At 36.7% G+C, this 54,311-nt stretch overlaps 8 protein-coding genes and 2 long non-coding RNA genes across 13 annotated transcripts; 2 read left to right on the top strand and 8 right to left on the bottom strand.

The window, feature by feature from the left end:
- Positions 1-2,522: 2,522 nt before the first annotated feature.
- On the bottom strand, positions 2,523-5,608 carry LOC119986841. The gene is made up of 7 exons (XM_038831535.1): positions 5,573-5,608; positions 5,071-5,163; positions 4,768-4,983; positions 3,922-4,080; positions 3,712-3,765; positions 3,462-3,599; positions 2,523-2,897 (listed from the first exon to the last, which is right to left on the bottom strand). Exons 1-7 carry the CDS (start codon positions 5,606-5,608, stop codon positions 2,523-2,525), a joined length of 1,071 nt encoding a protein of 356 aa, XP_038687463.1.
- Positions 5,609-6,400: 792 nt separating this feature from the next.
- Positions 6,401-8,330, bottom strand: LOC119986840. Its single transcript, XM_038831534.1, has 7 exons — positions 8,181-8,330; positions 7,978-8,070; positions 7,633-7,848; positions 7,346-7,504; positions 7,141-7,194; positions 6,871-7,008; positions 6,401-6,778 (listed from the first exon to the last, which is right to left on the bottom strand). The coding sequence occupies exons 1-7, from the start codon at positions 8,328-8,330 to the stop codon at positions 6,401-6,403; spliced, it is 1,188 nt and encodes a 395-aa protein (XP_038687462.1).
- Positions 8,331-12,801: 4,471 nt separating this feature from the next.
- On the bottom strand, positions 12,802-19,005 carry LOC119986601 (V-type proton ATPase subunit G 1-like). Its single transcript, XM_038831234.1, has 4 exons — positions 18,881-19,005; positions 17,617-17,725; positions 13,710-13,810; positions 12,802-13,261 (listed from the first exon to the last, which is right to left on the bottom strand). The coding sequence occupies exons 2-4, from the start codon at positions 17,708-17,710 to the stop codon at positions 13,118-13,120; spliced, it is 339 nt and encodes a 112-aa protein (XP_038687162.1). The 5' UTR covers positions 17,711-17,725; positions 18,881-19,005; the 3' UTR covers positions 12,802-13,117.
- A 3,921-nt stretch (positions 19,006-22,926) lies between these two features.
- On the bottom strand, positions 22,927-24,395 carry LOC119987329. The gene is made up of 2 exons (XR_005465431.1): positions 24,239-24,395; positions 22,927-23,249 (listed from the first exon to the last, which is right to left on the bottom strand). It is a non-coding gene; the product is annotated as an uncharacterized LOC119987329 (long non-coding RNA).
- A 1,182-nt stretch (positions 24,396-25,577) lies between these two features.
- LOC119987430 lies at positions 25,578-28,669 on the bottom strand. The gene is made up of 2 exons (XM_038832345.1): positions 28,531-28,669; positions 25,578-27,106 (listed from the first exon to the last, which is right to left on the bottom strand). The coding sequence occupies exon 2, from the start codon at positions 27,048-27,050 to the stop codon at positions 25,587-25,589; it is 1,464 nt and encodes a 487-aa protein (XP_038688273.1). The 5' UTR covers positions 27,051-27,106; positions 28,531-28,669; the 3' UTR covers positions 25,578-25,586.
- LOC119987431 (heat stress transcription factor B-2b) lies at positions 28,252-30,425 on the bottom strand. 3 transcript variants are annotated; one of them, XM_038832348.1, is made up of 3 exons: positions 30,180-30,425; positions 29,588-29,869; positions 28,252-29,476 (listed from the first exon to the last, which is right to left on the bottom strand). In XM_038832348.1, exons 2-3 carry the CDS (start codon positions 29,843-29,845, stop codon positions 28,760-28,762), a joined length of 975 nt encoding a protein of 324 aa, XP_038688276.1. In that variant the 5' UTR covers positions 29,846-29,869; positions 30,180-30,425; the 3' UTR covers positions 28,252-28,759. The 3 variants fall into 3 exon arrangements, with proteins under 3 accessions (XP_038688276.1, XP_038688275.1, XP_038688274.1); XM_038832347.1 differs by having other exon boundaries at positions 29,588-29,884; positions 30,180-30,424; XM_038832346.1 differs by having other exon boundaries at positions 29,588-29,905; positions 30,180-30,421.
- A 4,260-nt stretch (positions 30,426-34,685) lies between these two features.
- Positions 34,686-37,029, top strand: LOC119986428 (DEAD-box ATP-dependent RNA helicase 47, mitochondrial). Its single transcript, XM_038830987.1, has 2 exons — positions 34,686-34,787; positions 35,112-37,029. The coding sequence occupies exon 2, from the start codon at positions 35,193-35,195 to the stop codon at positions 36,846-36,848; it is 1,656 nt and encodes a 551-aa protein (XP_038686915.1). The 5' UTR covers positions 34,686-34,787; positions 35,112-35,192; the 3' UTR covers positions 36,849-37,029.
- Positions 37,030-37,164: 135 nt separating this feature from the next.
- LOC119986430 (CASP-like protein 4A4) lies at positions 37,165-38,520 on the bottom strand. The gene is made up of 3 exons (XM_038830988.1): positions 37,994-38,520; positions 37,592-37,727; positions 37,165-37,509 (listed from the first exon to the last, which is right to left on the bottom strand). The coding sequence occupies exons 1-3, from the start codon at positions 38,281-38,283 to the stop codon at positions 37,324-37,326; spliced, it is 612 nt and encodes a 203-aa protein (XP_038686916.1). The 5' UTR covers positions 38,284-38,520; the 3' UTR covers positions 37,165-37,323.
- A 5,707-nt stretch (positions 38,521-44,227) lies between these two features.
- LOC119986754 lies at positions 44,228-46,809 on the top strand. 2 transcript variants are annotated; one of them, XR_005465338.1, is made up of 4 exons: positions 44,228-44,424; positions 44,875-45,013; positions 45,459-45,529; positions 46,627-46,809. It is a non-coding gene; the product is annotated as an uncharacterized LOC119986754 (long non-coding RNA). The 2 variants fall into 2 exon arrangements; XR_005465337.1 differs by having other exon boundaries at positions 44,875-45,529.
- On the bottom strand, positions 45,326-48,971 carry LOC119986753 (cytochrome P450 87A3). Its single transcript, XM_038831434.1, has 9 exons — positions 48,778-48,971; positions 48,366-48,687; positions 48,119-48,268; positions 47,595-47,846; positions 47,409-47,498; positions 47,245-47,323; positions 47,033-47,139; positions 46,781-46,908; positions 45,326-46,664 (listed from the first exon to the last, which is right to left on the bottom strand). Exons 1-9 carry the CDS (start codon positions 48,969-48,971, stop codon positions 46,517-46,519), a joined length of 1,470 nt encoding a protein of 489 aa, XP_038687362.1. The 3' UTR covers positions 45,326-46,516.
- Positions 48,972-54,311: the final 5,340 nt, after the last annotated feature.

The raw sequence follows: 54,311 nt of genomic DNA, 5'->3' as shown, positions 1-54,311 counted from the left end.
CGAATTTTTGGATCTGGTTTGTTTTCTATTTTGTGTTTTTTATTTTTATTTCTAATTTTTTTAAAAATTACTATTTGCAAGTGATTTTTATTTTTCATATTTTTTAAAATAAAAAAAGGAAACACATGAAAACCAATGTCTACCAATAACTTTCATGTACCACATAATTTTTGAAATCTGAGCATGAGAAAATTAAGAAGAAAAAAACTCCCTATTATTTATTATTATTTCTGTAGATAAAAAAGTCCATATTAATTAATTATTTATTTATTTATAGGATATATTTAGGTCCATAAATGGATAAATATAATGTAGAAACTAGAAAGTCTTATGGATAATGTTTGAGACCCCTAAAAAGTGACCCCCAAAATACCCCCATTTAATGTGGATTGTTGGATGTGATATGTGTATGTTTTTAATCAATGGCTATTTTAATGCCACATAGATTTGGGAGACTTTTGGGGGTGAAATTTTGGGGGTCTCTAACATTGTCCAAGTCTTATCATCAAAAGTGGAGTGCAATTAATAATCAATAAAATGGGGGGCTGGAATTGGGTTTTGTTGAAATTGTTAAATTTTTAAAATCTCAACCGTTCGTCCGTTCATTTAATCTTATGACTCTACAAGTGACACGTTGCACCTCCTATCTCTCTCCTATTCTATGCAACCACTTCGTTCCCACAAGAGACCATATCTTCTATGACCTCTGCAAACCCCCCATTCTCATCCAACTACTCAGAGGAAATTCTCTAACAAGATCTCAAAAGCGCAAATCGAACCCAAAATTTCTTTCTACTTTAAATTATTGTAACTGAACAACATCTGCAATCGGTAGACAAGAACCAAACTCAAGCAATCGCAAGAGACCCGAGCCCAAAAGCTGCTCATCCTCTCTCGCTTCTCCAACAAGTGTGCAGGACCAGTTGTTGAAGCTTTTTTCTTTACTCATGGGTGATATAGGTTTAGAAGGAGAAAGATTGGGGGAGCTTGGGGAGGAGGGTTGGAGGTGCAGAGACCCATCGACGTTGTTGAAGCTTCCTCCCTAAACAGACGATTTTGAGATTTCAATTACGAGAATCAAATATCCTTACCATGGATTTGAAAATCTAGGGTTCTAACTTTTTAGAATTCGATTTACAGTGAAGCTTTGGCTTTGGGATATTTTTTATGGTGTTTGTGTTGCAGAGGAGAGAGATAGGCGTTGCAAGATGAAAAAAGGAAGAAAACAATGAACAACGAAGTAATTTTGTCTATGATGAGTTGTCCACCCCTGACCACACGATTGAACGAACGGTTGAGATTTTAAAAATTCTAACAATTTCTACAAAACCCAATTTCAACTCCCCATCCCCTTACAAGTTTAGAGTTAAAATTTGAAATACCTGTGTCTGATCTGGTTTGTTTTCTATTTTGTGTTTTTTATTTTTTATTTCTAATTTTTTAAAAAATTACTATTTGCAAGTGATTTCTATTTTTTCATATTTTTTAAAATAAAAAAAGGAAACACATGAAAACCAATGTCTACCACTAACCTTCATGTACCACATAATTTTTGAAATCTCAGCATGAGAAAATTAAGAAGAAAAAAAAACTCCCTATTATTTATTATTATTTCTGTAGATAAAAAAGTCCATATTAATTAATTAATTATTTATTTATAGGATATATTTAGGTCCATAAATGGATAAATATAATGTAGAAGCTAGAAAGTCTTATCATCAAAAGTGGAGTGCAATTAATAATCAATAAAATGGGGTGCAAAATCCACTTTAGTGGGTGTCAATGTCCCTTTCCCACACCCGAGTCATTAGTTGGAATAGTACGTATTGTGCGTATCACTCTGGTGACCAGAGTTTTAATCCTCCCTCCCCAATTTAAAAAACAAAAACCCCTCTCCCGTTTGATAGGCCTCATTGAGTACATTAAGGGAGATTATGTATTGACATTTATTTGTAGTATTGTGTTCCACTCTAAGTGCATTGAAGTATGCCCAAGAGGCGGGTATCATGTATGTCGTACTAGTATGGCTGATCATATATCGTATGTTTAGTTTCGTTTAAAATTGTAATAACTATCAATTGTGGTCAAGACTATATATTGTAAGAGTTTAATGACAAAAATACATTTAATTCATGGACATAAAACATCGCAAGTCCATAGGCACAAATGAGTCAAATGGAGATAATATAAAATGTTATGGACTTGGTCACTTGAGAGTTGGAAATAGGCTTTGTTAGGAGATAGAATTTTACGGTGTTTCCTTAGTATGGTTATTAGTTTAAAGTTTAATATGATTAGTGGGCTGGCTTCTCGTAGGTGTAGGACACAGCTCGAGTGGGCGGTGTCACAAACCTTTGCAGTGTCAAGTTTGATAATATTGGGTGAGCTACCGAGTGACTATTCATCATGATCTTGCGCCTGTTAGTACATGTAAAATAGAGAGAATTTGTATACGGTCTTGTCCAAACATCCAAAAAGATTTTATTTAGTAAATTTTCAAATACATCAGATAGAAATCTTAGTTAGATTCCAGTGTACATACCTTGGCCCCCATAAAAGATGAGGTGCCCATAAAAATGACCATAAAAGCCCTCATCATAAACTTTATAATAGTCTGGGATGTCAGCGTAAGTAGATGTCTCTGTAGCTTTAACAATCACAAAACTTTCATTGACAGTAGCAACCCGGCTACAATATGCGTCCCTAAAGGTCTGTCCAAGCACCCGTCTCCCAGCACCCATGGGAGGACTAGGAACGTCGCGCGGACTGTACACTTTTCCACCCCATTCTACATAGTTGGCTACCTTCTTCAACCCAGTGAAAATATGGTTTGGCCAAAATCCAACTTTGGTTCGTCCTTGGTCAAGTACAAGCCACCAATGCCCGCTAGGTGAATCCTATCATGAAACCAGTAAAATTAGATTTGAATATAATAGAAAAGGGATAATACAATTTTCGGTCACTAAAAGAGTTGACTAGGTTCAACTCGGTCACTGAATTTTTAAACTTTCCAACTTGGGAACTGAAAGTTGAAAATTGTTCCAATTTACACACATGGGCATATTTCTCATTGTTCGGGACATAAAAAAAAAATATAATGCTTGAGACTTCCAAAAAGTGACCTCAAAAGACCCTCATTTAATGTGAAATATTGAATGTGAAGTAGGCCCTACATATGTATGTTTAATCAATGACTACTTTAATGCTATATAGTTTTGGCATACTTTTAGGGGTCTCTATCATTATCCAAAAAAATATAAGTAATATGCCCAAACAGTGAGAAAATGTCCGTGCGTTCATATTGGGACAATTATCAACTTTGAGTTCCCAAGTTGGAACATTTGAGAATTCGTTAATCGAATTGAACATGGTCAACTCTTTTAGTGACCAAAAGTTATATTACCCTTAATAGAAAAGCAAAAAAAATCAAATATTTCTTAATTACAAGAATGTTTTTTTACCCGATAAATTAGAAGTGTTTTAAGGTATATATCTTTGTCACTCCTAGACACTGGGTCAAGAATCTGATCCACAGGCATATCAGGTCGAGTGAGTACAAAGCCAGCACAGTGTAAGTTGAAACAACGTGCTGCAGCTGTCTATAGATCAAACCAAAAACAAACAAAAAAAACAATTATGAAATGGATTTCAGAGAAGGGTCTAATATAATTAAAAAAATTGTGAAACGAGCACCCATTATATATTCCTTACATTTGTGTAAATGAAAAGTCTAACTCGATCATCTTTGTATAGGGTAGGATTCACCTAAAGAAATAGAACAAAGAGTAAATTACTTAGTAAAAAAACAACATATTTATAGATCTCTCTTCGCTTTAATCAAGTGATTTATTATGATTACTAGCATTGAATTAAAGTAAGAAACCATCATCATGTAAAAGGGAAAAAAGAAAATTTGTTTACCGTCCATCCAACTTCAACACTATCCGGACCATTTGCGACCTTTACTTGGGAAGAACTATATTGAGAGTCAATGACTGGCTGTGGATTAAATATAGTTGTTTCCATTCCACCTCCAATGAATACCTTTCCGGTACCATAATTTGTGTGCAATATAGCATACTAAAACATAGAGCCAAACATATATTCTTCAGGAACAATAGGAGGTAATGAGCTAAACTTAATTTAATCAATTTGAAAATAACGATCTCTAAAGTTTTAGATTCTATGTAACAATAGTATACATGGCACCTACTACAAATGGTTAGTCTTTTCCGTGTGTGTGTGTATATATATATATAAACATTGATAAAAGATAAGGATTAATAAGATTAAAATGTATCTCACTGATACATATCTTTTAATTTGTATGTATTATCCGTTCAATGGAAATTAATGCATATCATAAAAATAAAAGGTATTTGAATTGTATAATAACCATTTACATGATTATATACCCAACATTGTAAATTATTCTCATTAAAATACCCTTGTGTCAAAAAGATACGAAACCGTACCATACATTGAAAGAGCAAATCTACATAGGCTCGTAATTATGACCCTCATTTTATCTTCAATCCTATGTGACATGCATGCATGATATTTATTGATTATATACACATGCAGGATTCACTTGACATCCAACACTCCACATGAATATTTTCCATCAAATAGATTTGGGAATAGTGTAATCAAATTGAACATTTAGAAAATATCAAACTTGACATAAATTTAATTTAGGAGAGACAAATATAAATCATGTATGGTGACAAATATACAAATCATGTATGGTGACAGAATTTCACTCACATGTGTACCAGGTTCCTGTTGTGTGAGGGGCCTATACTGTCTATTATATATTTTTGAAGCCAATTTGGTGTTGATGAGATCTTCTTTAGTTGTTTTCTTTATAGGAACAGTACCAGCAGAACAACCTTTACCGTTTATCCAAATATTGTTTGATCGATTAGTTGTTGAGGAATTTTTGAATGTTCCCCAGTTCTTAGGATATGAGGTCGGTCTCATCTGCAACATTAATCAATCAATCAAATTCAAGACATATAATAAAGTCTTTAATTCACCTCACCAACAAATAACTATAAAAAAACACACCTGATGATGAAAATTATGATTCTTTAATGCAGGATGATCGAATGCTGGTTGTTTGTAGAAGTCCACACAATCATATTCTTCTCCATATATTGTCTGCAGATACAATTACATCTTGACAACTCAAAACAACTCACTCGTATATCATTTATAGTCGCTAAACCAATTCTTCACAAGAAAAAAAAATAATCTTGGAAAATATTTTTACCTCGATAGTCATAACAGCTGGTTTATTTAAAAGTTTGAATTCCTTCTCCAATTCAAGATCTTCTTTGGATAATTTTTGTGCTTCAATTCCAATATGAAGCTCAAAAAAGAACCAAACAAACATAAATAGTATTGTAGCCCTTGTTGCCATCATATTGCTCAATAAATGCAAAATAAGAGGAAGAGAGAATTAATCTCATATATATCTTGAACTAATGATCAGAAATCATGAAACAATTAGACTTAAAAAATTAGATTAAGCAACATTAAAGGAGATAAGGCAATGGAAGTTACTTACCTGCTCAGCAAATACAATATTGTGAGACAAACTCATGTACTCCCTGTGTATTTTATAAAGAGATTGGTAATCTCATTTATGCAGGTGATTTGAATTTAGATAGTCAATTATGGCAATTGGGTGAAATTACCAACTATGCTAATTGACCTTTTTCTTTCTTTTCTTTTTTTTTGGGTCTCTTTTTCTTTTTTAAGGAAGGGCATTTAAGTTTTTTTCAAAAAAAATTTAATATATTTCTTGATTTACTTTATATTGAAAATATTTATATTTTTGATAATTTAATTATGTAAGATTTTCAGAAAATTATATTAAGCATTATTGCTGAGAGTAGAAACGTAATCAAAGTTGCCCATTTAGGGGAAAAAAAAAATACCCATCATGCTAAATAGATATTATTTTTACTTTTTTCGATTTCATGATAAACACCAATTATGGTTGATAATTTTTGACCTTTTTTTTTTTCTGATTTAATGATAGAATCAAATGCGTTAAATCTGTCTTAAATTATTTTTCTTTTTTTACGAAGACAATTTCAAAATATTCAATATATTTTTTGAACTAAAAGAGTTAATGAATTTGTGTGTTTTTTAGGGCCTGGCCAGCGAGGGTGATCGATCGGGACATAATCCTACAAGGTCCCGATGAAATTGAGAGACGCATCGAGTTCGGTGTGTTCATGGGGGAGGATGGACAGAGAGGATGTGCATACATGAACAACAAAATTATAAAATAGGGGGAATTTGTATATGGTTTTTAAAAGATTTTATTCTCATTAAATTTTCAAAAGAGAGCATCTTGGACTTCAAACACATCAAACAGAAATCTTAGTTAGATTCCAGTGTACATACCATAGCCCCCATAAAAGATAAGGTGCCCAAAAGAATGGCCGTAAAAGCCCTCATCAACTACTTGATAGAAGTCTGGGATGTCAGCATAAGTAGATGTCTCTGTGGCTTTAACGATCCAATAGCTTTCATTGACAGTAGCAACCCTGCTACAATATGCGTCCCTCCCTCTTTGTGCATGCACCCCTCTCCCAGCACCCATGGGAGGACTAGGAACGTCGGGAGGACTGTACGTTTTTCCTCCCCATTCTACATACGTAGCTACTTTCGTCAACCTAGTGAAAATATGGTTCGGCCAAAATCCAACTTTGGTTCGTTCTTGGCCAATTAAAAGCCACCAGTGCCCACCGTTAGGTGAATCCTATGATCATGAAATTAGTAGAATTAGATTTGAATATAATAGAAAAGGCAAGGCAAAATCAAATATTTCTTAATTACAAGAATGTTGTATACCCGATAAATTAGAAGTCTTATAGCGTATATATCTCCCCCGCTCTCAGAGACTGGGTTAAGAATCTGATCGATGGGTATGTCAGGTCGAGTGAGTACAAAGCCACCACAGTGTAAGTTCAAACATCGTGCTGCAGCTGTCTATAGATCAAACCAAAAACAAAAACAAATTATACAATTATGAATGGATTTTAGAGAATGGGTCTAATAAAATATAAAAAAAAAATTGTGAGATTCAAAATTTTCTATCGACACCCATAATATATTCCTTACATTTGTGTAAATAAAAAGTCTAACTCGATCATCTTTGTATAGGGTAGGATTCACCTAAAAGAATAGAACGAAGAGTAAATTAATTAGTAAAAAAACAACATATTTTATAGATTTCTATTCGCTTTAATCAAGTGATTTATTATCATTACTAGCATAGAATTAAAGTAAGAAACTATCACCACGTAAAAGGAAAATAATTGTTTACCGTCCATCCAACTTCAATACTATCTGGACCATTTGCGACTTTTACTTGAGAAGAACTATATTGAGCGCCAGTGACTGGCAATGGGTTATATACAGTTGTGTCCATTCCACCTCCAATGAATACCTTTCCGGTACCATAGTTTGTGTGCAATACAGCATACTACAATATAGAGCCATACATATATTCTTTAGCTTAATCTCTTTCAAGTTTAAAAATATCAAACAAAGATATAAACTTTTAGGAAAGACAAATATACTAATCATATATGGTGACAAGAATTCACTCACATGTGTACCGTGTTCTTGTTGCGTGAGGGGCTCATATTGTTTACCATATATTTCTGAAGCCAACTTGGCATTGATGAGATCTTCTTTAGTTGTTTTCTTGATAGGAACAGTATTAGCAGGACAACCTTTACCGTTTATCCACATATTTTTTGATCGACTAATTGTTGAGGAATTTTCGAATGTTCTCCAGTTCTTAGGATATGAGGTCGGTCTCATCTGCAACGTTAATTACTCAAATTCAGGAAATATAATAAATTCATTAATTCACTTTAATTACTCAAATTCATGACATATAATGAAGTCTTTAATTCACTTAAAGCAACAAAACAACCATCGAAAACGCACATGATGATGAAAATTATGATTCTTCAACGCAGGATGATCGAATGCTGGTTGTTTATAAAAGTCCACACAATCATATTTTTCTCTGTATATTGTCTGCAAATACAATTGCATCTTGACAAATGAAAACAACTCACAAATATATCATTTATAATCGTTAAATCAATTGTTCACACAACACAGTAAATCTTAGAAAATATTTTTACCTCAATAGTTGTAACAGCTGGCTTATTTAAAAGTTTGAATTCCTGCTCCAAGTCAAGATCGTCTTTGGATAATTTTTGTGCTTCAATTCCAATATGAAGCTCAAAAAAGCACCAAACAAATAGAAATAGTATTGTAACCCTTGTCGCCATCATATTGCCTTATACATGCAAAATAAGATGGAGAGATATAATTAATCTCATATATATATGTATATATTTTTTATGAAGTAATAATCACAAATCATGAAACAATTAGACTGAAAAATTAGATAAAGCAACATTAGGGGAGATAGGCAATGGAAGTTGCTTACCTGCCCAGCAAATTCAATATTTTGAGTGATTGATAAACCATGTACACTCACTGTCTATTTATAGGCAATGGAAGTTGCTTTTTTTTTTTCCTTTCCTTTTATGGGTCTCTTTTTTCCTTTTGAGGAAGGGCATTTAATTTTTTTCAAAATTTTTTAATATATTTATTAATTAACTATATATTGAAAATATTTATAACTTTGATAATTTTAGTAATAAAATTATATAAACCATTATTGCAGAGAGTAGAAAGTAATCTTATTCTTTTTCTTGATGAAGTTCATGTTTATCTTCAAAAAAAAAGACGTAATCAAAGTGTCCCATGTAACACCAATTATGATATTTTTTCTCGATTTCATGATAGATGTAGAAACACTAATTATGCTTGATAACTTTTTGGATTTTTTTTATGAACATTATTATTTGCACTCCTAGTCTAGTGTGTTTTTAAAGGGTTAATGAGGTGTAATTAGTAAAAAACGAGGTGCAAATAATGTTTATCTTTTTTTTTTTTTTGTGATTTAATGATAGGGGTATAATCAAAAGCCTTTTTTTAGAAAGACAATTTCAAACTATTCAAAAATAGTTTTGGAATGTTTCTTAAATTAAATACAATAAAATATTAAGAAATTTATTGAAAGATCTTTAAGAAAAATAATGCACCATAAAGTTTAAGCCCAAACATATTATACCAATTAGTCCTTCTTAAGCGGAGGAACCGCCAACTTGGCTAGATACCCCATATTCACATGTATTTGTAGGATGATAATCTACCATTCCATAGCTTATACGGTGTCTTATCCAATTTCTTGTGAGGTATTTTATCGAGAATGTAATTAACTGATAAAATTGTCTCCCCCAAAAGTTATGAAGTAACCCTAAACTTATCAACATAGAATCCATCATCTCCTTCAACGTGCGGGTCTTGCGTTCTGCAATACCGTTTTGTTGACGTGTATAAGGAGCCGTAGTTTGATGGACTATTCCCCACCTCTATTGCTCCTCATCACTTCAGTTTTCTTGCTAAGTCTATTTTCAACCTCACTCTTAAAAATTTTAAAAACTTCCAAGGCCTCGTCCTTACTTCTCAACAAATAGACGTAACAATACCTTATACAATTGTCAATAAAAGTAACAAAATATTTTTTACCACCTCTAGTTTGCACAAGCTTTAAATTACATATATTTGTGTGAATTGAATCTAGATGATCACTACTTCTTTCTATTGAATAGAAAGGTGCCTTAGTAAATTTGAATTCCACACAAATTTCACACTTTCGATTCTAATCAATTGAAAATTTTGAGAGAAAATCCAAATTACTAATCCTTTTCAACATTTTATAGTTAATGTGTCTTAATCTACCATGCCATAGATTAGCAGACTCAACCAAGTAAACAGAAGTACTTGCTTTATTAATCTTTTATTTCTTGGGTACAACGGTCATTACATCGAGCTTAAACAGCCGATCACATACATAACCATTATTCACAAGCATCCCACTTTTTGTTAAGGATAAACTCATCATACTCAAAAACCATTCTGAATCCATTCTTGCTCAACAGTGAGACAGAAATCAAATTCTTTTGAATCTCAGGGGCATGAACCACATGGTTGATTAACTCTTTCCCAGATGTCATCTTTAGAACCACCTTCCCATGACCTAGGCTACTGCACACAAAAGAGTTACCCATGAACAACTATTGTCATCATTAGGTGCTTCATATAAATTCAAAGAAAGCTCTTCAAATATGACACATGGTACTTGTATCAACCCATCACCCTTTTGGGTTGTACACCATGCTGACTTCTGACACAACTGCGATACGCTTTATAGCTTAATCATTAATGTTTTCAACAATGTTGGCATGTGCATTTTTGAATTTTGAGATGACAACGGTCCTTGGCTCGGTGTGCTGGTTTATTGTATTCAAAGCAAGGCCTCTTGGACCTTCTGTTGCTACCAACACCACCACCTTTAAGACACTAGGAAGAAACTTCTCCAGTTTGCTTCATCTCATAAGCCTTATGAGAGTGTTCCCCCATTCATTTGAAGACTTATGATTCATTTTCCTACCACATCCATGCTTGAATTGTTTCCCAACTTCACATATTCTATTAACCTTTCATCGAACTTAGAGAAAAACTCATTCTACCACTCATATGGTTCTACAACCTGAGTCAAGAAACCATACAATTTCTTTACTAGCACTAGTCACATCCACACAGGCCATTTGTAGCATCTTCTCATTAGTTTCCATATAGTTAGCCTCCTTCTTCAGATCAGTACGTTCATATTAAAAATGTCCTAAACTATGACAATTATAACACTCCACAATGGACTTGTCAAAGCTTTGTATGCTTCTTCCTCTCCCTTTTCCTCGAAAGACTCCATGACCTCGACCCCTTCGTCTAGATGATCCTCGTGAGTGGCCTCCAAGGCTTGTTCCTCTTCAACATGAAAACTCATGCAATGTTCATAAACAAGAAAACTACTTTGTAATTTTTAGGATGTCTAGATCTTTAGACTCTTCGATGGAGCACACAACAACAACATAATCAAAGTTAGAAGTCATAGATCTCAAAAACTTTTCAATGACAGCAATATCTTTCATGTTCTCACCGTTTGCTTTCATTTTACTGATTATGGTAAGAGTCTGAGCAAAGTCACCCGCCTTCACGTGAAGAGCTTCAAACTCTTTCCAAAGAGCTTGCAATAGTGCACGCTTGACTCATATCTTGTCTTGATATTTCTTCTTTAGAGAATCCCAGATATTCTTTGTTGTGTCTTTGTTCATGATGGTCTCTAGGATGGATCGGTCAATTTCTTAGAAGGTAATTCTTCGCTTTCAAGTCCTTTAGTTTTGGTTCTTCAATAGCCTTTCTTTTGCCCTTTATTGAGCACAACTCCTTGTGCTGTTGCAGGGATTGCATTCTCCATTCCTTCGACCATAAAATTCTCCATGAGCATAGACCAACGATTGTGATGCCCATCAAATTTGGGAATTGTTGGTTGCACAAAGCTGCTGCTTTCTTTTTATTTTTTTTTTAAGAGAAACAAAAGTTATATTAAATTGGGTAAAGCTTGTGACGGGATACCTTTATAAAGTTATTCCAAAAAGAAGGAATGAGCCCATCCCTTTGGCATATGATTTATTGGTCAATCCAGATGGCGACTCTTACATCTCCTGCATCTCCATAGGAGCCCCTTCACAGATAACAGGAGGAAAATGCATTCTCTGACACAAATCAAAGCCAAAGTTAACTAACCTATCAGCACTAAAGTTAACATCATGATAAACGTGACTAACTTTAACATGATCGCCCAGAGGCCGTTTAATAGGAGAAATTAAATGAGATTGGACATTTGTCAGGACATCTCGCTTGTTTAACAGGTTCACCATAACCTGTGAATCCACTTCCAACATAACTTTGCAAAATCCTAGATCCCAAGCTCTTTGAAGGCCAACTAGCACGCCCCACAACTCCATATCAAGCACTGAGCAACTACCAATATTTATTGAGAACCCATGTAAACGCCAAATCTCAGCTGAATCTTTAAGAACACGTCCAGCCGCTGCACGATCCCAAAAGCTGCTGCCTTTTGATGCCATGTTTCTGCTGTTACACGCTTAGAGGACATCTACTTCTCTAGTTTTAATAAGGCACTGTGAGCTCACTTCGATACCAGATTTTAATAACTAAAACTCATAAAAATATGCATGAATTGAGTGACCAAGACACTTTTAATAAACCACCAAGTTGGATATATATATATATACATACATACATATATACATACATACATACATACATATATACATATATTTAAGCTTACAAAGAGGAACTTATATCACAAAAATGCAACCCAGGCTTTTACAAATTCTAAGGACGTGATAACTGGATAAGAAATAGGTCACATAAGAAACTCTCCCCTAATAAGGACTAGTACCAAATTGCTAAATCACTAGACAACTTAACAGAACATATAAAAATAATAATAATATAAGATATAAAATGAAAAGCATCTGAAATGGTCACGAACAATATAGAATCTACATTTTTTTTATTCAAATAGAATCTACATAGTATTTCTAAGTCCTGTCTAGTTTATGTATGAAAGCATGCCCACGTGGACATACCATGTCAGGAAATAAAATAAAATAAACAATATTCATGTCATAAATCCACTTGTCACAATTCCACTCGCCATGTGAACTAATTCCAAAACCTACATTCCCTGTGGGATTACAAGCCTGCAGCAAGAATGTCATCATCAACAACTCTAAAACTTTCAGAAAATTTTATGATACATAGTCCAGAAATAAATCAAACACATTAAACTACTAACATGTATAGCCCAATCTGATATCCTTTAGTCTTTAGTTCATATCATGCTTACATCCACTTCACATTCTGAAACACAGTTCCATCATCACACCCCCGGGATGAAAAAAGAAGCAGAATCACATTATTGCTTCATAAGGATAACATTACCAATAGGAATATATCAGAATCAAATGAGCCACAAGCACTTCACTGTCACCAAGAAGTAATTTAAGAGTTGTCGACATAAATTACAGGGAAAGGAGAGATCCACATCATTCCTTCATTAGACTTGATCAAGATCCTAGTTCTTCACCGTTGTCACGTGCCTCAGAAGCATCTGTACAACATCTTGGGATATTCTTGCAGCCTCCGACTTCAGGAGATTGATCTTCACCTCTGTTTCTTGCTCCAACCGCTTCACATTAGCACCAGAATCACCACTGCTCTGTTTGATAATTACATGGGTAAATTTAAGTCAGCATTTTGTTTTTTGTAAAAAAATGCAACCCAGAAAGAGTAATTAGATGATGTATATCTCACATGCACGACAGAAATAAGAACCACAGCAGTGACAGCACCAGGACTAGAGACCTTTTCTTATTTGTTATTATTGCAGGAAAGTATGGTCATGACAGAGAGCTCAAAAACAATGGAACATGGGAACTAAAGAAATGCATGTACGGGAAGCATCTTAATCCATTGAATGCACAGTGGATTCCTAGAGATTAGCTAACACAAGATCTTTGATAAGCATCAAGCTCGTAGGGAAAGTCAAACAAATTTACAGTGAGAAAATCATTAAACAAATTCAGCTATAAATTCAAAGCAGCTGTATCCAACCTAACCCACCCATGAAACGATTACAAATGTTCCTTTCATTTCCATGATCTTACCTCTGCAAGCTTCCTCTGAAACTCAGCTTCCATATGAGCACGGAATTCAGCGATCTCCTTATCAGCCTCTTCCTTTGCCTGTTTCAACCTGGCCATTTTTTCTGGAAAAACAATAATAAAAAATACAGTCAGCAGCTGCACACCAATACGGACATCAAGTCTCCATCAACATGATAAACGCTTCAGCATTTACATGACATGGGAACTAAGAAAGTACAAAAACTTCTGTCATTCAAATGAAAGAAAATGCAACCCAAATTAGAAGTCTTTGGAGAGGAGTGTAGGCATCATTCAATTTTAAATGAAAGCTAGCGAAAATACAAATACCATAATATACACAAGACAACTAACATTACGTCAAATGGTAAAGCGAGGAATAAGAATATTATTTTAAAAGCAGGAAATTTTTTTTTACAAAATGATGGCAAAGAGAGGGGTTTTGCATTGAACCAAAAGTAGAAATATAAGACCATCTATTCTTCAACGTATCATAGTGAGTTTCCTTCCAGGCTCTTCTGTTCCACCCTTCCACAGTCCACAAAATGGCCAAGGGAACTGCGCTTACTAGCCTACCTCTCCCTTCTGCTACTTTGCAATAATTCCAAGCTTTGAGTTCTTCTATCATGTTTTCTCCCACCATTCATTCCCATTAAACAGAAGACTGTGTTTTTCAATATAGTTTCAAAGCTACAACAAATATTTGGTCATTTCAGGCCAAGTTGTACAAGGTTGGTAGGGCATCCTTCACTGAGGATAAGTGTCAATCATGGTAGTGAAAAGGTAAGATCGGATCGGAATCGGAGAAGGGGTGTAAAATCGGAATCGCAAAATCGAACCGTAAAATCATAAGATTTTACATACAATGTAAAAATAAGCATAATTTTCAATACTAAGACATGCCACAAGAATAACATAATGCAATAATAATTAGATAAAGCCATACGTGTTCAAAGTTCTAACAATCAAACATACTAAAAATTAAACATAAGTTACATAAGCTCAATCTCATGTTCCAACAACCAAAATACAAACTAATAAACTAACACAAATCATCAAGATCATCATCACTCCCATCATATTCATCTCCCTCCTCCATATTCACATTTTCTTCTATATCTTCATCTCCATTTGGGTTGCCATCTGGTTCAATTGTCATATCATCAATTTCAATCCCCTCATTTCTAACCGGTTCAACAATTTGAACAACATTGACATCCTCATTAGGAGGAACATCCACACCTCCCTCCGTGAACCACTGATTATCCAAACCAATCTTTTCGAAGGTTGGCAACCTCAATAACATATTCCCATCCTACATCATTTCTACTACCCGAAGCATTTTTCCTCCTACTACTTGCAGCTCCAAAACCAGTGGTTGACATCGTAACAATTGAAATTTGAAAACCAAAGAATTACCTACCTACAAGACCAAACCAGAACACAAGAGGGTACAAAGCAGCTGATCGAACCTGAACACAAGACCAAACCAGAACACAAGAGAGTATAAAGCAGTTGAGTCCAGTGTTGTTAGAATCGGTTGAATCGCGAGTCGATTAATCCGATTCGGTTCGACTTTAGACCAAAACGATACGAATCGTTTGGTGAATCGCCGGCTTCATTGAATTGTGGTGAATCGCCGTTTGAATTACCGGAATCGTTTGAATTGGCGATTCCTGCGATACACAACTATTTTTTTTTGACAGAGATCCATCCAAAACGACGTCGTTTTGGATGGAATTTTTTTAAAAAAAAAATCTTCACCAAAACGATGTCGTTCCGGCAGATTTAATCTGCAACCCTAAGAAACGTCAAAAGTCAAAAGCCTTGTTTTATTAAAACCCTTTTCTTTTAATTTCTTTCCTCAAGAGGCCAGCCACCTCCTTCCCACCCTATTGTGCACGCAAAAGACTACAGTCCACAGGTTTGTCTTTGTTCTTTTTTTTTAGATGTCAGATTTTCTTTTTAAAATACACATCATTCATGGGTGATGCCGTGATGGGACCAACATAAACTATTTCTATATCACAATCAGATTTGTTATTTAAAATTTTATTGTACTTAGTAGTTTAGTATTACTGTATTGAAGAAGAAGATGATGATTTATTATATGCTAGCGGTGAAGACAATTCCATTGGAATTGATGCTTGAGTACAATAGTAGAGATAATTTTTGAATTTTAGACTATTTGAGACATGATGTAATATGAAATTCATGTTCGACTGTTATAAACATGTTTTTAAGTACTATATATCTATTTTATATGAATATGCATATATATTATAATATATTATTAAAAATGGAGTGAATCTTACGATTCGCGATTCATAATTTTGCTAAATCGATTCAAACGATTCGATTCGATTTGACAACCTTGGTTAAGTCGATCAGCTTGAACAGAGAGAACAGCGAGAGAGTGAACAGCCAGAGAGTTAACAGATCTTTGAAGTGCCAGAGAGTGAACAGTCAGAGAACAGAGTCGAACAACAGAGAGTGAACAAACTACAACCACTGAACCAGTAGAATTCAAAGGAGCATAGAGTTGAACAAGTGGATCGCAGCAACTGATGAAGAAGAAAAGGCCGATTGCAGCCTTTTTTCATCGCAGACAACAGAGAGCAAATTTTAGGGTTATCGAGTCCATTTTTGGTTGGATAGGACTTGTTGGGCTGGAAGGATAATTGGGCCTGAAGAAGAAAAATGGTCAAAAATAAAAGAACCTAGCTGAAGTTTTGGCTTGTTACATCCTAAATCAAACTCGTTAAAGTCAAACATAAGATCGCAATTCCACCGATTTTAAAGAGTCTGCTCGCGTGTTGCTGCGATCCTGACATGGAACCGAGTTTGTCACTATTCTGCTCGAAATCTAAACCATACTTGTAGAATCGAGCAATTTTACGATCAAAATAGTGATTTTGGCTACCTTGGTGTCAATTCTATTCCCTTTCCAATATACGAAAGGTGCATCGATATTAACTGCACTAAACCTGAGTCATCCCATGAAACACAACTAAACATTCTGACATATCAAATCTCTCTCTCTCTCTCTCTCTCTCTCTCTCTCTCTCTCTCTGTGTGTGTATACTCTGTGCTGCAGCAATTATCATTTGAAAATACTGTTTATCACTTTAGCTGAACTTGCTGAGTTTTCCAGAGTCGGAAAATTGGCAAATCAGTCCAGACTATGCAAATTTTTGAAAGCAATATTAGGTCACATCAACGAAGCATCCATGGTAGAGACTGCCGAAGGTCATATATAAGGCCCTACTCAAATTATAATGCAAAAAACCATTAGGTTAAACGTCAACCCGCCAAACCCCAAAAAGAAGAAATAAAAATCCCCATTGCAAACAAAAAATTGGGGAACCTCAATAATGTAGGAAAACCTTTCTAATAAATCTTTCCAAAGTTGCACATCAAAACCAGTTAATAATTATTTCTCCATGAAAGAATCCTTGTCCACACAATATGAGAAAGCAAATGACAAGAAAAAAGAAGTGACATGTCAAAAATGTATGTAAATTTATCCTAAACTAGTTAGACAAAAATAACTAGGCTAACACAATTCTCAGAGGAATAAACAAAAATGGTTTGTGAATGAGAAATACAAGTCTCCACCAAATCGAGACACCTAGCCTCGACCACAAGTCATATTTTTGTGTTTGTAACTGTCTATATCCAACTGCAGTGTGCATAAAGAACAAACACCGATATACCTAACGGCATTAGAAATTTAGAACAACAGACTCGTCAAAAAAAGGCATTATTATTTATTAGTGACAGTAAACGGGAAAAGTAACAAAAAATGTAGAAAAGTTGAAACTCTGTGATTCTTGAAGCTTTCACATAATAGTTACTCCACCCAAATCTTAGAGAGAAAACCAACAGAAGAAGGAAAAGAAGAGCTTACCATTTCGGGCAGCATTGACAATGTGCTGAGCTTCTTGCTCCGCAGCTAGCAGGAGCTGAATACCATTCTGTCCTCTGTTGGCCTCAATAGCCATGATATTCCAATGCAACTACACCAGATATTGAGATTTATCATTAAAAAAAGAAAATTTAGATAGTAAAAAGATATTATTCCTGCTGTAATATAGCAGCTACTTGTAGGTGGATCAAAGAAAGGATATATAAAGACCACGTAAATTCAAGAAAATCATTAATGCCTAGTTCCATTAGTAATATTTTCTGACTAAATTTGTTCAGCAACTTAGATGAGGGAAAAATAATCGAGAGAATGAGAAGGAAAAAGGGAAACAGAGAGAGATATTAAACATAAACAACTTATAAGGGTTGTTGCACCAACTAATGAATCATACAATTCCATATCAATTTGAATTAAGAACATGGCCAATTACAGAGAAACATCAATTCCAAGACTTAAGCCAAGAGAGAAAATGAAAAATACAGTCATAATGAATTGAACATTAACTAATCTGGAGAATAAATGAATGGGGAAGAAAAGGGAAATTAAAATTGAAAAAGTAATCTACAGCATCAATAACTTTGTTTCTACACCAATTAAAATCTGGTTACACGCAGTAGTGGCCTATTTCATAGAGTAAGATCATAGAAAAGTTAGTCAATACCATGTCTTGTTATATCGCCCCAAAGTCATCCCAAATCCCATTTCCCCCATAAAATGACCGCATGAATAACAAAATCTAACCAATCCGAAACCACATCAACCGCTTATTTTGATAACAGAATCCCAGTCTTACTGTAGTCGAGGAACATTTAACATAAAAACTCTCAAACCTGGGTCCTCAATAATTCCTTGAAATATCGCCTGATTTATTCTACATAATTTATTTTGGAGAACATTTGAGAAAAGAATCCCAGTCAATCGCATAAGACAGCCACGCAGAATTATTGTTAACAGAAAATCCGATTGAACTATGGGTGAATACTCAAGTCCGCATCAAGAAATTCGTTGCAATTAACACAACTAGCTCAATCAAAACCGTATATAGAGTTCCAAATTTTCAATTGCCGTTTTTCCTCACTTCACCAAAAAAAATTGAGACCTAATCGCAAAATAAAGAACCAGCTCGTTTGTCCCAGAGTTTGGAATGGATCTACTAGTACGAAGGATTAGCAAACGATTTTATACTACAAACACCACGCAGAAAATCTTGCAGAGTTAAAAGCGAGAAAACAGAGACCGTACGTACCCAAAGAATCGGAGTGTTGGTGAAGAATTTTCTTCCTAGTTTTTCGATCCCAGTAGTTTATCTGGCAGAAGAACCACATAATTGCAGAAAAAAGCAGATGAGTTGACGAATATACCCTCCATTTCATCTTGTTCTTTTACGTTCTTACATCATGCGGCCCCAAATAGAGATTGCAAGGGGCTGGGCCGACATGACGGCCCGGCACCTATAAGTCGTGAATGGGCCGGCCCGGCTCACTAATGAAGGGCAGTACCAAGCACGGCCCTTAAATAGTTATGTGGTTTGTGCTTGTGTTTTTGGCCCAACCAGGTCTGCACGGCACAGCCTGTTTACTTAGCAGGGCACCGCCCAGCCCGCCGGCATGGTTCTAATGTTATTATTTGAAGAAATTTAGAGAGATGAGAAGAAGTAAATGAAAATAGAATCAATGAGAGGTGACTCAGTTGACAATCGACTGGGTTAGACATATGTGTGTCTAAGATTTAATCCAATGAGAAGCATATTTCTCACCGGTATTTCAAAAAGAAAGACAAGAAGATGGAAATAGAAGAAGAAAATGAGAAAGAAATTTGGCCCAATCCATATGTGGAGTGTTGTTAAATAGTGAAATCGAGCTGACTAGGAGAGTGATTCTTTTTAGTGTATTTTAGGGGATCTGGTGATGCTGATGCTAAGACAAATTGTTAGAACGTTTTTTGTTTTCTTATTGTGTTTTGTATTGGTTGATAAATTATTAATTTTTTCTTTGGCAATAAATTATTAATTGCAATATGAATAATATTTACTCTATTGCAGTAATTCTAGATCATGCTATACACCCAATCCAACGCAGAAATAACAGCAAATTCAAATCCATAAATATTAGAAACAAAAAAAGAAAAGAAAAGTTACTTTCTTTTTTGTCCAAATTAAAATTTACAAATATGGCATGAACCAACTCATTAGATCTTCTGGATTAGAGTCCACGACATTAGGGATAGAACGTTCAATCTTGCGCTCATTTAAATAGTATACTCCAGATTCACGAGACGTTATTGCAATAGAATTTTCATAACCAATGTACTTGGTATCTTCTACAAAGTAAATGCAATTCCCTCGATCGCCTTCCAAATCATTCGCTGAGCACGATTGAGAACCAAAAAGAGTCAAAAAAATCACTTGATCGCTTATATCGTCTACTCTCCTAAATTGACCAACGTCGGAGTCCATCTTAAACACTTCAAAACCACTGGTTTTACGGCTAACATAATGCAAAGTTTCATCTGAATGTTCAATATCAGTTGTTTGTGCATAATTCATATATACATCTGAAATTTTCACGATCATGAGCAACTCTCCATTGGTTGATTCCAGTAAGTATTGATCTTTTAAATAATTTTTTGAAATCCCCATATAATCATCAACATCATCCTCCTCATCCTCATCAATCTGAATATCATTCTCCTGATCAACCCCGATATCGATTTCGAGGTCATTGATGCCAATATTATTCTCATGGTCAACTCCGATATCATTTTCATCATCAAAAAACATGAAGTAGATTAATTGTGGCTCGTCCCTGTCACAAGGTATCATGTTTATATTTACCTCACACCCTCCTCCAAATTTGAAAGTAAACTTCTCAACATTTTCATTCTCATTGGTTCTTGCTCTTAGTACACACAATGTTCCATTCCAAAACAAGGTGTCCACGTAGTCATAATTTTCTTGGCCGTCGAGGATGCTCCAATGGTCATCTACTCCTGGTCTACAGAACCCTAATTTTGAGATATCATAGTCACCCATGTAAATTACAGAAGAAACTATACAATCCGTAAGATCAGTAGAGGAAAGTTGAACAAAGATGATCTGACAAAATATGTCAAAAGCCGGATTCGTAGGTGCTTGTAGTGAAGGGAGTTGGTGTACGGATTTTGAAATTGGATTGAAAAGAAAAATTTCAAGCTCTACAGTTGGTTCTTCATCGGTCCACCACATAGTAAAAGTAATAGTGAAATAAGAAGAAACAGTTTTCTTTGCTTTGGTAAAAACCAACCAACCTTTGGAAGATCCACAGAAAGTGCCTCCTTGTAATTGAGAAGGAATATCGTAGTCATGCACTCTACCAGCAGACATGTCAAAAAAGCTTAATTTCTTGCTGCCCAAGTCGTCACGGGGAAGCAATAGCCATGGCAATTGAGAAACAGGACAGATGCCTCTGATCTGATCCCGACAAGACTTGCTAACGATACTCACCCGAATTTGATCGGACAATGTCAGAGTCTGGAATATCATAGTCTTGGTGATGTCCTTCGGGAGATTTTCTAGGCAATTTTGACACCATTCTACTTGTGTTTGATCATGATTCGGAGTCGATGCTGCTTTATTTCCACCATGACCATAGAACCACCGCTGATTGATGAAGGAAGAAGATAAAGACAGATAGTCACCCAAGTTCCTATATGCATTAAACACCAGATCAGCCATGTATTGTTTATCTTACCAAAACAACACCTCATGAAAGAACATGCACATATACATATATATACACACAGGTAGTAGTACTCTTGTCCTAGTTGAATTAGTATTCAGAGTTTTATTTCAACTTGGACTACCCTTTTTTCTAGTTTATAATGTGTCAACATAAATAAATAAGGCAGATTTTAAGTGCAAATGCCCAGAAGTCAATCTCTCATGTTGATTGTTGAAGCTTTATTACATAGTATAGCTAGGACTCTCATGTTTCACTTCTTTATCAAAGCAACTATGTCTATGATACGAAAACACAAGTGTCTCAAATTCTTATGCTGCTTTTATCACCATTACAAGGTTAGAGTCTTGTTGCTTTTACCACCTACTTATGCTGCTTTACCAGTTTCACAAGGGATTGGACTTGGTGCTCAAAAACTAAAAAGAAAACAAGTCGGTTTTCATAAATACATACAGGAATGAAAGACAGTACCAAGTCTGTGAAAAATAACGAAATAAATATCAAGAACGAAGGAGATTCTGTAATTCTTTTTTTTTTTTATATATATATACATATAAAAGCTACAAATAACGGTTTCTGGGCGGGAATCAAGAATCAAGATCAAGGTTTGAGGCTAAATAACTATAAAAAAAAATGATCAGTATAAATAATCACAAATTATAAGACCTCTAACAAATTTCCTTCTTGCTTGTTAAAATTTCGTTCTTTCTTCTTTCACTTCCTCCTTCTTTGCTCTCTTTCTTTCTCTACTCACGTTTCTTCAAACGCTCCTGCAAACAGAGCCCTTTCTCTGTTTTGTTTCTTTCTTACTTACATGGGTCACCACGGTACCAATAAATATCAAAAAACGAGGCCTAGGAAGTCGACTCGTAATGGTAACAAGGGAAACAACCGCGGTAACAATGGTGGAGGTGGAGGCGGCGGTGGAGGAGGTGGAGGCGGTGGAAGTGGGCATGGCGGGCGTCCTGAACAATCCATTAGGAAGTTAATGTGGTTTATTCTGCTGCTCATTATCATCTGGATCATTATATCTGCCCTGAAAGCTCTGTTCCAATCCCCGTTCTGAATCGGACCCCCACCCATTTCTGATCACGGTACCCCACCAATCTTTTGCCACTTCCATTTTCTTATACGCCCACTTTCATTCTTTTTGAAAACCCATTTTCTTGCAATCTTGATTTTCCTGTTCCTTTTCTTTTCTTGGGGTGATTTTCTTGTTCCTTTTCTTTTATTGGGGGCAGTGGTGAGGTAATTTCTTCTCTGATTTGTAAGGCAATCTGGATTTTCTTGTTCCTTTCCTTTTCTTGGGCAGTGGTGAGGTATGGTGTATCGCGTGGTACTGTGTGGTAGTGGTATGATGGAATCTCTTATAGATGTAATCTTCTTCTTTTTTTGAAATAAATTGAAGGATTTGCTGAGTTTGAAAGGAAAACAGAGATACAGTGATTAATCATTTATGGAAACATTTTACAAGACAAAGAATTACACGTAAATTTTTTAGTTTTCTGACGTTTGGTCAAGAATTCAGAATACCTTTTCCAATGTCAGATAGAATTTGTAAATCAACATTCATATGTGACCCAAAACAAGTCCCGATTATATTTTCACAACCCTTATTTAAGTCCCAAAAGTGATGAGCACGAACCAAAAAATAGATCATATATTCCATAAGAACTACAACTTACATAGATTTACTTTCTATTTAGCCAGATGTACATGACACAGAAATATTCTAAAGCATGTGAATATATTGGGAGTGAACTATGGGAGAGATTCACTAAGGTAAACAAAAGCCAACAGCAGATTCTCAGAAGAAGAAAAAAGAACTCTGGCCGGCTATAATCATCCAACTCTTCAGAAGTGATATCTAAGCAGTTTCACAGGCACCAGTTTCTGGGGCTGCAATAACACCAATAAAAAGGGGGTTAGTTCCTAATCATGTCTTGCAAATTTAAGAGACTGCGTGATAGTTAAAGAACAAAAAGAGGAAAGCAATAAAATGAACGTCACTGATAACAATAACATGATTAAGAGCACAATGACAAAAAATTCACAGGTTCAGAACTTGGATAAATTCTCAAAGAGCTCTCTTAATGAAAAAGGGAAAGAGAGAGGGATATGAAACACAAACAACTTATAGGGTCGTTGGACCAACTAATGAATCATACAATTCCATATCAATTTGTATCGAAGAACATGGTAAACTATATAGAAACATCAATTCCCAGACTTAAGCCAAGAGAGAAAAATGAAAAATACAGTCATCATGAATTGAAGATTAACTACTCTGGACTCTGGAGAACACAGGAATGGAGAAGAAAAAGGAAATTAAAATTGAAAAAATAAATGATTCTGCAGCATCTAAGAAGAGTCAAAATCTAACCAACCCGAAACCACATCAACCGCATATTTTGATGACAGAATCCCAGTCTTACTGTAGTTGAGGAACATTTAACATAAAAACTCTCAATTCTGGGTCCTCAATCATTCCTTGAAATATCGCCAGATTTATTCTACATAATTTATTTTGGAGAACATTTGAGAAAAGAATCCCAGTCAATCGCATAACACAGCCACGCAGAATTATTGTTAACAGAAAATCCGATTGAACTAATAGTGAATACTCAAGTCCGCATCGAGAAATTCGTTGCAATTAACACAACTAGCTCAATCAAAACCGTATATAGAGTTCCAAATTTTCAATTTCCGTTTTTCCTCAATTCACCAAAAAAAATTGAGATCTAATCACAAAATAAAGAACCAGTTCGTTTGTCCTAAAGTTTGGAATGGATCTACTAGTACGAAGGAGTAGCAAACGATTTTATACTACAAACAACACGCAGAAAATCTTACAAAGTTAAAAGCGAGAAAACAGAGACCGTACGTACCCAAAGAATCGGACAGTTGGTGAAGATTTTTCTTCCAAGTTTTTGATCCCAGTAGTTCGTCTGGCAGAAGAACCATATAATGGCAGGAAAAAAGCAGATGAGTTGACGAATATACCCTCTATTCATCTTGTTCTTTTACGTTTTTACATCAGGCGGCCCCAAATAGAGATTGCAAGGGGCTGGGTCGGCATGACGGCCCGGCACATTTAAGTCTTTTAAGTCGTGCATGGGCCGCCCCGGTCACTAATGAAGGACAGTCTCAAGCGCGGCCCTTACAAGAGATTTGATTGCTGATGCAATGAGTGTGAGTGTGAGTGTGACTTGACATTAGTGTGAGGTGAGTATGAGATGAACATTATTATGTTCGGTATAAAATGAAGAGTAAACATGAGTGTTAGAATTTTAATTGTACAATTTTCATACTTCTCAATTTTTTATGCATAAAAATAAGAATAGATTAATTTAATGGTTGTGATTACTTCTTACTTCTTAATAATGGGTATGATAGTCTTTTGAGTATCAAACTCATTCTCCTCCCTTGTGGAGATTAGTCAATCTCACCATTTTAGTGAGCTTGGCTAATCTCCATAAAGAGGGAATGAGGGTGCGATGAATTTGAGATTTCATCCTCCCAAACTCAACCAAACTAGTGAATGAGTGATTCTCATCCTCGGCTCGTCTCACTCCCCCCTCCAAATGCCAACCAAATGCCTCATTAATAGTTATGCGGTTTAAGCTTGTGTTTTCGACCCAACCAGGTCAGCACGACATAGCCTGTTTAATTAGCAGGCCACGGCCCGGTCCAGCCAGTACGATTCTAATGTTAATATTTGAAGAAATTTAGAGAGATGAGAAGTAAGTAAATGGAAACAGAACCAATGAGATGTGGCTCGGTTGACAATCGATTGGGTTAGACATATGTGCCCAAGATTTGATTCCAATGAGAAACATATTTCTCACCAGTATTTAAAAAAAAAAAAAGGGAAATAGAAGAAGAAAATGAGAAAGAAATTTGGCCCAATCCATATGTGGAGTGTTGTTAAATAGTGAAATCAAGCTGACAAGGAGAGTGGTTCTTTTTAGTGTATTTTAGGGGATCTGTGATGCTGATGCTCAGACAAATTGTTAGCACGTTTTTTGTTTTCTTATTGTTTTTGTATTGGTTGATAAATTATTAAATTTTTCTTTGGTGATAAATTATTAATTGCAATATGAATAATATATGCCGTAAATCTAGATCATGCTATACACTCAATCCAATGCAGAAATAACCAGCAAATTCAGATCCATAAATATTAGAAACAAAAAAAGAAAAGAAAAGTTAATATTTTTCTGTCCAAATTAAAATTTACAAATATGGCATGAACCAACTCATTAGATCTTCTGGATTAGAGTCCACGACATTAGGGATAGAACGTTCAATCTTGCGCTCATCTAAATAGTATACTCCAGATTCACGAGACGTTATTGCAATAGAATTTTCATAACCAATGTACTTGGTATCTTCTACAAAGTAAATGCAATTCCCTCGAACGCCTTCAAAATCATTCGCTGAGCACGATTGAGAACCAAAAAGAGTCAAAAAAATCACTTGATCGCTTATATCGTCTACTCTCCTAAATTGACCAATGTCGGAGTCCATCTTAAACACTTCAAAACCACTGGTTTTACGGCTAACATAATGCAAAGTTTCATCTGAATGTTCAATATCAGTTGTTTGTGCATAATTCATATATACATCTGAAATTTTCATGATCATGAGCAACTCTCCATTGGTTGATTCCAGTAAGTACTGATCTTTTAAATAATTTTTTGAAATCCCCATATAATCATCAACGTCATCCTCCTCACCCTCATCAATCTGAATATCATTCTCCTGATCAACCCCAATATCGATTTCGAGGTCATTGATGCCAATATCATTCTCATGGTCAACTCCGATATCATTTTCATCATCAAAAAACATGAAGTAGATTAATTGTGGCTCGTCCCTGTCACAAGGTATCATGTTTATATTCACCTCACACCCTCCTCCAAATTTGAAAGTAAACTTCTCAACATTTTCATTATCATTGGTTCTTGCTCTTAGTACACACAATGTTCCATTCCAAAACAAGGTGTCCACGTAGTCATAATTTTCTTGGCCATCGAGGATGCTCCAATGGTCGTCTACTCCTGGTCTACAGAACCCTAATTTCGAGATATCATAGTCACCCATGTAAATTACAGAAGAAACTATACAATCCGTAAGATCGGTAGAGGAAAGTTGAACAAAGACGATCTGACAAAATATGTCAAAAGCCGGATTCGTAGGTGCTTGTAGTGAAGGGAGTTGGTGTACGGATTTTGAAATTGGATTGAAAAGAAAAATTTCAAGCTCTACAGTTGGTTCTTCATCGGTCCACCACATAGTAAAAGTAATAGTGAAATAAGAAGAAACAGTTTTCTTTGCTTTGGTAAAAACCAACCAACCTTTGGAAGATCCACAGAAAGTGCCTCCTTGTAATTGAGAAGGAATATCGTAGTCATGCACTCTACCAGCAGACATGTCAAAAAAGCTTAATTTCTTGCTGCCCAAGTCGTCATGGGGAAGCAATAGCCATGGCAATTGAGAAACAGGACAGATGCCTCTGATCTGATCCCGACAAGACTTGCTAACGATACTCACCCGAATTTGATCTGACAATGTCAGAGTCTGGAATATCATAGTCTTGGTGATGTCCTCCGGAAGATTTTCTAAGCAATTTTGACACCATTCTACTTGTGTTTGATCATGATTCGGAGTCTGCTGCTTTATTTCCACCATGACCATAGAACCACCGCTGATTGATGAAGGAAGAAGATAAAGACAGATAGTCACCCAAGTTCCTATATGCATTAAACACCAGATCAGCCATGTATTGTTTATCTTACCAAAACAACACCTCATGAAAGAACATGCACATATACATATATATACACACAGGTAGTAGTACTCTTGTCCTAGTTGAATTAGTATTCAGAGTTTTATTTCAACTTGGACTACCCTTTCTTTTTTAATTTATAATGTGTCAACATAAACAAATAAGCCAGATTTTAAGTACAAATGCCCAGAAGTCAATCTCTCATCTCATGTTGAAGCTTTATTACATAGTATAGCTAGGACTCTCATGTTTCACTTCTCTATCAAAGTAACTATGTCTATGATACGGAAACACAAGTGTCTCAAATTCTTATGCTGCTTTTATCACCATTACAAGGTTAGAGACTTAGAGTCTTGTTGCTTTTACCACCTACTTATGCACAGGAGCCAAATCTCTAGACCTCAATATCATGAAAAAAGAAGAAGGAAAGATGCAGAAAGCAGTTGGTAGCATTGCAAACCCCTAGACAAGTCCAACATCAGGCACACAGATATGTTCAAAATAGAATATACGATAAACTAGAGATGAGCACACGAAGTGCCCTCAACATCTGAAAACAACAGTTCAGCCAAGAATGAAAACTGCCCTTACATTGATACAGGCCTGCACAAGTTTAAAAGAGAAAATCTTCTTAAAAAAAAAAACAGAGCAGAAGATGCTGTTCTAAATGATGCATAACCCTTGAACTGTGTACCAAACAGTATCAATTTAAAGACCTAACAGAATGCCAAGGAACTGACAAACAAGAGAATAAACATGTCCTCCTTTTACAGTGACAACTGATAAGTAAATGAACAACAATTTACGACCCACGTCATTACCATCTACTGATAATCAAGTCGATTTCATGATTTTAAGTTCATTCAAATTTCCATACCAGACCAGACCAGACCAGAATAGGATTAGATATCTTGTCACTATGAGAAAGGTGTAATCTGAAGTATCTAAATTGTTATTATATGTTTACATATATATATAGGATTAGGAGAAAGACACCTGCTTTTAGTCAGAATTAAGACCTTACCCCATTTTAGTCTTTTACCCTTCCAAACGTCGCCTACCTTCTCTTTCTCAAAAGGCCAAAACAGATACAGAAAAGGCAAGGTAATAGAACAAAGAATCCATTCTAGTTTCTTTATTTCTGATTTGCAGTAGTCTGCTTGAATGCAAATCAAATTCATACCTCTAAATAATATCATACAAAACAGGTCAAGGTTAAAGTCACCCAATCATTAACTTAGGACATCTACACTACAACTTCAAAGAACATTTTGTCCAAGCAAGCTCGTATCACTTCGAACATCTTATGCTAAAATAGTAAAATATTACATTTTCAAGGGTTCCATTTGATAAAACAATTATAATTTTCAACGTTAGTAGTGGCCTTACACTTAAGGTCTTCCCATCTGTTCCACGTGCAAACTTTTCTGTTTTGCCATTCGTGGGTAAAAGGTACAAATCCCATGTCCTCCAATGCAACTATTATCCATTCAAGTTTCAGTTCTTGGAAGGTCAAAATGCACACGTGTCGCCCACCCGATTCCTCTTCGTCAACTCTTTTTCATATCCACTGTCATTTTAATCAGAATCTTTCCCATTCAATTGAGGGAGACGTAAATCATTGGCCTTTTCCGAGCTCAAGCCAAGGGTCCTCACGATGATCAGGTTTTTCATCGGACAGCTCTGATTTCATGTCAGATCCAGGCTCATTGTCCTGCAGATGTTGCAGATTTTGGCCATTTTCGTGCTCATCGGTCCTCAAACGCTTGAACCCAATTGATACACCAAACAGCCTCGGGATCAGATCCTCGTCCGCCACCAGTGCGGCGGCATTCGTTTCCGACATTGTCGTATCCTCTGCCGTCGAAGCCAATTGTTGAGCCGCAGGTAACAAATCCAGAGGTATTCCATCCGGCGGATTGTTTCTGTTACTGTCGCCAGATGCGTAATTCGACATCATGGCAAATATGTTCCCGCACAAGCCTTTCAGCTGATGCAACTCGTTGTTCAGCTGCACGTTCTCCTTTCTTAACCGGTCGTTCTCTTCTATGAGCTCTGGATTGGTGGAGCAACCCGTCATTTGGACCGAGCCAGTAGCAGCAGTTGCCGCCGGTGATGAGGTCGAGGATATAACCTGCTCCTCTGCAGAATCCGATGGTGAAATCGCCCGAGCTAACGCAGGTACAGCCGCCACCGTCACCGTTGTAGCCGGACACGGTGAGGCTATTGCCGGAGAGATTTTCCGCCGTTGAATGTCGCGGAGGAGTCCTTTCTCCCCTCTCTTAAAACACTCGTTGGCAAATTCCCATCGATCTGGCACAGCCTTTCGAAATCCCTACACAATGAACAAAATAAACCAAATTCTCAATAGAGTACAACGCCTTCTCGACATAAAATCTGGAGCAACGAATTGATTTGCAAACAATTTAAGTTATCGGGAACTTACATAGGTATTGAGTTGGCGAACGAAGCTAGAGAAGTTGTTGTGCTTGAAGTATTTCGGTAACAAATCTCTGGCGAATTCGGCAGGACGCCACACTATGAAGGTTGATCCATCTTCGTTCCACGAAATCATGTCGTCTACAGATGGATCGTCAACGAGTTGATAAGTTTTCGTGAGAAATGGCGTAGGGAGAGATCTTTGCGAGTCTCCTCCACCTGCGGCAGTAGATTCACCGATCTCTTCGACCGGCAAAGTTGCCATGAATTTCGGGTTCAGATCCGAACCCTATAGAACCTGGAACTGTAAGCCGATATGCCACTCCAAATTTTCAATTCAAAGCCGATAACGTAAATATCGAAATAGAAAAATCTGAGAAATATAATTTCACCATTTGGTCGCCAAGAAAGTGTAGGAAATGAAAATTACACATATTTACAGGTCCAGTAAGCCTAATCCAACCAGAACACAAATCCAAAAATACAATACCACAAATCCAATGCCAGTCTTTCTACTTTTCCTTCCAAAGCAATCCAACAGAAAATTAAGACCAAAAATCGTGGCAGAAAGAAGAAAACATTGAAATGAATCAACTCACCTGATACAAACGGGGAATTATTCAGATTTATCGACCTGGAGAAGCTAGATCATTCGCCGTCGAACCATGGATGCTGCACCACCGGAAAAAGCACGCGATACACAATCGTAGTGAAAGTTGAAGACGAGAGGTTTTGTTGGTTCTAGAATGTTCTGGGTGAAAATGGGAGAGGAGAAGAAAGGGGGAAAAAAGACTCCGTGGGTTCCAGAAGGAAAGAGGAAAAAAATTAATAAAAAAAGATTGTGGGTAGTGAACCAGTGGTTTCTTTATTGAACTTCCCTTTCCAGAAGGGACGAGGATAATAGTGGGCAAGATAAGTCTGTCAAGTGTCGAGCCAAGTCGACAAATAATATACAAAACATTAATAAATTAGAGTTTTTTTAATTCAGCTTAAAATTAGAATAAAAATCATATTAATTGAGCTTGGAATTCTCAAAATAAAATTTTTTAATACAAGTACAAATATAATATCTGACACACCAACAAATCAAGCTTAAGAGGTACAAATCAAGCCCACGCAGGGACAAATTAAGTCTACACACCTTCTTATAAATATTCAGAGGAGGTGAGATTAGAACCCCTTACTTCAGAGGAGATGAGATTAGGGTTTTTTAATTCAGCTTAAAATTAGAATAAAAATCATATTAATTGAGCTTGGAATTCTCAAAATAAAATTTTTGAATGCTTAAATTCCTGAAAGAATTATATTCAAGTCATAAGCACGTGCTTCGCGCAGGAAATACTAATAGAAATACAAATTAAATTTTAATAAACATTACGTATAAAGTTATCCTTTTTTTTTTTTTTGAAAGGCTCACAGGAAAACTACCCAAATCCCAAATCCTCAATCCCCCTGGTGAGAATAGAATCCTGGACCTCACCCCCCAGTGAGAATAGAACCCTGGACCTCAAGGTCTTAGGCAGACAACCTGACCAATCAGGCTATCTCCCATTCTCCGTATAAAGTTATTCTAGACCAGAACATCTACCATCAATGAGATGTCAATCGAGGCGTTCGACAATCCTGCAATAACAAATTAAGATAGACCGTGAAGCTTGGATACTGGTGTAGTGCTAGTAGGGGATGTTAAGTCCCACATCAATAAAATGTGGGAACAACTCCTTGTTTATAAGGAGCAAGCTCACCCTTAACCATTAACAAGACATTTTCCCAGGCTTGAGTGGGTTGGACCTACCCCACTTGCTTGGGTCTAAGGGGAAACAAAGTCATGCAGGCCCGATGTATCCACAAGAACCGGACAATTCAAAGCAGACAATATTGTTGATGTGTATGCTACGAGGCAAGGTAGTTCTGGTAGGGTAGTTTATAGTGAGAGAAATGAAAGGCTGTTAAAGAGAGGGAGAGCAAGATACCTCAAGTAGTTGTGAGAGTTAATGAGGTTGTGACCTCATGTATTATAGGAGTCTGGATAACGTGACTACGTTGTGTCAACCCTATGGATGAGTCTTGGATTTTGATTGGGCCAAAGAGCCTTTAAGGGAGTTTCCTAGCAGCATGACTTTGAGCCTTTGAGGAGTAGAAAGGCTTTTCTGTGGACCTGTTGGAGTTGGCTCTCGTGGGCCTCATTGCAGACTGCCCAGGCTCATGGGCCTTTTGGACATGGCTTAAGACTCTCATGGGTCGTGTTAAACCAAGTTTTATACTCTCATGGGTCTAGTTGTCAACTTACTTGAGCTTTTGGCCTGCTGAGCTCGACTTAAACTCTCGTGGATCTAGTAATGTCGATTGTAGCTCTCATAGGTTTTGTTGAGTAGATTCATACGTGGACGATTTTTGACCCACCCATACAGTTATCTCTTTTAATCTAGATATGTGTTATAGTAATAGAATCATAATGAAGCGAGTATTAACGTGTATATATGATTAAGATATGTGTTATAGTAATAGAATTATAATCAAGAGATTACTAACATGTATGTATTTTAAACAATGTCCAAAATTTTGTTGCTCATTCTTTGAAGTGTTAGGATATAAAATTACAATCAAAGTAAAATTTGTTGCTCGGACTTTCGTTAAGGATGAGTTCTTTCAATTGAAAAGATTTAAACTCAATTCATTGTGAATTGATATCTTGTAACTTTTCAATATATTTTAAAAAGTGGAATAATTTACAAGAAGTCCTTTACAAAAATATTGTAATGTTAAGACTTAAAATTGGTACAATTTACTATGTATGGCATCGTATACATATATGTATGTGTTTATACCGAAAATGACGTACATTCATTTGCTAACATGTGACAGAGGGATCCACAATAATTAGTTCAACAAAATTTGAGTTGTTAGCTGAATAAGTGCAAATAAAATTTGAAGAAATAAGAGTTTGTTGGCTAAATTTTCCTATTTTCTTTCACACATATTTTCAACAGTTGCATGACTATCAAAGAACCAAAGCACGATCGTCATGCACTTTACAAAAAAAAAAGTCATCCCACATTCAATTATACAGAAGCGCTACCGAGATGACATATGTTAGACATTTTTCATCAGTTGCAAGCATGAAGCCTATAATCCAGGAAGGTGGAAAGAGGCATAAGTTCTCAGTATTCCCATATCCACCATGAAGAAGGAGCACGACTTAGAATGTTCACCATGATGTCCACTATCAGGAGTTTGTTATGGTTATGAAACATTTTAACCCAACAACCTTGCCAGCAAGCGAGATAATAGTTCCACATGATCCTATACGTTTGCACATGTCCAGAACGTGTCAAGGGAACAAGAATTGAAGGTTACCATGGTCACCATGAAGAGTATAAAAGGAAGATGAAGAGAATTCTACAAGCATCCCACATCTTCAAATCTTTATTTCTTTCTTACGCAATGATTTCAATCACTTATCTTTTCAATTACTTATGGCTCCGTCTAACTAGTTTCTAGCTTGACATTTATCTTCAAGCCTCCACAACTATGTTTTTTATTTAGCTTTTAAAGCACGCCAAGTACATTCCAGGATGTATTCCATTCAATGCAATTCTTGATGCATTCCAACAATGTGTTGTTTTTAATTTTGTTTCAATAGGGTCCTTTCATTCAGGTGTTAGTATCCTATCTCCTGCCTTTTTAGCTTGACACATTTTGAATTTTGAGTCCTTTTTTGTCAAAGACAACCTCGAACCAGCAGTCTTGTGTCCAAACACGTCTATCCCCAACTACTGAAAACACGACATCTCCTATCCAGCGCAAAAGACATCGAACTGAATGAGAAACCATGCACATCTTAATTTTGGATTATAGTTTCACATTGTGTATGAAACATTTTTTTTTAATCGAGAATGACATTATACAAATTTGCCCTTTAAACATCCGATATCGATCTAAACTAAGATTCATCATAAAGTTGTACGAAATTTCTATGCTCTGCGTTTGTCAACAAGCTAACTTGGTCCATTTAGATAATTACTTAGCACAATATTGTATTATATTACTTAACCAGCATTAATATAAGAACCAAATCTCTAGATTTAATTAGATCCATCATTCAATCGAATTTGAACAACATATCAAGCAACAAACAAAAATATTGCATATTACCGACAGGAAAATCATAAAGAAAATTTAAAATATAAAACTAAGTTGTGGATGTCCAAAGTCCAAAACTTTGAAACACAAGAAACGTCCCCAAATATAAAAAGAGAGAGAACTCCAACAAATTAACACTTCCAATAAAGAAGCATGGGATCTATCAAACACATGGTCCATGGCATAATCTATATGTGGTCCAGAAACTTGGATAATGAGCCAAGAGTCTTATGGATTTTGTCATTTTGAAAAGGTTTGGGCCTTAATCTATATGGTCCAGAAACTTTGATAATGGGCCAAGAGTCTTATTGGTTGTGGATTTTGAAAAGGTTTGGGCCTCGTTTTTTGTTAAAGTAAATTGGGCCTGATGTCCATGTGCTGTAAGGTAAGCCCTTGTGTGAGATTACTTAAATCTTACCAACCATTTGGTTTATAATTAAATAAGCACGAGTGTGAGGGGAGCGTGAGAAAGTCAGTTTAGTGTGATGTCGAGTATGAGATAAAATCATTGATAGGAAATAAAGTTTAAACAGCTGAGTATTTTAATTTATAAAAAAGGTTTAATAATATTTTATATATTAAAACTCATCCTCCACGATGGAGAATAGTCATTCTCACGATTTTGATGAGCATTATTATTTTTCACAAAGAATGAATTTGAGATTTCATCCTTACAAAATCCAACCAATTAAGAGATGAATGATTCTCTTCTTTTATCTCCACCTTCTAAATTTCAATCAAATACCTTATAAAGGAGAAATTATGGCTGAGAGCCCTTAGTAAAATATTTATCGTGAAGGGACCAAAAATATGTGACTGCTTGTTTTAATTGCCCCTCATTAAGGGGGCCTTGCTCATAAAGGAAAAATAAAATATGTAGGAAACTTTGCGTTTAGGGCTCAATCACAAAGCCCGTTACGACGTCGTTTAAACGAGGCGATAATATTGCGGCCAGAGGAGCAGCAGGGGCAGGGTATTTTCAGGATTCTTTCTTCCGTTTCTCCAGTGAGACGGGTCATTTTCGTTGGTTCCTCTTTCAACCGAAATTTCGAACGAATTAGAAGGTAATACTTGCGTTGTTTAATTTTCATTGAATTGTTCAATCAGTTGTCTTGGTATTGAACTATATATTAAGTTGTTGCTTAAATGTTATTATAATTGTTTATGTATCTTGCTCCTCTAATGTTCGAGGAAATGCCTCAATGAGTTTTCGAGTACCAGGCTAAACTATGGAAGGGGAAAAAAAATTAATTGGGAGAATGTTTTTAGGTCTGAGAGTGTATATAGTATTATCCTACTGTAATTAGCTAGAGTATAGCTATGGTTTGATTCATAGTGATACTGAAACATGTATTTTGCATTTTTGCTTCTGTGTTTCGTAATGGCAGATTGAGCATCTGTTAGTTTTTCTACTGGGTTGAGCTGTTTTGCACACGTTCAGCAATTTGTTTAATCCTAGTCTTCTGAACATGCTGACAATAATATCTCCACGGTTGCTGCTTCTTGTTGGAGAGGGCAGCAGGTTATCTATTGCTTCTAGGACAGTTTGGTACCACAGGAGTATACGATATGTGAGTCGGGTTCATCGAGACAAAGATCATGGCCCTCTCACTCTTGCAAGCCTTGGATTCAAGAGTGAGTTCGAAGCATCATCAAACAAGAAAACCAATGAACTTCCGAATCTGGGTTCTCCAATTGAAGTTTCCAAAAGGGAAGTCAAGGCAATTGGAAGTGGTAGAGTTAAGGCCAAAAGATTGCTTGAAATAGAGTCAGCTCCTTTTGCTGCAACATCCTTTTCTGAGCTTGGGATCCCACCCTTGTTGTTGCAGAGGTTGGAGAGTGTGGGATTCAAGGTTCCAACTGATGTTCAGTCTGCTGCGATCCCCACTATTCTCAAGAATCATGATGTTGTTATTCAGTCTTATACTGGTTCAGGAAAGACTTTGGCATATCTCCTTCCCATACTATCTGAAGTAGGCCCGCTAAGGAAAGTTGCTTCTGATGGTGATAGTGAAAATGGGAAGAAAAAGGAGATTGAAGCAGTGATTGTGGCTCCCTCCAGGGAGCTTGGAATGCAAATTGTGAGGGAGTTTGAAAAGCTGCTGGGACCAGTAGATAAGAAAGTGGTTCAGCAGCTTGTAGGCGGTGCCAATCGCTCCAGGCAGGAGGAAGCGCTTAAGAAAAATAAACCAGCAATTGTTGTTGGAACACCTGGCCGCATTGCAGATTTAAGTTCAGCTGGTAAGCTTCAGACTCATGGTTGTCGTTTCTTAGTCTTAGATGAAGTTGATGAGCTCCTTTCTTTTAACTTTCGGGAGGACATGCACCGGATATTGGAACATGTAGGCAGGAAATCAAGTGCTGATGCGCATGGCACACTTGCTGGACATGCTGAGCGCCAGATCATAATGGTTTCTGCAACAGTTCCATTTTCTGTTATAAGGGCAGCTGGGAGTTGGGGTCAAAACCCAGTTCTTGTCCAAGCAAATAAAATCGCTCCACTTGAAACCCTCAACCCCTCTCGACCTGTTAATTTGTCAGGGTCCGTGTCAAGCTCAAATGCAAACCCAAATTCAGCGGTGCTGAGCCTACCTCCAGCTTTGAAACACTACTATTGTGTCACAAAGTCACAACATACGATTGACACTCTGAGAAGATGTGTTCATGCACTTGATTCTAAGTGTGTTATAGCCTTCATGAACCACACTAAGCAGCTAAAAGATACTGTCTTCAAGCTAGAGGCACGTGGAATGAAAGCTGCAGAGCTACATGGTGATCTTGGCAAACTTGGAAGGTCAACAATTTTGAGAAAATTCAAGAATGGGGAGATTAGAGTTTTGGTAACAAATGAGCTTTCTGCAAGGGGTTTGGATGTGCCAGAATGTGATCTTGTTGTTAATCTGGACTTGCCCACTGATTCAATACACTATGCTCATCGAGCTGGTCGGACTGGTCGGCTTGGCAGGAAGGGTTCTGTCGTTACTATATGTGAGGAGTCACAAGTCTTTGTTGTAAAGAAGCTGCAGAAGCAGCTAGGAGTTCCCATTCCAGCTTCTGAGGTTAGAGAGGGCAAGCTTTTTGTCACTGTGGAAGGGAAAAAATCTTTGGAAGCTGTAAGTTCGTAAAGTCCTATTATTGTAGTTTCCTTAGTTTATCCTCTGTGGATTGAAAAATATTAACTTCATGTCTCACCTGATACAACTTAGAGGCAAACTCCTTGGGCTCAGTACCTTCAATTATCTTTATAATATTGTTATGCTATTCCCTTCATATATAAGAGAGCTTCATAAGTATCTCTTTTTTAGTATATTTGGAAGTTTGAACATATAGGTCTGCTCTTATCCTTGAAAAGTAACCTGCTCTGTGAAAGTCATATCTAGATTGAGTTGAGAATACGACTGTTGTTATAATTCCTACTCCATACCTAATTAGTGATTTCAGGACAAACAAAAGTAATTACTTCACTTGACATCGTAGCAGAATATATTGTTACATAAATGAAGCATATTCATTCTTGATGATGTTGTTATCTACTTGAGGCTGTTTAGATGGTTGAGCAGGAATGCAATCATGTGAACTAGCCTCATGATTCATGAATCATCACCAGATTACTCTCTTACAAAGCCTGTAGCCTGACAAGATGGCTGAGGTTGCAATGACAAGGAAAGTACTGAAGGACATGATATCGGAAATGATAGCTGCCTTCCAAAGTGAGGAACTTTGTTCAATCTGTCGAACAGCCAATATTGCTACTGATGATGATGAAATCAGGAGATAACCTATCAGCTGCCACAATGTATTAGAGATTTAGCATCCACAAGAAAAATCTGTTATGAGAAAAAAAGGATCACTCCATTGGGGAGCTTACTTGATCAAGAATGAAGCTCATGTAGTCTGAGATCATGTCTGAGATGAAAATGCCCCTGTGAGCTATGTCACAAACGCCTTTGAAGAGCTGGAAAGCAGAGTAGATGAATGCTAAAATGGAGACAATGAAGCAGTACCTGTGTACCATTTTCAGGAAGGCTTATATGGACAAGAAGCTCATAGCATGTCAGACCAAATGGATTCAACAGTAGAATTTAGAATCCAAAACTCAACGTTTTATGTTTATACTGGAAAACAAAAGTTCTTAGAACTTTGTTGGTAGTTCTAGTTCAGGGCCATAGGAAAAAATGAATCTTTGGTGCGTGCTTGTGTGATGTATCTGTGATCATTTGACGATATCAAAACAATATTATACAAGAATTTTGTGGATCACCAGACTTACATCAATTCTGAGAATTGAGTGAAGCTAGAAGGTTGCTGGCTTTTCTTCTTTAGTGGTGGAGCACCCATTGAGGTTGCAGAAACAAAGGAGAAGACAAGTGCCAAGAACCGAAGGAAGAGACTCGAAAAATGGATGGAAGGTCTCGAGCTCCATGTAGTTGATACTGCAGAAAGAGAGAAAGGAGAGGGCGTCGGCAGCTGCTGTTGCTGCGCCATCAAATTCCTTGTCGCCGGCGAAACACTGGTAGTCGGTGGGCACTGAATAACTAACATATCTCTTTCTTGTTTCATTGCTTCCTGTTAGCTGCTCACCAGTTAGTCTGCCTCTCTGAAGTGGTCTTCTTGGTTTTCACTTTTCAGATTGCTTCTTGCAGTATTGACTTCCTAATTCCTACCCTATATAGATCATAATGTTCATGAAGTTTCATGGAAATCAATCTTCCTTCTCATATGAATACTTTTGTCAAATAGACTCAGTGGTCATATGATAAAATTATAGTAGGTGACCTGCCAATGCTGATTCCTAGTGATTGAGCTCTGATTAATCTGATTCAACTGCCCAATTTAAAATTGGTGGAAGGTGATCATGGAAATGGATATCAAATAGTCTACTCTATTTAGTCAATTCATATAGTCTTTTGCTTAATCCTCCTATATACAATAAAATAAGTAAAACTTGTAGACTTGTAGTATGTAATAGACTTCCAACATTAGTGAACTAGTAAGAAAGGACCTATCAATGCAATTTCTCTGAATTGTGCCGGTTACAACAAAGTAAAGAAGTGAGTAGATTAAGGTGTTCAAGGCTTTGTCCCAATTAATTTTTTGGGCAAGTTGTTTAGTCCATAGCACAGCTAGTGATCGGGTTAATATAACTTTTGATCACTGAAAGATATCTAAGTTTCATTTTAGTTACCCAATGTTCAACTGCTTCAAAATGATCCCTCATAGTTATATTATACTTCATTATAATCATTTTTAGTAACCATGTTGAAACATTTGAACATTGTGATAATTCCTGTAGTGAACTAGATTACAATTTTGAGTGACCATTTTGAAACGTTTTAGAATTTTCGATTACTCACATGGAACATTTGATCTTTTAGTAACCAAAAGTTTCATTAACCCACTGGACATCTCCAAACTTTTAAGGGTAGCCCAAAAAGATATTTGCATCAGTGGAGTTTGGAACTCAAGCCGTGAATAACTTTACACTATCATCCATATGAATCCCAAAGATAAATTATGTATTGAAACTTAGCCCTGCATCTAGTGAGGACATTCTACTTCCTGCCATGAAAGGCATTTGCTTTTATGGTTTTTTGAAGCTGCCATACCGTAACAACCACCGAACCTAACAGTTGCCTTGATCGAGCATCCTGCCCTGCCAAGCACGGCTAGTAGCTACCGAGCAGTTGTGTAGACTGTAGAGTAGGTCTACATTACCATCACTTATAGCCAATTGTTTGCCTGCCATTGACACAAACAAGAGTTTCTAGACTATCTTGGTTACATTAATTCTCACAAATTGTATGGTTATTCTACGCTTGAAGCATGTGATGTGTGTGGATCCAAAAAAGCTAAGTTTATGATGAAGAGCCTCAACAGCAAGGGCACCTGTGACAACAGATCTGGTGCTTTCGTCCAAAAAGCCTGTTAGCAGGGAATACAATGGACAATCTCGATTTGGTTGATGACACTCTTACCAGGATCTGCAGTTGAATGTGCAGACTTAACTTCATTTGCATAGGCAGACCTCCACATCATGTTCTTGCCCAGTAAAGAAACCTAAATTGCTTAGATGATATTCGACAAGGAAAAACGACAATTAGACAAGTGATTCCAACACTATTCGAATCCAGTATTTAAACATAGAACTTCCACGGCGTAAATAAGAGAAGAAAAGGAAAGAAAATATTAGACCAAAGATCACATATCATAGAAAGGGTCAGATTTCAGGCATAATACTTGCATTATGCAGACAAACAAAAGTTTTTTACAGTTAAGTATTTGCACAATTCCAGCATTACCACTACTGCACCTCATGTGCATCATCCAATACCTCCCGGAAAACCCAAAATACACATCAACCCAACAGAGGAGAATTCTTAATCAAGAACTTCATAATACACAAATTCTAGCTTGCCCCATCAGTAGCTTCCACAGAGAAGCAGCTGCCCAATATAATTCATGATCTCAACTTCAAACAAATTTTGCTTAAGATGACCAAGTCCCCTAAATGCCAAAATACCCAAAGGCTTCAACCAAAACCTGTTCATTCAACAAAAAAAGAAGTCATTTTGCTTCACTTTCCAACCTCAAAAAACTTCACTTTCCAACCTCAAAAACATTAACCTTTTTTGCTAAGGAAAAGTCCTTCAAGGGTAGTATCCCGATTAGAGTATTTTTCAAGCTCTCTCAGTGTATACAAAATTGGATACTCCCATGGATTATCCTTCAGGGGTGAAATGCCAGACTCATTTTTCCTTTGTGCATTCTGTACTGACCCACCAGTAATCGATACAGGCAATTCCCGCTTCCCTTCAGCTATTCTCTGTATTTCAGGGGATTCTGCAATGCTCGGACTCGTAGACCTACAGCCGTCAAAATCATCTATGTTTTTTCTCTTGCCGTGGCTGCACGTCCTTTTATCTTCACTGTCAACTTCACTTCTCCTACTATTGACAATGCCCTCACCAAAACCTGAATTTCCACTAGCTCCTTCAACCTCAGATCTTATTGCCTCAGCAGGGAATTTGAGCTTTCTCTTTGCTGAGCCTTTTCCATGGACACTCTCACCATCATTGCTGGTACCAATCAGCACTGCTTCACTAAACTGGTGATTTTGTAAAGCTTCTGTGTTATCATGTTGCGGAGTTGCTAAATCAGGCTTCAATTTCTCCAAAGACTCCGCAAATCCCACTTTTACTTCTTCTCTGTTTGTGCCTAAACGTGCATTCGGAGTATCAAAGTTTACATTTCCCCCCAAATTTTCTGAATCTTTCAGTGGAGATGTCAGTTTCATAGTAGATATAATTGAACGCTTCTCGCTTTTCTCAGATACTATTCCTAAACAAGCCCTTGGAGTCCCCAAATCTTCATCTTTCTCCGATATTTTGGGATTTTGCGATGGAGACTTCAATTTTTCAGTAGATTTCGCTACTTTCCCTACACTTTTTCCAGTTGGAGTCACAAGTAGGAATGTTTCCATGGGCGAATCAGTTAACCCTACGTTTAAGGATGACTGAATATTTGAAATCCTAATGACGTTCGATTCAGATTGTATTACCTCGTTCTCTTGAACTCTAACCACAGCGCGAGAAGAATCCCCACCTGAAGCGCTGTCTCTCTTCTGCGCCAATTCCACCTCCTCTGAAAACCCTAAATCAGTATCTCTCCCCAAATCGACAGCTTTTGAGATGTCAGTACAGTCTGAATCAACGGCCATCGATTGATCTCCGGCGACGTGATCATGGTGCACCGATTGCTGCCCCTGGGAGCTGGCAAGAGACGATCCTTCAGGCGGAGTATGGAACTGATCCTGTTGGCTACAACCGTCATTATCCTTCTCCTCTGAGCTTTCCGGGGGCGAGAGTATCTCGATCGGTGTGGTTTCCACGTGGATATCTCCGGTATCTCTGGAATCATCCTGGTCGTCGCTAGAGTTAGAGTCGTCGGGGTCGGGGTCGGGCTCGGGCTCGCCAGCAAAGCGTGAGCGCAAGCAGTCTTCTTGTGAGGATGATATTTGGCAGAGCTCTGTGAGCGAAGCAAAGGGATCGTTATTCTCCATTTACAGAGACAATTCAAAAATGTGAGAAAGTGAAAACACGTGCATTGGTTTAATCAATTTTAGGGTTTCCATTTCCCGCCATATCGTGGCATGGAGATGGAGGATTCAGAAGTCAGAATTTCTGACCGATCGTTGTAAATTCAAAATTGTGCAATTCCAAAAGGTCAAGGTTGGATTTTAGAAGTTTAGGGGGCAGCTGTAGTTTTTTTACACCAGCCCCTGCTGTAATTGCAAAATAGTCTCGAGCAAATTTTTTAAAAATTTCAAAAAAATTATATTTGTATTTTAATTGTTTATACGAATTCAACAATATATCATTTGTCCGAAACAAAAATCAAATTCAATATAAAAAATATATAATAATTCTGAACCGCTGGATATAAACTTAAAATTTTCTATGTTTTTTTCCTGATGAATTTGATTTTTGTTTCAAACAAAAAATATATGGTTAGATTCGTTAAACAAAATATTACACATATATAATTTTTATATTATTTTTAAAAATAATATAAATGGACAAAACTGCTAGAGCGGGGGCTGCTGTAATTTGATGTACAGCAACCCCCAATAACTTGGATTTTAGTGGTTACATTTTGATGGCTCATGGGATGGTATTTGATGTCCTTTTAATGGGTAATGGCAAAAAACAAAAAAGAGGCTCCGATAGATATATTTATTCTCATAAATTTGTCCGTATAGAGCATGGTTGGCCTCCATGTTGCTCCAAACATAGACTCCACTTAAACCATACTCACAAATACATAAAAAAAAATCAATAATGAGCTGCATTTCTGTTACATTAAAAACCAAGCCAGTAAATTTACATGATTTGTACCAATATCAACAAAACACGTCTCCCAATATATTTTGTTGTCTCCAATAGCATTACACTTTTGTGGTTGCTCTTGTGGCCTCTCTTGAAAGATTACTTAATGATCCGTCTAGTTCGTAAATTTGGAGATGAGAATGAAAAAATTGTTTGGCATTGACTAAAATCTACACCCCATACATGTCAACAATATTGTCCACTTTGGGTTATCTGGTGTTCCGTAGATACATTAGGCCCACACGATTTTGTTTCTCCTTAATCCAGTTATTACATGTCCAAGTCCAACTACTATAGGTCAAAGCTCAATTCACTAGATTAGGAAAATACATTATTGAATGTAAGGGGTGAACTTGACTTTATAAACAACCCAACCCCAATCGATGTGAGATTCGTAACACTCTCTGCACTTATGGGTTGAGTTACGTCAGACCCAATAAATGGAGTGTATGTTATGTCCAATTGGACTGAATTCACTGTTATTTAGAATTTCTACATTCTTACAATGTGTCATAAGATATGCCATGGACTATAAGCTTAGTTGGATGTCATGTAACCAAAGCCAAGCTACTTCATTCAGACTCTTCATCTTTTCTATCTCCACTTGAAATTCTTGATGTGTGGTTGTTTTAGAGTGAAGTTAATCGTGTGCTGGAACTACTAGAGTGAAGTTATATATGCATGTCTGGTTCTTAGTTTTGTCAACTGAAGCCATTGATGATCAAGGGAGTGAAGTTCAGATCTGTTTCCTATTGACTTTGAAGCATCTGTAAGCGTATCAACTTGATAGTACTATATTGATATTGAAGGCATTGAGATCTTTTTTTAAATTTTTATTGTCTTTTTATTGGACCATGACTATTAGCTTCATCTTTTAACCGGACCCAACCCATTTAACGAAACCCCCGACCCAACCCCATGCGGGTCAGGTGAGATATCAACCTAAATCTGACCCAACCCGACCCATGTGCACCTCTATTCCATCTATCAAGATATGAATGATCATATGTTTTCCTCCAAAGGTCCAATAATTTCCTCCAGTAATCTATGCAGAAACCATGTCCACCAAATAGACCTGATAATTGGGCCTTCATGTATTGGGCTGGGGCCCACACTAGCATTCAAACTTCGAAATGTAGCCGTATGAGGGCAAATGCAATGGTGAAGTGGTATTGGGCCAACAAACATGTTGTCTGTTGCTGATGTGGCTGTATTGTAAAATGTGTTTTGCTTATGTGGCTGTATTGGGATAAGTGTTTTGCTGATGTGGATGTATTGATATTTAATGTTTTGGTGTAGTTTTGTTGTGGATAATATGGAGGAATGGAATGTTGTTGGGTTGGGTGGAAAGAGAAAGTGTGTGGGAAGAAAAAGTGTATAGAAATTTGTGTTTTGCTGATGTGGCTGTATTAGAATACGTGTTTGACTTGACTTTTTGTGTAATAGAGGTGGGACCGGGCCAACAAAAATGTTGGCCCAGTAAATTGTTTCTTATTGCATTTGCCCTGAGGAGAAAAGGAGAGAAGAAAACGACAGAGGAAAGAAGAAGGAAAGCTAACTTGACGGCTTAGGCCCGCCAAAACCGCTATGCTTTGTGAATGGTAATAGAATGAAACCGACACAAACACACACATTCAGAGCACAAGAGTCGATCGCCTACAATTACGAGAAAAAAACCAAAACCCTAGAAGCTTTCCGAGTTGCAGTTCAGATTTGATCCAAATCGAAGCTTGAGAAGTGCGAGAAGGTATCAGATTCTGATAGCCTCAACTGCACTCGGAAAGTCGTCTTGAAAATGGCCGCTCCCAGTGGTTCAGTAAGCCTCTCTCCTTTTTCTTCTTCTTATTCTTTGTACGGGGTTAGGGTTTAACAATGTTGCACTTTTGGGATGAATTTTAGATTATGATTTTGGTATATTTTGATCTTGTTTTGGACACCGATCATGTTATTCTAGGGCAGTTAAAACATTGTCTTCTGTGGATACTTAATTTGAAGAGAAATTTGACAATGTGGTGGTATATTGGAACTAATGAATGATTGTTTATATTATTTGAATCAGAAAAACGTAAAAGAAAACCTTTGTCAACCGATGTATGTTTTCTTTCCAATATTGATGGAGTAATGGTGGTTGCATTGTTGTGATGATGATAGAGGAAATGCCTAACTGCAACATCTTGTTCACACTTTGTTTAGAAGCTTTTCTTCTGCATTTATATTTTTCCAAATGAGTGTGCCTCAGTATGCCTTTTTTTTGTTATTTATATAGAGCAGGAGACAGTCCTCCATTGTTGCAGAACTAGTGGAGGTGGAGAAGAATTCAACTAGCAAGATGCAAATGCTTTGAGTTATACCTAGCAGTGAACAAATCTGCCTCGTATGCCCTCTATCAGCTAACGTGTATCCGAGTAAGCTTTTTCTTTTTGTGATTTTTTCGTGTCACAATAGAGATAGCTAATTCTTCTTAATCTTAGTTCAACCACTTTAGTTATTTTCTCATTGTTTGTAGTTGCTTGCTAGCTATCCTGATGTCTTTCTTCCTTGTGCTAGAAGAGTTCGTACATGCTCTATATTAATCAGTTAATTACAGGCGAATATATCCAAGTTATGCTGTGGGGATGTTTTGCCTTAGCTATGACAGCTTAGGAAAGGTGTTAGATGATGCTTCACTAATGCAATCATGGTAGTGAGCAGGAAAATTTTCTCATTTTCTCATTTACTTTTTTTTTTTGTGTACCATATGATTTGATTCTGTTTTATGTGTGTTACGTTATTTGTTTTATCTGATAAAATAATATGTTTCCTTTCTGAGCAGAAGTGGATGCACTTTTTTTTTTTTTTTTTTAACTTCAGGTGCCATATACAGTATCTATGTATGAGTTGGATGGTGATATTTGGATTACTTTTTGCCATCTTTCTAACAGGTAAAACTTATTTACTTAATGTATGATCAAAACATATAGTGGAAAAATGGGGATACATAATTTCTGTGCTTTGAGTTGTAGTGCTTGTACTACTTTGGCTTCTACATCAAAAAGGACTCTTTGATCCTCTTTATGACTGGAGGGAAGATCATTTTTTTGTCTGACAAATAGAGAGTCAGAGATAACAGGATACATAATATTTATTGGACGCCCTCACACTCATCTGAATAAGTATCATGAGCAGAAGTTAAGGCACCATAAGCATGGTACTCTTAAACGAAGAAGCATTCATCATGAGCATAGACAACCATTCAGGACGAGAATGATTATTATTACTGCCTTCATCATGTGCATAAGGACAAGGGCAAGAATTCAAGTATTGAGCGGCAAATCTACTTAGATGGAAGGGAGAACGGAAATATTAGCAGTAAATTGATCAGACACAGTAAAGAATAGTAGATGAATTTAGCTGGCATAAACTATTGGATGGCGGGGCGCACATTTTAAGTCATTTCTTTGGTGCACATTGTGGGACTTATTTGATACTATCTGCGTATGTTGATTGCTATACTGAATTCATTTCAGAGCATCTTATAAAAGTCTCGTTATATCAACTTAATTTTTTTTCAGTCTTCTGAAAGTTTTTGAAATTTTTTTTGGTGTAATATTGCAAAATAGCAGTGGCTTGCTTTTTGAACAGGATGAAACTGCATTATTTACATGAATTTTTAAGAAACGTACTATCTTAGTATGAGTGGGTATATTGAAACTTATAATTCCTTTTGACCTATTTTTTCACTCCTTTTATGATATAACCTGCAAATAAAACCAAAACTGTAGCTTGATGGTTGAGAAGTAACTATTATGACTGCTTCTCTTTCTGCAATCCTCAAACACTATGTCGATTACTGTTCTTCGCAGCTGAAAAATGGTAAGTACTGATTAGTAATGTGCCAGTTGGTATGTCATGAGACTCATGACTCTGCCTCACAGGAATGCCTTGAAACTTATGTCCTTTTGGTCAGATGATTTAGATATATGTGTTGTATTTTTCGCCATGATCTGAATGTGGTAACCATTTGGAAACTGTAATCCAGGAGTTCGGACGATATTTCCTCCTTTGATAGCTTGCCACCTAGACGTTCAATGTAAACTTGGTTAGTCTGTTTGTCTTACACACGGACATGCACACACATAAACGCAGGACATATATATATGCTCTAACTCTGTTGGATGATAGGATGCCTGTACCTGTACTTTGTTACCAGGGAGTGGAGAAATACAGCCATCTGTACCTTGGTAAACTCTGTTCCAACGCAGAATCTCATGCCACCTCCAAATGCCATGAAATTCTTAGTTGCACCATTTAATTCCATTCCCTGTATTTAAGCACAATCAATACATGATTAGAATATTAAATGCATGAACTGGAATCTGAATCAATTATCCTACTAGATAACTGTTTGCAGGAAAGCAAGAATCGAGGATTTCAAATGTATCCACCTCCCATCTCCAGGGGTTGAAGGCAATAGGGTCCTCATATTTTGCTGGGTTCAAGTGTACTGCTGGAGGACACACAATTACTGCCCATCCTGCTGGAATGGTATATTCTGCAAAAATATCTCTGTTATGTATTTCTATTTCATTGAGAGACTCTTGTGACCAAAGCTGATATGCTATAATTGCAAATGCATTTGAGTTTTATTGATATGTACCCTTAAATTGGATACTTCTCAGTGCTTTTCTGAAGATTCCAGGAACTATATTTGCCAGTCTAACTGTTTCATTGATGACCTGAAAGTTGAATTTGTTAATATATAAACAAGAGCTTCTGAAATGACCTATGAAAAATGTGCACCAACCAAAAACACGTATCCACCTGAAATGTAAATTTCATTGATTTGTACTCTGTCCATGTAAGACCCAAGTCAACATTTTCTCGATTTTTTAGGATAGTCTCGTGTTCTTCCTGAGAGATGGAAGTGTTTGAGTATGTTAGTTTGCGAAGCAGAAAAAGATAGGTAGTGAAATGGTTTGTTATTTAGAGTCAAGTACTTGTACTTACTGTTAATTGTTTCAAGGCTAATGGATCATCATTAAGAAACTTGATGGCCATAGTTAGAGCAAGTGACGTTGTTTCATAGCTGGCAAACAGTAGTACGAACATTAAGTCCAGAGCAATTGCCTCTGTGAGCAATGTTCCCTCTTTCTGAAGTTCTTCACGAACGTAGTCAAAAAAATCACTGGGGCGCTTCCTGGGTGTTGCTCGTCTTTCGTCTAGCATGTTCTTAAGCATTTTCATTGCTCTTTTCCTACCCTGAGAAACATAAAATAGTTAAGGCCCCGCAAACAACTACAATCTAGAACTTAAGCTTCTGCATAAGGGAAAATAAATTCCGAGTTTTAAAGCATGTATTGAAGTTGCAGTCATTTCCTGTTTGCCAAAGAATAAGTTCAATGTTGTTCCTGGTTATCCTGTTTCCGTTTGGTGATGCCGAAGACTAAAATAAGATTCTCGTTTAAAATAGAAATTTTAGTATGGTACATTTCGCTGATAACAAACAAAAGGTATGGTAGAGTTTGGATTACCTGTAAACATCTGTGATATGCTGTTCCAGGAATATTCAAAGGGAAGGATATTAATCCCTGCATGAATGCGACAAAGTTCTCCCTTAGATTCTCTGAGAAACTATCTGGATCATAACTTATCAGTTTCTTTGCTGTCAGATCAAATATCATCTGTAAAGATAGAAGAATTGTTAGGCTCAAATTAAGAACAATTTAAAATTTAAATCAGAAAATTATGAAAGAGAAGAATGGTTAGTCTGAATGTTACACTTGCTGTTGCTTCTTTCAATTCAATTGTTTTCTGCAATGACCATAATTGTAGTTTCTTGCACGCAGCCTGTTCGACTTCGGATAGCATTTTCTTGAGACTCTCAGGACCGAAGAGATTTAGCACCATGTTCTTAAGGTGCTTATACATGTATCCATGTAGTGAACCCACATTTTGTTGTCCAAAGATTTCTGTAAAGGTGTCTGGATACCAGCTCTGAAACAAGTTTCCCTCTTGTTGGAAGATAAAGTAATTGAAATCTGGGTCGGTGGATACTACTACTGGTCGTCCAACCAAGTTCGTCCTGAATACTGGACCGTATCTATATAAGCAAATAACATATACTTCAAAGAAATGATGATAGAATGTGGTGGTGATGATCTAGATGTGATTTTGGAGTGATAAGAATTACCTTTGCATCCTCTCTTTGATGAAGGGAGGGATATCTGAGGATGTGTTGGGAGAGAAGAATTGAAGGGTCTCGCCGAGAAGTGGCAACCCCATTGAACCTGGAGGGAGTATCCCATCACATTTGGGATTTCTCCATCGGTAGACCCAGTAAGTAATGCTTATAATAACAAAAGCTAGAACACACAAATGTAACATCTTAGACCAATATAAATGGAAGTTTAGATATTATCTTGGATTGAAGAAAGAACAATAAAATGCTGGTAGGGGTTGAACAGGAAAAGGAAATGGACTGTCTACTGTTATTAAAAATGAGAGTTTTGAGTTGGGAAACGTGGGTAGAATAGACAGGAAGGAGAAGGAAGTGCCGCATGTATCTCGGCAGACATGAAGAGATCATCTTAAATAGACATGCCAGGAGTACAACTGTTTAGGAAATACTATTTTATTTTGGCACTTTTTGATGATGCTACTCAAAAGGTTGTTGAAGATAAGAATATAAGAATCTAGAATTATGCTGTCCAGAGACCAAACATATTTGAATGTTATCCATCCTTTGTCAATGGCTACTAGCTATTAATTCTTGTCTACGAAGCTTACTGGATGTTTCCTCTCTCTCTCTCTCCGTTGTGTTTTAGCACTGTAGATTTGGGATACATTTAATACAAACTGAGGAAGCACGAGGCAGAATTATTGCCTATTGTTAGGAGACTTTTGCAAGAGCAGAAAGCTGGAAAACGATAAACGTCCCAGCAATTGGGATCCCAATGATCCTAGTTGCTGAGGTGTATGGATGAAAATCAAAGTGCATGTGATGGGTTCTACATACATTTTAAATGTTGTCTGTATACCTCAACAACTGGGATAATTGAGATGTTGTCTGTACACCTCAACAACTGGGATCATTGGAATCCCAATTGTTGGGATGTCTAGCACTGCTGCAGAAAGGTTCCCTAGATTTGGGATGGTAAACTTTCAACAGATCTGTCTGACCAAGCCAAATGTCTGGAGATTATTTTAAACTGATAGTTTTACCTGCCTTCTGAAATATTTTCTGATATCTAGCGAAGAATTTCAGTATCTTTGTGACATTGAAGCCATGCTACACATGTTATTTTTCTTGTTATTTTTCTTCGTTCTTTTAATAGTTTTTAGATCTCTTCCTCGATCTCCTTTATAAACTAAATTTTCAGAAATCTCAACACCAAACTCTGAAATCTTAACGCATACATCATTATAGATCTCAAACTGAGTGTTCTAGATACTCATACAACTACTGTATATGCTTTTGTTTCTTGCCAGACTAGGTAAGCTATGCTATCTGCTCAGGTTAATCAATTTCAATGCATAGAGCACCGTCCCACCGTCCCATTGAGCCACGGACTCAACCCCATTATGTTAGGTAGGTCACTGTGATCTTAGTGACCCTCCATTATGTGCAAACTAGAATTTTAATATTGCTTCTTTGTGTCCTAATAATGTTGGATGAAGCTTTCTGGTCTGGACTCTGGACCTTAGAAAATATCGGAAAAACTAGCTAATGATGAGCTTTTGAGTGTTGTTGATGTATATGCAAGTCGAGAAAATTGGAGTTCAGACTAACTGGGGTTTCAGAGCTGTAAAGTTAGTCCCCATTTGTGGTGTCTCTACAGAGTAAATTCTACTTCTAGTTTAACTTGGTTGTATATAAGTGCTTTCTTTTTGCTTGTATCTAGGATTGTGCAAGGAAACAAGACTTTTCTATAGTTGTCGGTATCAAGTACGTGTACAAAAGTAGCAGATTAGACTCAACACTTATAGCTACAACTGATATTAAGAATTAATATATAACAATACCATAGTTAATGCAGTGATTAGTTTATTCTCTTTCTTGTGGCAAAGTTGAAAGCTTTGAATGGGATCTTTGGTGTAATGACACTGATTGCTTAACTGCTTAAGCATGGGCTTTTTTTTTCTTTGATTAGGGAAAGGAGATGGGGGAGGTTCGAACTCGAGACCTCTATAAGATACCACATACATGAGTGTCATCTAATCTACTCGCGGTTCTCCTTAAGCATGGGCTTGGAAAGGTCTCTTGAGGGGATGCACAAAGGTGACAGCTCAATTAGGCCCTCTATATTGGAAATAGAATCTATTCATATACAATTATACGGTAGGCGTGTGCTTTACAAGTCGAGTTATATGTTCTGTTCTTAGCTCCGGTCCCTAAGGTACTGTTTTTTTCCCTCTCCCTAATTAGGGGGTTCTACATGGTTCGATTACACAGATGTGCAATCTTATAAGGGGAACCACATGTGAAAGGGGCCACATCAGGATCTCTCTTGTATTATAGTTCATCGGATTGGATGACTTCAGCCCTTAAATTTTTTTTTCTTATGATCGGACAGTCCTAAATGATGATCTAGTTGACTTAGTGTTATTTTTTGTGTTAACATATATGGATAAATCCAGTTCATTACCATCAATAACGCATTTTCTTAGAGGAGATAAATCACATCTCATAGTAATTCTATAGTTAAGCATTCTTCTGCGAGAGCATTATTGAGATGTGTGATCTCCTGAAAACACAAAGTCGTGCGAAAGCACTATTAGGATGGGTAACCTCCTCCTGAGAAGACAAAGTCGTGCGGACTGAATATATGAGACAATATTGTTGATGTGTATGAGCTAGAAATTCTAATATGATAAACATTTTGGATGTGTATGGGCTAGAAATTCTAATATGATAAACATTTTGGAAGAGTTCATCGGCGGATAATAGATTAGTTGTGATTTGTTTGGACTTTGGACGTGTGAAAGGACGGCAGGACAGGCTTCCTATCCAGCTGTTTTGTTATAATAATCCATTAATAAGTGAATAAGATGAACTTAATTTATATGAATGCATAAGTGCAGTAATTGAAAATGGTTATTTAGGTTATGCTTGGTAGGAAGGTTCACGACGGTAGGGGAGGGGAGGGGAAGGTTTACACGCCAATATTACTACATCTCAGTTAAAAACATAACAGTAGTACACCCCTCTTCAGTTTTTTTTAAAAAAAATCACATGCACCCCAATTTCAAACCCCGAATCTACAACTCAACCATGGCTGCACCACCATCACGACAATCTAAATCTGACATCAAGCATGGCAGAGATGGACTTATCCATCTCCGCAACCAGAGTTGTGGCTTGAAATTCTCCGTAATCGCGTCCACAATCTCCTTCAAATCCTTGTGCCTCACCACCATCTTCAAATCGGAGATCTGATACTTGATTCGATCAGACTCCAAGCTACGCACTCATCTCTCTCTTGAACTCCTTATCAACCGTCCCACTGTACAAGTAGAATGCCCTTCTCTCAACAGTCTCCATGACATCTTCGACCTTGATTCCTTCACAGTAGAGATACCCATAAGAAGATTTGTTGAATTAAGCAGTGTTGGAACGATGCGGGTTGTTGAGTATTTTGTGGTTTCTTGGGAGAGGACAGATTTTGATAGGGAGGACAGACTTTCAGAGGATTTTGGAGGTTTTAATGGGTAAAATGGAGATAATAGAAAATGGATTTTGGGTAAATTGGTGTTGCTAGTAGACTGGTGCAGTAAGATTGGCGAGAGAGTAGGCTGGAGGATGAAGGAGGTGGAGCCGACGAGAATGAAGAGAACAGTGAAGGATTTGGGTTAATATGGTAGAGATAGTGGGGTGTTTTAAGATGGAGCATTTTGGTGAGATTTTGGGATGCACTTAGTAAAACGTAAAGTGTATAGAGCGTTCATCACTTTTAATAGAAGATACATATTTGAGTAGTAGAACTTACCCGAATTCTCCCCTACTCAACTTTCACAAGCTAAGCCATAACCTTAGTGTTAATTAGGGCTTTGGGGGCTTTGTAATTTTCTTAAGTCTATAATTCACATCTAATGGGGAAGAAAAAACTGATAAATTTTAAAAAATGAAAAAATGAAAATGTTTGTGTGATGAGACACGCCTGCCAAACCATTGTATTTAGATTATAGAATCTATAATTTTAAACAAATTGTAGAGTTAGATTCGTCATATCTTGAAATCTCTCTTCTGAATCAAAATCGTGGTGTAAGGTGTATCCCCCTTGTTTCGATCATGGAATAGATGAAATAAATCCAAAAATGAATTTTTGTTCAAGAATAAAATCTTATTGGAATGGTCCATATCCAGTTAATCCTTCGGAACCCTATCACATCCCGAATCTTATAAAATATGATGAATTGAGATGGTGGTTCTCAAATTCGTTAATTAATTATTAGTTGATGTATGTTTTTTTTTTAATATAGGGGAAGGGGATGGGAGGGGACTCGAACTTAAGACCTCTATAAGACACCACACACACAGTGGCGTACCTGAGTTTACAGGGGCCCCGGACGAGCTCTAGAAAAGGGGCCCGTGTTTTCTTTTTTATTTATTTTAAAATCAAAAAATTTTCTTTTATAGGTTTTTTAGTTGAAATATGTGGAGAATTGTTAATTTTTAATTGATTTTTTGTGTTTAGATTAATATAAAATTAATATTTTTTTCAAAAATTTGGGGTCCTGGGGATTTGGGGGCCCGGGACGACCGCCCGTGTCTCCCCACCCCAGGACCGTCCCTGCACACACATAAGTGTCATATGAGTTATTCATGGTTCTCATTGATGTATTTTTTTTGACATAGAAGTAAGTGATGAGAGCATTTATTTCAGTTGATGATAATAATGCAGGTGTTGAGTTACACGAGGATGAGAGAATTAAGGAGAAAGTTGTTCTTCTTGTCTGTGGCTTACGGCCAGTGTGATTCAATATAAAAAAATTGTTGAGTAATAGGAGGTACTAGGACCAAGAGTTTTAACTAGATTGACCTACTAGTTAGAATATAAATTGAAGAAACAAAATAGGATTAAATAAACTTTTGTAATTGCTTGATAGATATATGTAAAGATTTTTAAGGAATATGTAAACCCTTGCTCAGGAATTCTCCAGTAAGATATCTTTATTGAGATTTATCTATATAGGTTTATCTTTAAGCAACTAGATTTGACCAAATAATTGAGATTAAAGTTTGTTATTATGATAGTTTGATGGATAATTATGGACACTTGGTTATCGTGATTGGTCATTTCTGTCAATGATTAAGCATTCACAGTTGTGCCCACATTCCATACATCTCAATGCTTGTGTGTCTATGAGCTTAAGTGCTAGATTCTTATACATCCACAGTGGTGACTCTTGAGCCAATTTAATTAATCTTCCATACACCTTCATGCTTGTGCATCTATGGGTTCAAGTGCTAGATTCTTATACTTCCATATTGGTGACTATTGAGCCAATTTAATTAATCTCTTATGTAAACACTTCTAATTACGATAGTACTTTGTAGGGGTGTAAATGATCGATTTAAATTTTTTTTTTTCTTCGAATTTTGACAAAAATTTGATTGGTTGATTAATGGCAGTTGTTTCAATTATTCGGTCAATAGGGTTTGAAAATAATCAACCGTTCAATTGATTAACCCAATAGTTCAATTTTGTCGGTACCGTTCGATCA

Source organism: Tripterygium wilfordii, chromosome 20 (assembly GCF_013401445.1).
Source record: "Tripterygium wilfordii isolate XIE 37 chromosome 20, ASM1340144v1, whole genome shotgun sequence".
Lineage (NCBI taxonomy): Eukaryota > Viridiplantae > Streptophyta > Magnoliopsida > Celastrales > Celastraceae > Tripterygium > Tripterygium wilfordii.
This window is presented reverse-complemented; position numbering and strand designations above follow the sequence as displayed.

Coding starts and splice junctions, on each gene's coding strand:
- LOC119987430 (XM_038832345.1), bottom strand. CDS start 27,050: ATGGTCATGGTGGAAATAAAGCAGCAGACTCCGAATCATGATCAAACA.
- LOC119986841 (XM_038831535.1), bottom strand. CDS start 5,608: ATGAGTTTGTCTCACAATATTGTATTTGCTGAGCAG. Junction 4,081..4,767: donor AACAGGAACCTGGTACACAT/GTGAGTGAAATT, acceptor TCTATGTTTTAG/TATGCTATATTGCACACAAA. Junction 2,898..3,461: donor AAACACTTCTAATTTATCGG/GTAAAAAAACAT, acceptor GTTTCATGATAG/GATTCACCTAGCGGGCATTG.
- LOC119986840 (XM_038831534.1), bottom strand. CDS start 8,330: ATGGCGACAAGGGTTACAATACTATTTCTATTTGTTTGGTGCTTTTTT. Junction 7,849..7,977: donor ATCATAATTTTCATCATCAT/GTGCGTTTTCGA, acceptor TTAACGTTGCAG/ATGAGACCGACCTCATATCC. Junction 7,195..7,345: donor GTATTGAAGTTGGATGGACG/GTAAACAATTAT, acceptor CTATTCTTTTAG/GTGAATCCTACCCTATACAA.
- LOC119986428 (XM_038830987.1), top strand. CDS start 35,193: ATGCTGACAATAATATCTCCACGGTTGCTGCTTCTTGTTGGAGAGGGC.
- LOC119986601 (XM_038831234.1), bottom strand. CDS start 17,710: ATGGCTATTGAGGCCAACAGAGGACAGAATGGTATTCAGCTCCTGCTA. Junction 13,811..17,616: donor TGTCAATGCTGCCCGAAATG/GTAAGCTCTTCT, acceptor TTGTTTTTCCAG/AAAAAATGGCCAGGTTGAAA. Junction 13,262..13,709: donor TTCAGAGGAAGCTTGCAGAG/GTAAGATCATGG, acceptor ATTATCAAACAG/AGCAGTGGTGATTCTGGTGC.
- LOC119986430 (XM_038830988.1), bottom strand. CDS start 38,283: ATGAAACAAGAAAGAGATATGTTAGTTATTCAGTGCCCACCGACTACC. Junction 37,728..37,993: donor ACTCAATTCTCAGAATTGAT/GTAAGTCTGGTG, acceptor AATGGTACACAG/GTACTGCTTCATTGTCTCCA. Junction 37,510..37,591: donor TGAGCTTCATTCTTGATCAA/GTAAGCTCCCCA, acceptor ACATTGTGGCAG/CTGATAGGTTATCTCCTGAT.
- LOC119987431 (XM_038832348.1), bottom strand. CDS start 29,845: ATGGCAACTTTGCCGGTCGAAGAGATCGGTGAATCTACTGCCGCAGGT. Junction 29,477..29,587: donor TTCGCCAACTCAATACCTAT/GTAAGTTCCCGA, acceptor TTCATTGTGTAG/GGATTTCGAAAGGCTGTGCC.
- LOC119986753 (XM_038831434.1), bottom strand. CDS start 48,971: ATGTTACATTTGTGTGTTCTAGCTTTTGTTATTATAAGCATTACTTAC. Junction 48,688..48,777: donor ATCAAAGAGAGGATGCAAAG/GTAATTCTTATC, acceptor TTGCTTATATAG/ATACGGTCCAGTATTCAGGA. Junction 47,847..48,118: donor CATATCACAGATGTTTACAG/GTAATCCAAACT, acceptor TATGTTTCTCAG/GGTAGGAAAAGAGCAATGAA.